At 37.6% G+C, this 72089-nt stretch overlaps 1 protein-coding gene across 1 annotated transcript; it reads left to right on the forward strand.

Moving 5' to 3' along the window:
• Nucleotides 1–2046: 2046 nt before the first annotated feature.
• On the forward strand, nucleotides 2047–30705 carry LOC140230716 (peroxisomal multifunctional enzyme type 2-like). Its single transcript, XM_072310856.1, has 22 exons — nucleotides 2047–2199; nucleotides 2755–2808; nucleotides 3665–3772; nucleotides 4404–4463; nucleotides 4915–4983; nucleotides 5468–5617; nucleotides 6353–6475; nucleotides 7024–7140; nucleotides 7912–7977; nucleotides 9007–9072; nucleotides 10880–10998; nucleotides 15155–15233; nucleotides 16225–16379; nucleotides 16932–17055; nucleotides 17541–17647; nucleotides 17889–18024; nucleotides 18782–18888; nucleotides 19501–19587; nucleotides 21842–21928; nucleotides 23341–23479; nucleotides 26469–26596; nucleotides 30582–30705. The coding sequence occupies exons 1-22, from the start codon at nucleotides 2142–2144 to the stop codon at nucleotides 30669–30671; spliced, it is 2229 nt and encodes a 742-aa protein (XP_072166957.1). The 5' UTR covers nucleotides 2047–2141; the 3' UTR covers nucleotides 30672–30705.
• Nucleotides 30706–72089: the final 41384 nt, after the last annotated feature.

The following is a 72089-nucleotide window of genomic DNA, read 5'->3' on the forward strand; positions in this document are numbered from 1 at the left end:
CCCCCGTTTGCTTCGCTCCCTCACATAACCGCTCCTCCTATAGATCAAATCCTGTCTACGCCGGTGATAGGCCCCATTATTTAGTAGGCCTTCACAGTGATGTCGCACAGGCGGAGCAAGAGCTGAAATACCACGATTTAGTCTTTCAATAATATATTGTGAATATTTCATTTTCTTATTTTTCTTTTAAGAAAAGAAAAGAAAATTTTCACCAAAAGTGTGCACCAGATCGCTGAATTTCTGGTCTGAAAATGCAAAATCTTCCTCGTGCGGGAGAGGGATACCCCCCCCCCCCCTACACACCCTCCCCCCGTTCGGTCGCTCCGCTCCCTCTCACAGATATTAAGAAAAAAAAAATGTCTTCATACTTTTAAGGTCTGATTTTCCGCCGAAAGTCATCTGACAAGCAAAAAAAAAAGCAACAAGAACAAAAAGTCTTCATATTGTTGTTGCCACTTTCCTCCCACTTTATATTTCATGCAAAAGAGTGGGACATCCGGTCCCTGTAAAGTGTGTGTGTGTGTGGGGGGGGGGGGGGGCACCAAGCTTCTTCCCCCCCCCCCCCCCGGTCCGGTTATGGGCTTGTAATCGTGGTGATGGTGACCATCCCCCCCCCCCCCACTCCTCAGTACGGATTTACGCCGTTGCCTACATATAAGAACAGTTGAAAAGATGCACATTCCAAGTCAAGCCCATGTGTTGTGCCCAAAGTTACCCCAACCCCACAGCCCCAGTAAAGATGGAGTAGGTTGAACCATTAACGGGCGCGATTTCATTTGTTCTGAATGTACCCCAAATTTAAAAAGTCGTTCGACCGTCTATCAAAGGTACTCTTTTTTTCATGAAATATGATGGCATCATGCGGAGACATTTTTTTTCTACAATATCTCTATCAAAAAAAAAAAGTGCACATTAGAAGATAATCCATTGGAACTTCGTGCCCAAAGGTACCCCTACCTATACCCTTACGACCATAATACAAATCATGCATTATGCCAACGCGAATATACCTGATTTCAGTGGATAGGGCTTACGTACCTTTAAAAAGTAGTTCCTGCCTTCTGTGTTTTGTTTTATTTTATTCTAATCTACTTTTGGTTGGATTTGAAGTACTGTACAAACAGAGGAGCAGCTTCTGGTTGAAAATTTTAAGCGTTAACCAATAAGAAATATGAAGGGTTTTGTCGTAAAACGAGTTAACTCCATTATTGTTGTTATTGAGGGGTTTTTTGCCATTAAGCTGAAAAAAAAACACAAAAAAAGAAAATCTTAAAGTATGATATAGCCCGACTATTCTTAATCAAAACTCTAAAATAATATTCCTTTGTTTTGTTACTGTGAGGTATCACAAGCAGAGGCGGATCCAGGAATTTCGTAAAGAGGGGGCGTGTTTACAAAAATAAAGGGAGGGCGCACGCACCCCTCCCCCATTTTTTTCTTTTTATTTCTTTTGTTTCAAGAAAAAATAAAGGGGGGGGGGGCGTGCACCGTTTGTGGTCCTCCCTGGATCCGCCCCTGCACAAGGTTTTATTTTGCTTTTGCCTACCTGACATGTTTGACTTACTTATTTTAAAATGGCATCTCGTCCATTTTGCTGTCAAACTTTTCCTGTAAGTTCTATAGAACCTACTTGTACTTGCATTATTTGTTTGAAATTTGCAAACGTTTTGATCGTCATATTTGTGTATAAAACCATTCCTTTTATGTATTCATCTGTGGAATTCGACCTTTGGTCGCCAGTAAAACCGTGCGCTACTCTAAATCTACGCTCTACTCATATGGTACAGATATATAAAGTACAGACTGTACTATACAGTGTACTAGTAAGCTAGACACCTTGAGGATCTAGGAGAGCATGGAGCTACTGACAAGAAACTAGAGATGCGCCAAGCAAGGTACTACAATCAGCTGGCAGCAGGTAGGAAGGAGTGTTAAAACTTTTAATTGGGTTCACTGCATGCATAACTGTGCTCTGTGTATGGAAATCGCTTGCACGGCGTCTGGTCGGGCTGCACTGAACTTTGATACTGTACTTTGTTGGTCTACTCGCGAGCTACGCCAGATTGGATAAATTTACCACACACAATCAACTTGAATGCTCGAAGAGATTACATCTGTAGCCTTCTGTGCTGTTGATAAAGATGGGGGAGGATCTGCGTTTCGATGGCCGCGTTGCTCTTGTGACTGGGGCAGGAGGAGGTGAGCTTGTATGGAGCGGTTGATACCCTCAGTCCCACTAGCAGTAAAATGTGTTGGCCAATGTGTCAGATAAACTCTTACGACGATCTTACTCATCCAAATTCTGCGAAACGAAACAAACAACACGGCAACTGGTGCTCTAACTCTCATGCTCTGCCCTCTGCCTTAACAGCTGATATTCAGTTTGGTGTGGCAGCTGACCTCAGAGAGTAAATATGAAAATCACACCGCCATGTGTAGGGGAAGCGCGCTTTATATTTAGGCCCTAGTAATATCCGTTTTTGAAGATCCAAGGCTATGCTATTCACACCTTTTAATTGTTCTAACTTCAGAGAACTTCTACATTTAAAAGTAAAGCTTACAGATTCACATCACACATGTTTATACAAGGCTTTGCACAACAATTCAGACTGGTATCTTGTTTAATACCATTTTACATGTACCTATTATTATTAAAATAAAATGTGCATTGATTCGATTTTGTCATCTGTTGAACTATCATAATTTAGAAATAGGGTAAATTATGTCATATGTGACTTTCTTTGCTTCCTGCAGGTCTTGGCAGGGAGTATGCCTTGATGTTAGCCTCCAGAGGAGCCTCAGTTGTTGGTAAGACAATGTACACGTATTCTGATATTCAGATTGTTGAATATCTTTGCTAAGTAAGGAAAAGGCTTCGATATGCAGTGGATGCCTCATTAAATCAATTCACATTTAAAATGCTATCGGTTCTTTTTGCTACATCTGCAAATAATTGAAGTATCTCATAGACCGAGGTGATTTTAGAAATCATCAAAATGTTTACAAGTGTTGCTTTCCTACAACATTGTATGAGTGATACTTAACTTAATGTGGTAAGTAGTATTAGCAATATGACATGTACTAGTAAGTACAGTGTAAGTGAAGTTCAGTGATTTAAAGCACTTCATTATTGATCAGATGTAGATCCTGACTGTATGTTATATATTACACATGAGTAGCAGAGAAAGCTCATCTGTAGCATTTGTTGTTGTTGTTGTTGTTGTTGTTGTTGAAACTTTTCATTTTCATTTGTGGGGATATTAAAATGATAGCAATGATGCAGGGTTGACACTAAACAGAAGTTCATAGTCACATCAATAGTTATAGGGACAGTTGGAATAAATAGTTTTATGGTGAATCTAAGTGGATTCAATAATGGAGGTATATAATGGATAAGTACATGTATATTGTTCCAAAGCTTTAGTATAGAGAGTATTTCCATAAGTATAGGCCTATGTAGAGTATTTTCAACACTCCTCTTGTCTTTTGCTCATTCTTTCCCCCTGTTCTCTTTGTTGCTCTCCCTCCTTTTTTCTTCCCTCCGTCCCATATTCCTTCCCTCATTCCCCCTCACCCTTCCTCCCCTCTCTCTCTCAATGTCCTCTGTCTCAATGTTCTCTCTCAATATATTAAATCATCTACCTGTTTGGGTTTTCTCCGGTAGTCAATGACCTTGGTGGGGACAGAGCTGGTCAGGGCAAGAATTCTGCTGCCGCTGATCAAGTCGTCAACGAGATCAGATCCAGAGGGGGAAAGGCTGTCGCCAACTATGGTAAGGCAGTTGACGCCCCAGCTGTTGTGCATGATCAGTAGTGCTGTATCTATTTGCAGAGTGGAGAAGGGGGACTTCATTCCAAAAGGAAACTTTGTTCAGATTAAACATTGGTACCTTTTTAACAGTACAGTGTGGGGTATATGAGCATACCTTGGAATTGAATAGAAGATAAAGGAAACTAGGGGCTGTTAATTGGCAATAAATCAAACTTTGTACTGAATATTCACCTAGAAAAAAAGTTGCCACAGCCATGCTTTTGAATTCTTCTTTGAACAACATGATATATTTCTGAATGATCATCTAGCATTCTATCATTAAAAAAGAAAAATTACAATGGGATACAATGTTACAGAGAAGCCTCAAGTGTAGAGATAGACATTTACATGGCTATGAAATCAATTTAAACAAATTCAAGAACATTCGTTACAGTTAATCAATTATCAATATACCAATTATCCTTATCATCTTGAAATGTCCTGGTAGTATGCAGTGGTTTTTATCATTACAAGCCGTTTCTTGATGTCAAGGTCTGACATTTCCATGGATCATTATGTAGAAGTGTTTCACAGGTATTCATGATGTTCTTTTAATTTATTGTAATGATATATATCTTTCTTTTTTTTTTTAGATTCTGTTGAAGATGGAGACAAAGTTGTGCAAACTGCCCTTGACAACTTTGGACGGATTGGTAAGGTTTAACCCATTGAGGATGGGTTGATTTTGCTACAACATGCATTTCCCATAGACACTTGCCCGAGTATACTCAGAACTTGTCCTCAACGGGTTAAAGAATATTTTTCTTTTTGACAGTACTTCTAGATCAACTTGGTAGTCAGAATGTATACAGTGTTTGGTTTAAATGCATTTGTTGACTGAAGTTGAAAGAGCAGTTAGTTAATACCTTTGGTCAGACAAATTTAAGCTTTTTCCAAAATATATTTCACAATTTTGATCGCACTGCATTTGATATTGACATTAAGATTTTGAAAGTAAAATTTCATGTAGTTGCAATTGCAAAATACAGGAATATCATGTTGATTCTCCTCTATCATCTTCTAGATCTGAAAAGCATCTGCCAAAAAAAAAAAAAAGGGGGGGGAATGAGACATGATCATGATACATTTTTGTTTCATTTGTAGATATCGTCATCAACAATGCAGGGATTCTACGAGACCGCTCCTTTGCCAGAATGAGTGATCTGGATTGGGGTAAGTTGCCTTGTACTGTGAAGGCGCAAGCAATTCCTATTGATGAATTTTATAGCAATTATTAGTGAGAGATGTAAGATTTTATTAAAGTTCAGTGAGCAGGAAAGCAGACACAGTTTGCCTTCGAAGTGTGTAGAAGAAAAACAAAACAAAAAATCTGCAAAAAAAAAAATAAAACAAAAACAAAACAGCCCTCTGTTGAGTTTGAGTTTGGTTTGATTCATCATTGTGATTGCATAGGGTTCAGTGTAACATTATTGGGGGAAAAGTCATTCAGTTGAATGATTCCAAAAATGAAAGTTCCAAACTACAGACATGATGAGAGAGGTCTACATTACATCAAGTGCTAGCCTGCTTCCTCCATGATATGGTAATTTGCTCTCAGATTGGTCCAATAAAGCACTGACTTCCATGTACAACTTGTAGACCATGGGTTAGGGTGTCATCTGTGCTTACAGCTGGTCCTGTCTTGTGACTCTTCCAGATCTGATCCAACGGGTCCACCTCCGCGGCTCGTTCATGGTGACCCGGGCTGCCTGGCCCCACATGAAGAAGCAGAAATACGGCCGCATCCTGATGACCTCCTCCGCTGCCGGTCTCTATGGCAACTTTGGCCAGGCCAACTACAGTGCAGGTATGCTGAAAATGAGAATGACCAGCAGGGCACTTCAAGGATGTGTGCTAGACAGTGCATGAGATGAGTTGTATTATGGTTTTGCATGATAGTACATTCTTCAGTGCTTTAAATTGTCATTACTGTTAAAAGTTGACACAATGCTAGAAGGAGATTGTGGGTTTTTATAGGGATCATATTTGATAAATTACAACTGAGCTTCTTGACCAGTGGGCTACAAAGCTCTGTAGATGGGCCATGATATCAGCCAAAAATAAAATGAAAAAGATTGATATATGATCTAACCTACCACATTGACCAATCTTAGCCAAAACTGTCGCATAGTCTACTGTGTGAGGGTCTTCGTGCTCTGATGTGTCCTGACATAGCAGCTTTTGTAATTGATGAAAATAATATGTGTGGTACCCTGTGATTGGTCGACACTAGGCATTGTAGCATCATGTAATAGTAGAGACTTACTATCATACAGGTGACATCAAAGTGAGCTTGGGACTTTCTGTAGACTTTATCCTTCATCTTATCAAGTTGTTGTTATTGGATGCAAATGGTATTCTTTGGAGAGCATCTACTAGGGATGCAGATATCATCTAAGTTGGTTAATATTCTTTGATTGTAGGAATAAGAGTTGGTGCACTGATGGAGGTCACATGGCACTGAAAATTGTGGACACATTCATTCCTTTTGACTCCAAATATATTTGAGACACTATGTAATTCTTTCTTTTCCCCCCTGCAGCCAAACTTGGTTTGGTTGGCCTCTCAAACACGCTGGCCAGGGAGGGTGTCAAGTACAACATCCACTGCAATGCCATCGCTCCGATCGCAGCGTCGCGGCTCACGGAGGACATCATGCCTCCAGGTAATGCTCATGCATATTTCTTTTTTTGTGTGTATGTGTGTTAATTTTTGTGTTAATTTTTGTGTTAATTTTTGTGTTTTTTTTTATTTTTATTTTTTTTTTCAGAATTAATGATTTGTATATACTCCTGAAATTCTTCTGAAGTTGAATGATATGCTCGGAATAGATATATATGGACAACAGAAATTAGCTTTTGACTGTTGAAGCAAATAGTTTTCCACTCCAACTATGGACATGGACTAGAAGAAATATTGGATGTGCAGATTTGTTCTTGACAAAATACACAATGTAGGTGCATTCTATTCTGAACAAGTTTTTTTTTTTTTTTTTTTTTTTTTTTAGAATGTTCTGTGCACACATCAAATATATCTCCAGAATGTAGTGGCTACAGGTACTATAATTGTTTTGTTTTGTTTTTGTTTTTGTTTTTGTTTTTGTTCTAATGAGGTTAAACCATCCAAACACATGCAAGTTATGGCAGTTATAATTGAGAATGCTACAGTAGGGCATTTTCACTTGTATTAAGAAGGAAATCTCATTTTGTGCAGAGATCTTTGCGAGGCTAAAGCCAGACTACTTGGCACCAGTCGTAGCCTACCTGAGCCACGAGGATTGCGAGGCCAATGGAGGGGTCTTTGAATGTGGTGCAGGATGGATGTCACAATGTGAGTATGAATCTATTCTCATTTCCTCTCCCTCTTCAGACCCATCTAATCTTTTAAAAAACAAACAAACAAACAAACAGAAGTGTCTGTAGCAAGAGTATTTCACTTGGTATAATTGATAAGGTGTGTATCTGATTTTTTGATCTACATACCCAAGCATTTGCAAATAGATTTCTAGAGAGTATTTTTGTTTTCTTCCTGTGTTGTAAATGCCCCAATGTGTGAAGCTTAGCCAATCCCAATGCACAAGGATTACAGCAGTTAAAGCAGGCATTAGGCACTAAATCTTTTAATGTTATACACTTGTATGCCAAATTTAGCCCTGAACTCTTGGTTTGCTTTTATATTCCTCTGCAAGTGCATAAAATGGTGAAAGGAATCAAATTCAGAATAGACAATACAAATGTACTTATCTCGCTGCATTATGTATCTTAATACCTGTATTCATTCTCTAAATTTGAGGTGTAATGTATACATTTTGAAGAATAACTTTGCACACTGTAATGCTTCACCTCTGAATGGTAAATTTGGTATATCAACATGCATTGTACAGTGGCGTATCAACAAGCATCTGAGCCAGTCCAGCAAATTCTGTGGAGAGATCAGTAATTCAGTTTAATTGTGTGGATGTTTATTAGAATTGTAACTGCACTCAAAAGTGAATGCTGGTTGGATGATCAAATATACTGATAATCGATATGATTTGCAATAGCTTGCATTGTAAATGATTGTGGCATTACCATGATCGACCATTATTTGTGCATTTTATAGTGAGATGGCAAAGAACAGTAGGAGTATGCTGCCTGAAACCAAATCAGCCCTTCACACCAGAATCAGGTAAAGAAACTATGAATTAAATACAAGTCCACAGACAATATTTCATTACTGATTAATCTCCTTATCAGTGTACAAATATATCCTAATTTGATTTGTGAGGTCAGGTCAACTCTAATATGCCCCTTGAAAGGAGATGCAAGATATGATTCAGAATCATATGCTTTGAAAGCTCTTCATGAAATTTTACTGATACATAGCACTTTGCATATGATGACTATTGGTGAAAATACATACGTAAAGCAAAACTTTGCTCACCCAATAATCACATCTGTAATTTTGTGTGTGACCATCTTCATTAATACCATATTTGCATCTTTCAAACTATAGTATTGTAGTATTGCATTGTTATAAGAAAGAGCAAAGTGCAGGTACAGAATTTGTTTGCCTAATCTCTTAAGATAGTATTATGAAGTACATTTTACTTGACCTCTTCAAACTTTACTCCTTTTTTTTTTTTTAACTGTCACCTAATTATATCATTATTGTTCATTGTTTCAGGCAGAATCTTTCAATCTTTTGACACCTTTTCTCCACAACACATAGTATTTCTTGATTGTCATTTGTGTATGTGTGTGTGTGCGTGTATGGGTTAGATTTAATTATTTATGTATTACGTATTTTGAAATGTTTGTATGTGTGTAATTAAGTGCCATTAACAACCAGTATATTTAGTTTTTGTGTAATCGCTTCATTGTTGTTACAATTTCAATTTCGGTGAATGAAACTTAAATACGTACACGATATAGTACTAGTATGAAAACAGACAGACAAATGAACAGTTAATTGGCTCAAAATCTCACTAGACAGTCAAAAAAAAAAATTTGAGAAGAATAAGTGAATAAATGCATTTACAAGTATTATTATTATTATTATTATTATTATTATTATTATTATTATTATTATTATTATTATCATTATTAACATTATTATTATTATTATTATTATTATCATCACCATCATCATCATCATCATCATCATCCTTATTATCATTATTATTATCATTATTGTCATTATTTTGTTTGCATGCAGTTCGTGATAACTGGGAGAAGATCTGTGACTTTGAGGGAGAGGTAAACTACCCTTCAAGCACCCAAGGTAATCAATCGCTCACAGCACTTATACCAACTTCAGAGAGAAATTGTGGAAGATAGGGGCTGCCCAGTGAGTTGCCTTTGGTATCCAGTGGTAGAAAGTTGTTGTCAACGCTAATTGCAGACACGTGGGCCCGAATTCACGCAGGTATTACAATCTTGTCCATTGTTAAAAACCATGGACAAAGACCGTAGTTTTGTATGGGGTGCTAAGTGTCACATGGAATATTTCATTACAAAATCAGTCATTTCGTGACAAAATTATCATTTCGTAATGAAATGACAACATTTCGTAACGAAATAGGCCATGGGACACTTGGCACCCCGTACAAAACTATGGTCTTTGTCCATGGTTTAAACCACGGACAAGATTGAACCACCTGCGTGAATTCGGGCCATGGTGTATAGAGAAGCGGTGTCCATTTTAAAAACAGAAGAGATGTTTGCTGCAGTCATAGGGACGTAGTAGTATTGAAGTGTTGCGAGGTGATGTCTAGTGGTAGAGGGTTGGGGAAGAGATACATTTATGCTTGAGAGTTGGTATACGCACCTGTTGTACAGAGGTGGTGTCCAGTAAAGCTTGTGTTTCCAATGATAGAGGGTGACCTCAAGTGGTGATGAGATGGTGTAATAAATGGACAGAAAGGTGGTGTCACCGCAAAGTGTACCCATCACTGGATTACTTTAAGTCTTCTCATTCTTGTCAACATGTTTTGTTGGTATTCAAGAGATCAATAATGTACAGTGTTTGCTTCATTGTACTATATCAGGAGGTTTTCATTGATACACCAATACCATGTGAAATATACCCTTGCCTATCAAACCATCACAGCCATTCTGTGCAAACATAAAACAGCATTCGATGCCCGGATTTACAGTGCAAACAAATGATGTGTTGGTTTTAATGGGATCTTGCAAGATTAGACAGATTTTGTTTGCTCACCAGGGATGAAGTACAATATTCAAACCTTGGAACCTCTCACAGTGCTGCAAAGACCTATGTGTGAAAATTTCTCTACTTTGAAGATGAATTTCTTAATTCTACAGTTGATAAAGGTTTTTGTTTTTGTTTTTAGTTTTATTCACTACACTACAGTATTCTGAGAGGATGAGGGCAAAGCTCAATGGTACTATGATTAAAAGAACTCTTTTGTATGTGATAGAGTAGTGCTGCTGTTTTGTTTTGTGATTCATTGGCCACCATTATAAATTTGTGCATTGCAGGCATTATCTTTGAGGTATTGATTTATGGCCTGTTGCAGTTATTGCTTTGCCAATGACTAAGCAGAGATCAAATACCATATTGAACCTACTCCTCGACTAGTACACTTGTGTTAATACTCATGTAGAATTGTTCTCCCTCAGTATCTATCTTTCAATGTAGTTTTGTTTGTAATTAGTATCACTGTGATATGAGAGCCCACGATATTGATGACATGGTTGTTCCATAGTGCACAAATGGCTCTTAAATGTCTGGTAGTGTAATGCTCCCCCTCCCCCCCCCTACTTTAGAAGAGAGAGAGAAAAAAAAAAATCAACAACATATAACCTGACCATAATTAGATGCTGCATGTGTTTACCACATTTACCTCTGCATCTCTCTACCAGAGTGACTGTTTAGGATATATTGCTCTTTATCACTGTATATGTATTTCATTAATCCAAATGATGTCCATTGTATATGACACCATAATGTCTTAATTTGAGGTCTCTGGTCTCATCTGGCATTTCACTGTCATAACCTTTCCCTTCAATTGTACTCATGATTTGTATGATTATTCTTTTATCCTTGTATCCAATGTGTCATGCAGATTCAATGTCCTACATGTTGGAGAGTCTAACAGACTCCTCCTCCTCCTCTGATGCCGATGCTGATGCGGGAAGTGCTGGGCGAGGCACCAGTGATGATGATGCTGGAGGGTTTAATCCGGTGAGGGATCTTATTACCCCTTTCTGTGCCAGGGACTTTGGATAGTGTGTATTATATTCCACATACAGTTGAACCTCTCATATCCGGACAAGTCGGGACCAGAGCTCATCCGGATAAGGGATTTGGCCGGATACGGGAGACTCAATGCTTTATACATGTACATATACATACACATGTACTGATGTAGCCCATTGTAGTACCACATGTAGTAATGTGTATACTGCAACCTTTTCATTGTTACACTCAGTAACAGACCCCAAAATAGAGGTTCGTGTTTGCAAGAATGAAATCATTTTCTTTTATAAATTCTTGGGATGATTTACCTAAATAATTATTAAGAAATGCATCAAGTATATGTAATTCATGTGTGTTTGTGTAGGAGTTTTCAAGGAGTTGGGAATCCCCCTTTCCTCCCGTAATTCTTAAAAAAAGATAAAAAAATCACGGCGAGATTGCGTCCGGATAATAGAGAGATCCGGATAAAGGGAGGCCGGATAATAGAGGTTCAACTGTATTATATTCCACATACTAAGAATCTTGCTATCGGATTGATCAAGAGCTGATCACGTGATAAAGCGTAGTTTTGCCCATCACATCACCTGAGAAGAAAAGTTTGTTACACTCTATGTTGATACAGTGAAACCCCGTTATAACGCGTTCGGTTATAACGAGGAACCGCTTATAACGAGGTGATCGCGTCGGTCCCGTTTTCCTTTGCGTGTAAACCTATGGCAGAACGAATCGGTTATAACGAGTTCGGTTATAACGAGATTTCGGTTATAACGAGGACAATTTCGGTGCATCATGATAAAGAAAAACATAAGCAATTTGATCGGATATAACGAGGTTCCATTTCTTGACTAAATTGCCGCTTTCAAACACGCGACAAACGAAACCCTGAAAACCGAATTCACGCTATCCACGTCTTTTTCCGTTTTGCAGAGAACCGTTCCTTCCATGTTTTCTTCTAAATCACGCGATAAGACACAGGAATGCCTTCCGATGTTCCTACTAACTGTGCAACTCATTATTATATCCTTTCCATTTTTAGTTCCGACTTCCAGTTCTTTTGGTGCTTAGCAAATAATGAGTGTGGTGATTAAAGCCGAAATGATTAATGAAATCATCGCGATCCCGTCGGGTGACAGTAGCGTAAAAAAAGTTGAATAACGCATGTTAACCTCCGAAATCGGTGTTCAGAAAAAGAAACGAACGCATTTATTAATTTGAATAGATCTGGGTTTGTTTATTATCATTTAACAAATGATAATTTAGATATGAGTTTGTATGATTAAAGCCGAAATAATTAATGAAATCATCGCGATCTCGTCGGGTGGCAGTAGCGTAAAAATAGTTGAATAACGCATGTTAACCTACTTAATCGGTGTTCAGAAAGAGAAACAAACGCATTTATTAATTTGAATAGATCTGGATTTGTTCATTATCATTTAACAAATGATAATTTAAATATGAGTGTGTATGATTAAAGCCGAAATAATTAATGAAATCAGTGGAATAACGGATGTTAACTTACTTAATCGGTGTTCGGAAAAAGAAACAAACGCATTTAACAGATCAAGGATGTACAAAACCGAAGAGATTTTCGAAAGAAAATAAAGAACGCATTTTTAATCACGTCGGACGCAACGATCATACATTGTATAAAATTACAGCCGAAATGATTCATGAAATTATCGAATTCCCGCTGGGCTCCAACAGCGTAAAATACCTCTCAAGTTAACGGTAAACAACGCATGTATGTTACTCTGAAATTATCGCGATCTCGCCAGGTGACAGTAGCGTAAAAATAGTTGAATAACGCATGTTAACCTAAATCAGAAAAAGAAACAAACGTATTTATTAGTTTGAAGAGATCTGGGTTTGTTCATTATCACAATTTTAACACCGCATTTCACAATAAAGTTTTTTTCTTTCTTTCAGAATGGTCTATGAGGTACAGATTTGCGTTAAAAGGATCACAACGTAACCTTCCACATTCAATCCTGTCGCATATTTTTCAAGAACGGATGTACAAAACGCGAAGAGATTTTCGGAAGAAAATAAAGAAAGCATTTTTAATCCCTTCGAGCGCAACGATCATACATTGTACAAGATTACAGCCGAAATGATTCATGAAATCATCGCATTCCCGCTGGGCACCAACAGCGTAAAAATACCTCGCAAGTTATGGTAAACAACGCCTGTATTTTACTCTATTTGCGTTGGTGTTAGGAAAAATAACAAAAAAGAATTACAATAAAGAATTATCTCATTTCAACCCCTACTTTTTTCGTCTAATTCACAAATAATTTCCCTTTAGTTATCTCAATAATAATGATCCATAATTGTGTAATAACAACGCAAAGGATGTTCTTAAGTTTCTTCCATTGATGGGTATATTCCGATGTCGTGCTTATGTTTTTCTTTGTTTTTGATGGGTACGGTTACAACGAGGTACCGGTTATAACGAGGTAATATCGCCGGTCCCAAGGACCTCGTTATAACGGGGTTTCACTGTAGTCCCTTTTGTTTCGCTGATCTCTTCAGTCCATACAGTCCTAACACGAGATGAGTATGCGCGAAATAAAAGTGCGTTGCACTGTGGACTATCATTTAACTAGGTCACTTGATAGTCCACAGTGCAACGTACTTTCACTTCAGTGCCGCACAGTGCGTGCAGCAAATTCATTGTTTGTCATAAGTAGGCCTACGCGCACACATTTAAAGTACTAGTAAACTACGTAGCCTAAGCCATAAGGATACCTAAAGACAGCTAAAACGGTTTCAGATGTGGAATAAAATGGGAAATTCTAGGACCCTAGATGTGGAATATAAATCAAGTAATCAACTTTTAGTTTCAGGCAATGAGACAAACTATCACTTCCTCGGCGATCTGAATGTGTACGCTATCTTTCCTCAGCCGTGCTTCGGAAAGATAGCTACATCCAGATCGCCTTGGAAGTGATAGTTTGTCCCATCACCTTTCACCAACGTTGATTATTTGCTTACTATGCTGTGAGGTTTCTCTGCCAAGTGGCACTCAAAGCACACAAAGGGGTTAAAGGGTGTGTACAGTTCTGGTTGAGGTGAGGATTTAGCTTTTAAAGTTTTGTGAGATATTCAGAAACCACTCTATGAGATGTCAAAGAGCATACAATTCTAATTGGTATCGAAATAATATTTTTTTTTTTTTAAATCCAAAAACAAGGTGAAACAAAGAAATCCTAATAAAAGGCGTGGCCTGTTGCCTTTTATTATTATCACTTTTTTGGATATCTCAGCCATTTGAAAACCAATTTTCATCAAAATAAATGTTGAATCCTTCTTAAAATTACATGCTCTTTCATATTTCATAAGAGGTTTCTCGTTATCTACTTAGGAATGTTCAAAACATGAATCCACACCTCAACCAGTACTGTACAGTCCCTTTAACTTTGTAGCTCTTCTTTACAGACCCATATCGGCCAGAAGGGGAGCGGTGAAAACTAGATGTGAAATGGGCTTGTTTTAATGTGACACTTTCGTTTATTTTATTTTGGTTTTGCTATTTTTTGTTGATTTGTTGTCTTATCATTTCTTTATTTGTTTATTTATTTGTCTGTATGATTATTTGTGTTTTTTGTGTTTTTTTGTTTATAGTGTGCAAAACTTATTTGTGAAGGGATATGATAGAAATGCATTTCAGGACAATTAGATATATCCAAATGTTTGATCAAGGTTGTGATGTATGTTATTTTTTGCATAGTATTAAACATTGCCACTTTTAAGATGACAGAGATGCCTTGAGCTTAAATAGAATTATCTCTCAAATTAAACTCAGTATGAATAGAAAATGTTTACGAACTAGAGACAAAAGTCAGTGTAATTAAAAAGTTTTACAGAATGAAGTGTAATGAAGTGTAATGAAGTGACTAGTAAAATGTCATAAATTGTGCAATGAATGGGCCTATTAATCTATATTAGGCCCAGTGATAATTGCACCATTCTATTTTTATTGCCTGTACTGCTATCGCTAGATATGTGTGTGAAAATGCGTACCATCCCCCATTAAATGTTGATGTAGATATGTTATTGCTCACTTACTACATAAACTGATATCATCAAATCGTATCTACCAAATTTAATTGACAAGGAAATTATTATCTGTTTCAAACAGTCCAGAGCAATTGGTGTGAAGATGCCTGCTGTGGATTTTAACTACACATCCAGAGATGTCATTCTGTATGCACTTGGAGGTGAGTGACTTCGGAGACATTCTTTCTTATTGGTGTGGTATGAGGCAAATTTTACACCTTTAAATGTTTGATTTTATGAGACACCATACATCATGATTAAAATGCAGAATTTCAATACAGGGGCTCAGAAGTTGTAGGTATAAGTAGATCTCCAAATGGGCATTGTGAAGATACAAAATGACAATTCATGTCATGACTTATGCAGACTCAGCAACTACAATCCCCCACCCCCCCTCCCAAAAAAAAAAAAAAAAAAACACCACCAACATTAAGAAGCATAGATCCCACATCCTTTTCTTGTGCCAATCTTTCCCAAAATTACTAATATATTTACTGTAGTGAACATACTTCCATTACACTTGTATCTGAAGCATCAAAATTCCTAGCACTTCCTATGCATGACTTCTTTACTCCCTTTTATTCCTCAACATGTAAGAAATTTAGCACTTCAGGGTGCATTCCTGAAGACTAAACCACTATGATTTCAGTGTTAACCATATTGTTGCAAAAAAAAAAAAAAAAAAAAAAAAAAAAAATATATATATATATATATATATATATATATATATATATATATATATATATATATATATATATATATATATATATATATATATATAAATTGCATACTTACTGCTCACTTATTCACATTAGTCTCTTTTATCTGTCTCCCTTTCATTATCATAAACTTTGCATTTTGTTTTACTTCTCTTTAATCTTTTCATTATATCTTCCTCATCCTCTTCTTCATCTTTCTTCCTTCCTCCTTTTTCTCTATCATCTTCTTCTTCTCCTTCTAAATAATTTCTTATGCTTTTTATGGTTCTCATTTTTTTTCTCTTTTCTCTTATCCATCCCCTCTCTGCCTTCTTCTATATTTCCTTCCACTTCTCCTTTTCCTTCTTTCTCCTTCTTGTTATCTTTTTTTTTCTCCTCCTCGTCCTCCTCTGCTTGCTCCTCCTCCATCTCATCTCTCATCATCTCAATACAGTGGGTGTGTCCACCAGACAGCCTGACCACCTCAAGTTCCTGTTTGAGCTCAACGAGGAGTTTTGTGTCCTGCCTACGTATGGTGTCATCCCAGTATTCCCTGCCATGGGTGGCCTTACCTCTGTCCCTGGCCTCGAATCCATTGACGTGACCAAGGTATCCTTTATACTTCATATGCTTTGCATGGTTTTTATTTTCACAAATTTTGTGAGTCCGATGCCGTTCACAAATTTTAAAACACACAGAAATATTTATTTTGATCCCACATGGATGTGGATGCATGCATGCATGTATTTCTCTGTACATTGCTATACTCTTTGAAAGCAAATTGAACCACTCAAGAAATTGTTGGGAAGTCCCAATTTGTGAAAAATTTGACTCGCTATTAAAATAATATGGCTTATACAATGTTGTATTTAAACATTTACATGCAATGGCACAGAGCTTTCATCGTTCTGAATGCATTCACAGGAATTCATACATACTGTTTATATGTACACTCTGTTCATACATACATTCATCCACTTTAAATACTTCAATATAAACATACTACAGGTATATATCTATACAAGCATTAATTAACACAAATATGTTGAAGTTATAGTAAGTTTTGGTAATAGTAATCAAGATTTATAGTTACTCTACAGCATTCACATGTCAAGCAGCTGTTGATGTTATCATTTTATGGTGGACCATTTCACCCGACAGATCCTACATGGTGAGCAGTACCTGGAGATCCTAAAGCCACTCCCAACAGCGGGGACACTGAAGAATCAGGCCGAGATAGTGGACATTGTTGACAAGAAGTCTGGAGCCCTCATCATCATTAATGGTCAGTTCTCTTCAAGTGACTTCACAACAATTACCACGTGTATTCTTGTATAAACATTCCACTCTTAGTGCATGTCATGGTACTGTTAGGTATGGAATACCAGTCATTCTCAAACAAGCACATCTTGAAAATGTGGTCAATGTTTTGTTCTGTTTTATTACTGTGAAATTCACAGTCTGTCCGAAATTGGGGCCCATAAGGATTTATTTAGCACCGTTGACTTCTTCCAGCTTTTGAGCTAGTTGTGAACATGACTTGTGGTGATTGCTGTTACCATGGCAACAGCAAAACACATTCTTTTTAGCATTTTCAATATGTTTTTGGGATTTTTGCAATGAGTATAGAACATTATGAAATTTGTCGTGATGATTTCATGTCCTTCATTGAAATATCATGTCGATATTGAATTTGTGTGCTGTCTGTCCTCGGGATTATGACATCATTGTGTTGCCTATAGTTTCCTGCTCCTTTTCTGTCCCTTTTAGTCAATTCTTACGATGAACGTGATGAACTGGTCATGGTCAACCAGAACGTTGTCTTCCTCGTAGGAGCTGGAGGGTTTGGAGGCAAGCGGACTTCGCCCCATCTCAAGGTAAGAATTCAGTCAAACTAGAGAAAGTTGCTTCATCTTTGCTTTTTAAAGATGCCGAGTCACAGACTTGATTGGTGCATGGATAAAGTATGGAATCAAGTATTGATCAAAGGCAGACCACAACATAATTCCTTACAAAGAATTACTCTATCCTGAATAAATTTCTCCATTAATTGTTCATTTTCATTTTCATTTGATTATGTTCATATCACAATACATTAACTGTGTGGTTCCCTGTCAGGAAACTGTTAAAGCGCCCTCTCGAGCCCCAGATGCATCCATGCAGGAGAAGACATCGGTTGACCAGGCTGCCCTCTATAGACTGAGCGGTGACTACAATCCACTCCACATTGACCCGTCATTTGCTGCCATGGGAGGTAAGATGGATGGTGTATGGTGGTGGCCAGACACATGGTAAACACATAGACACACATTTCCCCTCTTCCTTCTAGTCAAAGAAGCCTAGCTCTACAAACACCCCCCCCCCCCCTTCTCCACATGGACCAAGCGCACAAAACAATAGTATTACAAAGATTATACCTTCCCTAGCAATAAAAGAAAGTGGTATTTGCAGTCAATCATCAGCAATGTCACATCATTATTATCATCAAGTTTCCTCGCTGCCATCACTAGATGAGAAAACTACTACAGTTTGTAATGTCACATACAATGATATAAAGAAAATATAAAGAGAATGCAAAATACTTTCATATTTCTAGCAAGATGAAAAAGGGCTTGACTTACCTTTTACAGAGAGCAAAGGGAACAATATTACTCTTGACATGTGTCAGTGACAAGTGGAGGGAAAATGTGCTTTTCATAAAAAAACGAAATCTTGTGGAATTCTCTTTACATTTTCCTTATATCACTGAACATATGCTGAACATATGCGACATCACAAAATATAGTAGTATATTCATCCAGTGATAGCTGCACAGAAACTCATTTCTTTAAAAATTCATGATTTTTTTAATGTAATGTGCGGTTTTCCTCAAACTTTCACTCGTGTTCTAATATCGTTGCTACATTCCCTCAGTCCACACATATATTTTGGTGAACTTGTCCCCTAACTTGTGCTCCTCCGCTTATACATTCTGTAGCTGCGTAAACTTTACTCATTCTCATCTGCTGCAGGATTCAGCCAACCAATCCTGCACGGGCTCTGCTCCTTTGGACACGCTGCCCGCCACGTTCTCAAGCAGTATGCAGGAAATGATGTCACCAAATTCAAAGCCATCAAGGTATACATATTACACACATTCCCCCATAATTCCCTACATATGTAGAGACACATTTCAGTTATGATAATCATGCTTATTGTCTTTTGACATAGTATTTTAAAATCCTTGTTAATTTCCTTGTATTTTGTTCTGCTTTTGACCCACATTTTGTGGTATAATGATATGTGCATTGCATGTGTACATGAATTTGGATTCTATTTTGCTGTGTTGATGTTTATGATAGTTTCCAGTGTAATGTTTGTGTGTTTATGTTTTCCCTTTGTTTGTTGTTTGTCCATGTTTTTTGTGTGAGTGACCAGGCAGATAAAAGTACAGTGACAGTGGTCAGTGACAGTGGTCATTGACATTGGTGTTAATGGTAACAATGAATATTTGAGAGAAAAACAAAAACAAAACAAAACAAAAGCAAAAGAAAAGCCTTGTCATAATCTTATCAGTGCCTGTGTATGAAGATGTTATTCAGTCTAACAAGTTCATTCTGAATTCACATGATTCTTTCTGCAATTCATTGACCCTTATCAAGTCGAAAAAGAGTGAGCCACCTAATACTGTGAAAAGAAGAGGAAAAAACTAATAATTTTCCATTCTCTCGCTGACCGTCATGATGTGTAGGTCCGTTTCTCCAAACCGGTCATTCCGGGTCAGACCATCCAGACGGACATGTGGCAGGAAGGGAGCAGAATCCACTTCGAGAGCAAGGTCAGTCAGGTGTCCAGTCAGGGCCTCCTCAAAGGGTCAAAGCACTGGGGGGGAAAAATGTGTGAGACAAACATGTCAACATGTCACTGTCACTGCATACACAGAGAAAGCACTTCTGAACTCAACCATATCGGTGCCTATATCCACTGAAAAAAAAAAATCAAGAAACAAATTTCCCATCAATTGATAAAGGAAAAGGTTTGTTTAGTTTATGATGAATATTCATACATTCTCTTTCACTGAACTGTTCACATCATGTGTGCTCTCTTTCTAGGCTATGATTGCTGTATATAGCAAATAGCAGCAAACTTTAGACACTCTTCACAGGAGTTATGTCCTTTGAAACAAGGTATTTTAAAAGTGACTTATGGGGGGGGGGGTGGAGAGAGAGGGGAACAACCCTGTATTTATTTTATTTAGAACTGACTGTGTAATTTCACAGCTTTGTTGATTAATGGAACTCAGCTAAGCCAATCAAATCACTGGAGACTGAACGAAAGATATCCAACAATGCCATGACTGAATGAATAGCAGGAAGTGCTGTGAAGATAAGGTGTGAAATGAGTATTAAACTCTGTTTGCTGTGAACAGTGTGATCTCCCTGCATGAATAACTTGTGAATAGTTCAGACTTTGGTCATGTTATAACACCCTCGATTCAATTCCATACAATTCAGTAATGGTGTTATTTCAATTGTATTGCAGTCAGTGATTGAATTGCACAATGCTAGTACATTAAGAAAGATGATATAAGTACAATATTGGTAAAAAGGATTGTACAAATTCTAATTGGGCAAATGTAGAATAGCCATGGATTGATACAAATTCTGCCGGTAAATCATGCCAAAACTATGTGTCCCTGCTGGCTCAGATATCGATGTTATGTTGAGAAGGGTGGATGAGAATTCATCAGATTTATTAGTTAATTCAATTCAGTTCAGTTCACTTCATGGTTTATTCAGTCATCTTCGCAGCTGAGTGGCTGAATTGCGATAATTGTGTATACATAGTAAAATGACGTAAGAATAAGATAATTTTATCAATTAAAACACAATATATAAGACATAAATTATACTATTCAAATATTACTTTGTTTTAAATATAAGATCTAATGAATTCATATTGCAAAATATCATCATACAGTTTTCAGTGATATGAGTGCGTCACAAAATAAAAACTGAATAAACTCAGCAATCTGAACCAGATATGAAAACATAATAATGAACCAAGTTAAAAAAGAAAAATGCCAATGTTACAACGTTAAACATCATGAAATATTCCTCATACAATATATCCGATCACCTATAAAAAGTGTTCAAAGTATAATCTGCATTACTGAAATAATTTTTGTATTGTAATAAATCAAATGAAAAAGATTGAGCATTGAGCGACGAAAGAGACAGTAATGACAGTTTGCTGTGATCACCTTTTGTTCTCCAGGTATCATACGGAAGTATTTAATTGAGACTAGATTTACGGGGTGTGAAAGTAAACTCGTGAAATGTGATATATGTATTGATAACACCTAGACTATCTCCTTGTATCAAGCAACAAGTACTTCATTCTGCATAATGACCAAGGCCCATTAACCCGTTGAAGACGAGTCCCGAATATACTCGGGCAGGTGTCTGTGGGAAATATGTGTTGTAGCAAAATCAACCTGTCCTCAATGGGTTAAACAGATGATTTAATGTCTCATGCACATCTGTTTATCACAATCTATAGGGATTTCTACTCTAGATAAAATGAGTACTTTTACTTTTATGAAATGCTGGATTTTCACCAGACTTGTATCTCCTCTGAAATTGAAAATCAAACTTTAACTCATTTTGGATTTAAAAAAAAATATTTCCTGTTTGGATTCCTAAGGCTAGGTGCCTTGGATATAGAGATGTTATTCATAAATATCACATTACCACATGGTCTTTGATAGAGTGTTATTATCTGGATCACCTTTCTGGGTTAGTGATGCATTGATTCTGTCACCTGTAATTATTTATTTTACTTGCACATTATTGCATGAAATACCTAATGCCGAGTTGTAGGACATTATCAATTCACTCATGTAGGTTTAAATGCCCATTTATTGATTATTGATGTTGTTTTAAGCAATTTGTTGTTACAGACAATAACTTACAGAGAAGATTGTTGGAGAAGTGGAGATGATTATTGTTTTATTAAGGATGGTTGGATAGACCACAGAAATGGGTGTATACTCTCTTAAATGGAAATCTACCAAATGATGTGTTCTTCAGGTCGCAGAAACGGGTCAGGTGTGCATCTCCGGTGCCTACGTGGACCTTGATGGAGTGACTCAACAGAGTGATGTAGTCACCGAACAGGTAGGAAACTCTTCAAACCAGAAAGCAGTCCAAGTACATGATTAACTGTGCCTCATGTCCATAACATTTCAGGCCACCGGTGACTGGGCATGGTATGCCTGATGAGTAGTGATTGTGCCAAGCAAATCTGGTTTATTTCATTTTTCCATCTGGGAAGATGGCTGGAAAGCCCATATTCAGCTGCATGAGCTGATCTTCCATGAGGTCCAGTTGGATGTGAGGTGGAACTACTTCACTGGGTTATGCACCCTGCTCTTTGCATTGAATGAATGAAGCGGGACCTTTTACATGCATGAGATGTGGCTCAGTATGTATAAGCTCAGTTTTTTGCTCTAATCTGCTGAATTTTGGCAAGTAAGTCAGTATGATTTGAGTTACCATTTGCTTTCAAAGCATGTGAATTATTGTGCGTTTCTTTTGAAAGTAGCTCCAAAATAATGTAGATATTATACAATTCATTGTTGAACTTGTAATGGTGGTAGTTACTACAAAATAGTAAAGTGCATGATAATATGTCTCCTTATATCCTTATACATCCAAAATAGCCTCTTAAGTGTGCACCAAAGAAAAAAACAATATAGCTATGCACTATGGCAGGGAGGAACACCCTTCCCACAACCCCCACCCCCCATTCACACTTTGGCTAGGTTGCTTCACTCCCTCGCATAACTACCTCACTTTCACTTTCAAGTGTTGGCAAGTATGTAATGACTGTTAAAGGTAGGGGATACCTTTTACAGAACTCCCAAAATGCAGCAAAACATTTATATGAACCTCAGGGGACTTGTTTAGGCCACTGCTTAGAAATTTGGAAGTCAACAGTTATCTACAATTTGAATAATTGACAAAACTCAACTACTCAGTAGTTCTGTGTGTCAGCCACACTTAAGCCTTTTTTGTTGCAGTCTTCTGTATTTTTTATCTATAAACACAAATCTAAAAGTATAAGAGCTGATGTAATAACATATAGAGTGTGTGGCAAGAATGTATATAGAAATGTCTGTAAGTTTTGATGAACTTTATTCACAAAATATACATGATGGACACACATGCAGTGCATGGGTCTGCAAAGGTAGCCTAGTAATGTACTGGAATTTACGGTGAGCCCCGAAAAAAATTCAATTCAAAATCTAACGGTCAATAAAAATGTACTAAATATTACCTTCCACTTTCAATACTTTATGGGAGTTTCTAAAATGATACTCTCTTCAACATACCACTGTGTTTATACAACTCTTCATTTAAGGCATGCAAATGGGATTCCCTACCTTTAAACTCGTCATGATTTTATAAGTCCATTATATACAGATTGTAAACCGTGTTAGCAAACTTGATAACCACCACCCACTGTAACTTGTATCTTGATGTTAGCAAAGATTTTTGTTTTCTCTTTTCTGTACCCTCTATATCAGCCGTCCTCTGGCCTGAAAGCAGAGATGGTATTTTCTGCTGTCTCGGGTATCATCGATAGCTCTCCAGACCTTGTGAAGAAGGTGAACGGAGTGATCCAGTACAACATCACAAAGGATGGCAAAGTGGCGGGAGTGTGGAGTGAGTATTTGATTGCAGCCTGGTGGAAATCTATTCATGCTTTGAGTTACAGATAAATGGTGCTTTTATAAATGCTGATCACCATCATCATCATCATCATCTGTTTTCTGTAGTTATTCATACTACATACCTGCACAAGCATGTCATACAGTTTTAAGATTTTCTCTTTTGAAACTATCAGAGGCGTTCTGTGATTTTGTTGTTTTTCAAATCACCTTTCATATTTCCTTTCACAGACCATTAATGTTTCATTTTTATTTTCTTTACCTGCTACTGCATAGTATTTACAGTTGATTGCAACTGGGAAATTAAAGTATAACTCTTCATGTCAAAGACAACATTGCATGATTGATTGATTGATTGATTGATTGATTGATTGATTGATTGATTGATTGATGGATGGATGGATGGATTGATTGATTGATTGATTGATTGATTGATTGATTGATTGATTGATTGATTCATTCATTCATTCATTCATTCATTCATTCATTCATTCATTCATTCATTCATTCATTCATTCATTCATTGATAGGTTGAGTGAGAGAGAGAGGGAGTTATTGAGTCAGTGAGTGAGTGAGTGAGTGAGTGAGTGATTTTTTTTTTGTGATTGATTGATTTATTGATTGATTGATCAATTAGAAGGAAAGTTGCATTTTATGTTCCAGGGTACTATTCAGACTGAATTTTTTTTATGCAACAGGTATTTAGTAACTTGGAAGTTGTAATGGTGACAGTGCAAGTTTGCTTGAAATATCAGTGCCATATATCAGTGCCATACAATGACTCTTCATGAAGATGAATTTGGTATTGTCAGTAGGCAGCACTCACAATGTGTAAGTATTATACCAGGCATCTAAAGAAGTAACTCCTAAAACTGACATACATTTCCAACTTCAAATTCTTTCCCTCTTCCTTCCCATTGCACAAGCAGTGTAAGAGTTACACACCAACAAAGTACATACACGTCGGTGAGTCAATCAGAAGAATGACTTTGAAATTCTGCGTCCTTAGACACTTCCCCTGTCTGTTTCACATTTTGCCACTGTCTATGTCCTTCAGGGCAGACAGCGACAGCTAAGCATTCAAAATAAACATGTGGGAGTGATCAGTTCTGTTTCATTTGTTCACCTGACACTTCCCAATTTCTTGACCCAGTCCTGTGTCGACACCTGGCAAAATATGCATGTTTGACAATGATGCTGGATATTAATAACCGCAACTTCCTTTTTCCTTCACCCAGTAATTGAAAGGAACACATGTACCAGGTTTGCATGTGTGTGTGTGTGTGTGTGTGTGTGTGTGTTATTTGTAAGTATCTATGATGGGTTAAGAGAACTTGTTTACAATAATGATTTTCTTTTGCTGCTAAAAAGAAAAAAAACAAACTATGGGTTCCAGTATTATCATTGTTTTCATAACAGTAGTAATAGCAGTAATGATAATAACAATGATATTTGTAGTAATATTATTGATGACAATGTCAATAGATCTAATGATGATAATAATAATTATACTATTAAAAAAATAATAGTAATGATGATAATAATAATTGTAATTATAACAATAATTATAACAATTCTAATAATAATGATGATGATAATGATAATAGTAATTTTAACAATAATTATAACAATTCTAATAATAATGATGATGATAATGATGATGATGATGATGATGATGATAATGCAAATGTCTTATTTACTCATAGTCTAGAGGAACCTTACATGTCATTTTGTGTTTGTTCCTGTCTCTTTGTAAGTCTTTAAGAGAAATACTTCCCCCCCAAAAAAATAAGGGAAAGTAAGATGTAAAAGGGTACTGCTTGGAACCAAAGACGCTTAACTAATAAGACAGGAAAGTGCGCGCTAATCCTGTACAAAACAAATGGACAGCGCGCGGTCCTCAAGCGTATTACGCACATAACCTGAGACGCGCTGTCTTTGAAGTTAATGGACAGAGCACGGTCCTCAAACGTATTACGCACACCACCTGAGACGCGCTGTCTTTGAAGTTGTTGTTGCTGTTTATCAAGTGTCCTTGATTGTTTTTAGATTATGTTGTTGCCAAATTTTTACCTCCACGAAATAATCCTTATTACTTTAAAATCTCGTTCTTCAAAATGATCCCCTTAATCGAAAAAAAAGCTACAGCTATAATTTTTTAATCTTTTTAAGATAATAAAATACCACTACCTTTGGAAATGAATGATGTTCCTAGGTGTACTGAGTTTGTACTTAGCTCTCTTTTGTATCGTCATGTAGGGTAGCCATTTTGTGTCCATTTTTATCGCGCGCCTTCGTATCTTATTATCTCTACTATCTTTGCTTGGCTAGAGTCAGATCTAACTCTTCGTTATTGTTGGTGTTCCATGTGACTCTCAAGTAAGGTGTACCTTTTTCTCACATTGGCAAAGTCCAAGCCTTATCTGCCAATACCGCCGTACACCCACTTAAGACCGATGTCTACCTCATGGATGAAATACTGTAAAACACGATGGGCCGAATTCACGAAGGTGGTACAAATAAAACCATGGTTTAAACCATGGACAAAAACCATGGAGCGCCAAGTGTCGCACGGAATATTTCGTTATGAAATTGGTCATTTCGCCGACAAAATGACTGTTTCGTTAATGAAATTATCACTTCGTGGACGAAATGTTATTTAGTTACAAAATGTTGTCATTTCGTTACAAAATAAACATTTCATCGACGAAATGACTGATTTCGTAACGAAATATTCCATGTGACACTTGGCGCTCCATGGTTTTTGTCCATGGTTTAAACCATGGTTTCATATGTACCACCTTCGTGAATTCGGGCCATAATGTTTGCGAATTGGAGCTGACGGCCTTTTCTGCGGCATTAGATTTTCACGAGTTGCCTTTAACAGTCAATGCATATAGTGAAGACAAGAACTTTCGCGTGCATGTGAACATTCTTCGTTTTACAGTAGCTGTGTTGTGTCTTTCCTCCCTCTTTGCATGAAGCTGTTGACCTGAAGCAAGGAGGAGCAGTGTACACAGGAGAGCCCAAGAGTGGGAAAGCCAACGTCACTGTGACCATTTCTGATGACGACTTTGTCGCCTTGGCATCGGGCACGCTTAGCCCGCAGAAAGTGAGTACCATCATATTTTGTCAAAGTGTATAGATTTCATGGCTGAATTATCTGGCAATATCTGTCTAGTCACTTGTCTGTGTTAAATCTCTGTTTTGTTTAGTCATTTTATCTTCATTGCAAACTTATCTGTATTGTCCAGTCACATCAATACCCTTTTAATGTCCTAGCTATTTCAGTATTACACCATATTTTTTTTTCTTGTCGTAAGATTTACTTTATTATCATCACATTGTTTCAACATTCAAACCTTGATCTGTTCTGTGTTGCTCTTGATATGAATGCAAGTCTTTATAATATTAATTATTTGTATAATATTTACATATTATGTAATTGCATGAATGTAAGGGTGTGTGTCTCTTTGTGTATGTTTGTATTGATGCATGAGTATTTGTATAAATGTACATCTGTATTATATGTATTTATTCATTATACATTATGTTTGTATGTATGTGTGTGGGTATTCATGCGCATTTGTATGTGAGCATATACCTTCGATTGTGTGTTTATGTTTCTCTATCAAGATTTTCACTTCATGCCATTTTCCAGATTGCAACCATGTACTTCATAGTCATTTAGTTATTATCTTGTCACAGGTCACAGCTCCATCTAAGTCATAGGCAGAGTGGCCTATTAAAGGCACAATTTACCTTTTGCATATGAAACAAAACCCCAGCATTAGTGATTTAAAATAGTTCTAAAATGTGATTTAGGGATAGAAACAACCACTGTAAAAATTTGAATCCGTGTAATCGATGTCAAGTGTTGTTAAATACACAAAATATAAACAATAGTTATAATAAAAATGTTTCCAGACTAAAGCATATACAGTTACGGTTTATTGAGAAAAACACTGATATCTCCTTATATTTTAGGCTTTATTGCAAAAATTTTATATGGTAGGATGTTTTATGATACAACAGACCTACACATATGAATCAAATGTGATATCTTGAACATTTTTGAAATCACTGCTTCCAAAGGTAAACTGGACCTTTAAGTGCACCCCATTCAAGCTGAGAATGTTGTGTATCGCTCGACCATGGTGACACACATTAAAATGCTTTGTCTCTCTCCCTGCGTTCAACCTGAGCGATAAGCTAGAATGTTGTAGTTTTCTTTTGTTTAGTTTGATATCTAAATCTGAACGTGAAACTGGACCCAATTTCCCCATAAGGAGAAGAGCATCTATAATAGCAGTCCACAACATGTCTTAACCCTGACGAGACTGGAAATGGCTTCGGTCATAACGTTAGTGTTGAAGAATTTTTCTTTGATGTTTTCTTGCTCAGTTTGTTTCCATATTTTTGAGGGTTGTACGTGTGGTTTGGGCATCAGGTTGCAGTAACCTGTATCACATGTCCATTGCAAAGTACAGTTTAGGCATACCTGGTATGCTTGTCTGTTTATCTTGTGGCACTGCTATGCTTTTTTCCATAATTTAGTGCCATCTCCAGTGATTACTTACACTTTCATTAATGCATTTGTTGCTATAAATGTTTTGTCTTTTGAACAAAGTATAATGATGGCTATAAGCAGAATGACATACATGAGAATCAGAAAAAAAAGGAGAGAAAAAATAATGTGAAAAATAGTATTTACTATACATATAACTGTAATTTGCCCATTACCAATTCCATGCCAATGTGCATGTTCCAATAACAAAAATCACATTTTGATGTGTTAAATACTATGTGGAAAGTGTGCATACTACATATGTATTTAGCAGCAATTAGTAACGAATTATAAGATTTGATATAAAAAGATATATGATGTCATTTCTCCCATACTAATCTACAAATGTACGTACACATCAATTTACGCGAGCATACCCTTAATCTCTAAAGAAAGAAAAAATAAGGAAAATCTTCGTGAGAAACTATGTTGAACACTTTTTGGATCTTTAAAACGTTCAGCCGCGCAGTCTGCTTGCAGCTGACGAAAAATACAAAGACTCAATTAAGTGATTATTATGACAAGGCCATGCCATGTGTTGTTTCTTCTGCCAAGAGCAGCATTACATGTATGTTGGACAATAGTTCACAGGACTGGTCACTTGCACCATTGTCTGTACTCAAAGATTGAAGTTTCCCTTGCTGAGGAGTGCATGTAGAGGCTCAGAGAAGCAAAAAGTTCGGATTGAGTGAATGCAGCAATATTAAATAGTAGAACACATTAGTAACGTTTGAGGAAAATTTGAAAATCCTTTCATCAATTATTAATTTTCAAAGTTTGGTACTGCATTCGCTGGATAAGAGGATCGCAACATTTTTGTGATGTCACAGCAGGACAACAATATGAATAAAATGTATTAAAAGAAAGTCCACAAAAATTCGTATTTCAAGAAAAGTTCATACTTCTTCCACTTGTTGCTGACATATGTTGAGGATAATGTTACTCCCTCTAACCTCTGAAATAGATAGGTCAAATGCTCTTTTATAATGCTAGAAATTAAAGTAAATGTTGAATTCTCTTTTTGCTTTCTTTATGATTGTTGTAGTGTTCGTATCCAACAATGACAGCGCTGAAGAATTGAACAGACTACAATTTTCCTCATAACTTCACTGATGTATTGTATTAATATTTTTGCATTCGCTCAATCCACATAATGATAATGTATGTAGATTTCATTCCCCTTTAATTCAACTCTGGTCAATGTGAGTCATAGAGATAGTGTGTACAATTTGGAATAGCCATTTACGAAAAAACAAAGCCATGATTTGTGGTCACTGGCTCCAGTGTAATGCAGACAAGCGTTTCAAAAAGTTCACTAACCATCACAAAGAGAGGAAAATTCTAAAAGGTTATCTGTTGTTAAGTGTTTTGAATTCCAGTTTAGAATTCAGTTGAATTGACCTGTACTTTTGTGGTCAGAAATAGCCGAACCTGTCAATATTGGGAGACGAAAATGATTGTGAAATTACGGAAGAACAGTACTTACAATGTGAGCCGAGGGGATGGTGACAGATAAACTAGGTATCGTTCATGTGCAGGGACCTTGGATCTTGGTCACATTGATACTCCACATTTGTGCGTTGACGTGCAGTATTCTTCGGGAAGTGGGTTCTTTTTGCAATTGTTGTTGTTGCTGTTGTTTGTGGTGGTGTTGGTGTTGGTGTTTGGTAGTGGTGGTGTTGTGGTTGGTGTTGTTGGTATTGTTGTTTTGTTGCTGTTGCTGTTGTTGTCGTTATTCATGCTGTTCTTGTTGTTGTGTTGTCATAATTCTTTTCCAACAGTCTACGATCCCATTTCCAGTTTTGTGTAGAAGTGACATACTTTTGAACAGTTCTCAAGAATGAGGAAGTACCTTTGCTATTATAAATGCTGAAAGTTTGTAATCAAGGGCTCCACAAATCTACTTGCCCATCAAATTTCGAGTTTCTGGTTAAGACTATATGCCTCGATGCCTCCAAAAGGCAAAGTATATTTGAATACTAGAGTAAGGAAATTGGCTGTGATGTTAGGTGCTCCGGCAGATTTGTGCAGGTTAATGTTTGGTAAATGATGTGACATTGTGATAAACTGAGACTGTCACTTTCTTGTCAAAAACAAATTTAGAGCAGGATAGTCTTGTGTAAGGCCAAACCAAATAAATCAGTTTTTTGCACGATGAGGTATAATTTTTTTTTTTCCTGAATTCATCTGCAGTGTAAAATAGTTTAAACCAGGCATCAATTTTCATCTCCAATGGAAAGTGTAAATGAAGGGGGTGTTTAAATACTGACAACAACAACAACAACAAAAACCACTTTACTCTCCCTAGATAAAATATATTTCTGCTGCCAAGTTGATTACCTCAAAATCTGAGGAATGGCTATAACCCGTTGAGGACGAGTCCCAAGCATACTCGGGCAGGTGTCTATAGGAAATGCGTGCTGTAGCAAAATCAACTCGTCCTCAACGGGTTGATCACTGTAGCCTTTCATGCAGTGATATCCTCTGATCGATGACTCCCAAACATTTTCTGACTCCCATTTTTTTCCAGGCTTTCCTGTCGGGTAAAGTGAAGGCCAGGGGAAACATCATGATGCTGCAGAAAATGGCCCAGATCTTCCAGAGCTACTCCAAGCTATGAGATGGGAGATGCAGCAGGGGGAACAGATAAAGAGTATGTCATTGTACTACGCAAATCAATGGTGAATGGTTATATTCTGAAGATGCCAACACTGTTCTGTGATTGGATATGTGATCTATGCGAAGTGTTGATTATACACCAGTGCGTTTTCGTTAATGCTGCATCGCTATGACAGTCATGTGAACGGACTGATGGAGAAACAATTGAATTATGCTTTCTGAAGTCGAGACTACTGGGCCTTGCCAATGTTTTGTGTAGAGCTGGCTCCAGCTGTGGTGATTTGCTGATTTAAATGCCTTATCTTTTATCGCGTGAGTCCTCGTCAGATTTGATAGCTATCATTTAGCAGTGGGAGGGGCTTTAATCTGAAATCTGAGTCCTTGCTCGATTAGTAAAGCAGTGAACAACTCAATATATGCCTGCATGTGGCAGCTACAAGAGGAAATTAATCAGTGCTGTTGCAAGTCAAGAGAAAGTAGATTGACACCTATAGACAAATAAGAATAAAGGAAGTAGTTATGTGATGCCTGTAAATCTCATATTGATAGGCTGGGGGATAATTCAAAGTCAGAAGATGTCCCTTTCTACTTACCTCGATGTGCATATATACCTTCAATACTGTCCTAAGAAAACACTAAGGTTACCTATTGGGTTTATTCTGCCAACATCCTAACAAGTACAATGGAACCTCGTTATAAAGAAGTCAAATCTTACAAAACCCTCTTCCAACGAGTTGATGATCCCAACTCTTTTCATTGCTGGCATGTCAAGACTTTGTATATCAAATTTTGGTAAAAATTACATTTTCGGATTTATGATCAAATAATCAGTTAAGTGATGTTGTATCAAAATCCGAACTGTCTTACCCCCCAAATGAAGCCACCATGGCATGTCAAAGGAAAGGCTGTCCCATTTGATATAATGCTTTGGCTGCCATGTTTTTTGGCTCACCTGAACATTTGACATTTTGTAGATACTAGGTCTTTTCGCCCCAGCAATGTACCCTGATATAGCGAGAAACATGATAATAACAAGGTGATTGTCATGGTTTCAAGGTCCTCATTATGACGAGTTTCTCCTGTATACATACGGTATCATGTAGTAAATTTCTACAGATATAGAGGATAAACAAAGAAAAACCAACAGCTACAAGCAGCAGGAATGTATGAAGCAATTATGAGCAGTAGAACTAGAGAGTGTTATGGTAAAGTTTGATTGTTGTTGTGCCAGCTTGCCTTTTGAAGAGATGCTGCCTTTGTGCAAGACAGCAGGAAGAAATGTTCCATAAGAAAAGGATGAAAGGAGTTTATCCCAGGTGCACTAGGAATTATGTTTGATATGATGTCTCAAAAGCTTCAATGAGGAATAGACGGCATCGGTTTACAGATTGAGAGTCGTATATATTTCGATTTGAATGTTCCGATTCTGAATGTTAAATTTCAGGGAGCAGGAGAGTGCTGATTTACATCATTCACTTTATGGAAAGAAAATCAATGTTCACAAGATGGTAAATCTGTCAAAAGATGCAGTTCCATATTTCATTCCTCCTAGTTTTGATACATTAGAGGGACATTCCAGACAATTTTCATAATTTCACATCATGTGGTACATAAATCAACAACTCCATGTATTGATTTGTGGAATTTATTGGGGTTCTTGAGCAGAGAAACAATACTTTGAAAAACCTTAAACAAATTACACTGAACAAGGATGATGACATAGGAGGTTCATATACATAAGAAATGTTGCAGTGTAATTCCATTACAATACCTTGCTTGCTTGCGAGTTCACCTGTGTATAATGTGTGTCTATGCATGCCTTCTTCTTTTATTCTGCTTCCTTGAGCCCCAACTCATGCATTCTTATGGTGAATCTGCTATGTCATCATCCTTTTTCATTGCAATTTGTTCTAAATTTTGAAAATATTCTTATTCTTCATCCCAATTACCACATATTCTGAAACTCTGTCCTCAGTGTAACTAATTTATAGTTGTTCAAATGTAAAAATCTGAAAATCGTCCAGAAGTTTCTTTTCATTTGCCACATCCAAGTTCTTTCAATGTATGAATTAAAGGGTGTGTACAGTTCTGGTTGAGGTGAGGATTTAGCTTTTAACATTTTACGAGATATTCAGAAACCACTCTATGAGATGTCAAAGAGCATGCAATTCTAATGGGTATCAAAAGTTTATTTGATGAAAATCGGTTTTGAAATGGCTGAGATATCCAAAAACAAGGTGAAACAAAGAGATCCTAATAAAAGCGTGGCCTGTCGCCTTTTATTATTATCACTTTTTTGGATATCTCCGCCATTTGAAAACCAATTTTCATCAAATAAACATTGAATCCTTCTTAAAATTACATGCTCTTTCATATTTCATAAGAGGTTTCGCATTATCTCACTTAGGAATGTTCAAAACATGAATCCCCACCTCAACCAGTACTGTACAGTCCCTTTAAGCTATTTTTGCTCCATGTTATAAAGTAAAAATAAAAGCTTAATATATGACATTCTAAATCTCTGATACTTTGGATTTTCAGTCTTACACAGTACAAAAGACTATGGTTCATGTGACCAGCTATCATCTGGAAAATATCTTGTATTAGGTAAATAACATCTGTATCATTGTCATTGCTGCCAGAAATTGGAGTTTGCTGGCCTGAAATGTTATCATGTAGTGTTTTAACATCTGCCATTCCAACTAGGACTGCACCTCATGCAGTGTTAACAGGCATTACTATTCAGGACGACATCCTGTTGAATGGGGTCATGGCATACTTTTTGTCTTCAGGAGTAGCCAAAGCCTTTTGAAACCATTCCAAGTGGGGTTTCTCAGTAGAGTATCTAACTAACAATTGTCCAGCCCCATAAATCATCACTTGGCTCTCATCACAATCAAGTTTGACCCCTCGGCCTGTCCTCTAGGCTGTGTCCTGTTGCACAAAACAGCTGCTGCTTTTAAAGAAATAATAATAATGATCACCCATGGCGGTTGAAAGTGAAACTTATAGTATTTTTTTTTCTTTTGATCCACAATTTGAAGAACCGCATGATGTAGAAAATAAAGAAAAATTGCTTTGTCTGCTTGTCTGTTTCATTGCATGTTAATTAAGTTGTGACCCACCTTGGTTTAAACAGTGCCAAGTATGGTGGTTTATGAATTGAAAGTATGGTCATGCGAGGAGTGCAAGGACATAAATGCTTCGCACGAAATGTATTGAATGTCCTTCCGCTTTTCTGGGGACAATATGTCATGATAATGTGGTGAGTCAGTAGAAGTCAAGTCTTTTCTCATTTTTTCTTTCTTTGGGAGGGGTTGGGAGCAATCATATTAATGGCACGTTCCATTTCCATTTCCATTTGTTTCATGATGAGATGGTCAACCCTGTTACCCCTGCCCTATCCTAGGGGGCGGGAGGGGGTAGGGGTAGGGGGAGTGGGAGTAAAAATGAAAGAACAATACCAAACACATTAAAAAATTTTCACGAACAGAACTCTCCACACTCCATTCCAGTGAAGAGAGAGGTATTGTACTTGCTTCACATCTGATGAGTAAATTGTTTGACTGTGTTCCTAGTGAACATCCTGTGTTGATAATGAATTTCCTTTCTCATCAATATAATGTGATGTGTGTAGTTGAGGTTCTCCCTTTTCGTTGGCCTCTGATTAGGCACCAATTCAACTGTAGACGGGGCACAGGATTTGGGTCTCAAATCTGTATTTCAGCTTGTTTTGTTACACATCCATGTTACATCCGTGCATATGTTCATGTATGTGTATTGCAGGTATTCAGGATTTCTGAGTGTCAAGAAGCCAGGGCCATTGTTATTTTTTGAGAGAGAAAGAAACAGCAAGATGTTGCCAGCGTTGGAAAGAAAGAAAATTGCAATCATGGCTATTTGGTTGGGTATTTTCCAACTTGCCATCGTGATATGTTTTATTTTTTGACCTGAAAAATCATGTGCAGAATGCTATGAATTATACATTTTGTTTGTTTGTTGTTCTTTTGTCTGTGATAGAAAGAGCAGGTCTCACTTGCTTGCCAAAATTCCTACCGCTTGTCTAACAAAATTTTCACTGCTTTCATTCAAAAGTATACTTTCTCATAGTCAGTCCCTGTATCAAGTATATGCTGGATACTACCTTTGTATTAACCCCCACAGCTACACTGTATAACTTCAACATATCAGTATTATATCCTGCAGTATGAGTTGGTAGTGAAAAATGACAGAATTAAACTGTAAGACTTAATCCTGACTTTCCCCATTACCTTTATATATATATACATATATATATAATATTTTTTTTAATGCATGAGGTACTAAGTATATTCTAATCATCTGAAAATTCAAACAACAGTGTAATCAAAAGGGAGTCATATACTTATTGCATTTTGACCATAGGATGGATGTTATGAGGGACAGTGATGTTATTTCATCCTCTGTCTTTCATAAATTGTATTAACTTTGCCATTGCCATGGAGATGAATGTTGTGAACATAAGCAATGGCATTTTGAGAAACCAGTCTTAAAAGGGTTACTTTGATGTCTGCATGAGGCCAATCACATTTATTCATTTTTTGTCTCCATATTGTTTTGTTGTGTTATTTGTTTTATTTTTATTATTTTTTTGTATGTGAAAGCATGTGTCTGTAGGACGGCCAAAGTTTTTCTTGGCAAAGGCCTCATGTTTTCCCACTGGTGAGTCATAGGTGAATAATCCCTGTGAAGACAAACCATTGTATGTCTAGCTTTTGGTCAGATAAACACACCGTAGCTGAGACTTGGCATCAGTCTGTGCTGCCAACAGGGAATGTAGGGGAAGGGGGCAGACAAAGAGTGTACCTGGTACTTTCCCTTGTTTTAAATTGACTCAAATATGAAAAGCTTAAAATTGAGAAGTGCCAGGGAGCACTTTATTACATGTACCTCTGCCAAGGCAGCTCATTTCTCTCCCAAACTTGAATTCCTATTTCATACGAGAATATAACAGGAAGCCAGTTGATCAAAGTCAGTGACTAATATTTGAACGGTGAAAATACGTGGAAACAAGTTAATGGTTGACCTGAATGTACAGCGCTGTTTGTCTTGATAATGCAAAATGATTACAACCAGGTGTCTTTTTCGAATTAAATGAAAATGAGATTTCATATACCTGTTGTTCAAACGACAAATTGAACAAATCAAAGTGTAATAGAAATGTAGGAGACCATTATCATAAGCAGACGCTTGACGAGGATAATGGCCTCACATATACTCATAATATAATACAATCAAAGATAATCAAGTCACTACTCAACGAGCAGGTTACGAATGTGAAAACTCATTCAGCTATAAATGCATTATTCGTAGTCCTGTATTTGTTGATCCTTGGTTGATTCGTTGATCAGTGGTGATTGTGCTAGCTGCTGCAAAAGCAAAAGTGGTCAAGTGACCCGTTTTAAGCTTCCATGAACATTTTGTCCACATCTGAACAATCAGACAAATGAGCCAGGATTGGCAAAAAAAAAAAAAAAAGAGCGAGAGAGAAAAAAAAATAAATAGATAAAATAAAAATCATATATATATATAATGGGAAGTTCCTTGGCGGAGGAAATTATGAATGGTTGTTTATCCACATCAATGCCTTGTATCAAATTATTGGATTGGATATATTGATCTTATTAGATGATTAAGATTGAAAATCATGTCAGTTATTACATCAAGGGCCTGTTTTATGAAGATTAATTTTAAGATTGATCTTAAAGATTGATGCAATGCAGAAAGTTGTGTTCTATGTATTAAAATGTTATGCTTGAAATCAAGCACAAGTATGTTAAATGGCGTCACGGTCAGTCTTGATCTTATGCTCGACTCACTGAGTTACCTTTTATAAATCAATTAAATGGGCCCCATTCATGTTCAAATAAAGCTGTAACGATTCTATTGAAATGAACATTATGTTTACAGTGTTGTTGAAGTGTCGTATACGTAGATCCTCAATCTTTGCTATATTTTCTCCTCATAAAACTTGTTAAAAAGAAATACAGATACATCATGATATGGTAGTTGTAGTAAAACATTGACATGACATTCATGGGACACTACAACAATGAAAAAAAAAAATGAAATGAAAATGAAAGTCTTCCAGAAAATTTGTGAAGTGATTATTTAGTACATTTGAACAATACTTGGTTGAGTATTGTTCAAATGTACTGAGTATTGTTCAAATGTATTGTTCAAATCAGAAGTTGGTATCCGTGTAGTTTCAACATCACACTGATTGTTATGCTTGGCTTGACATAATTGAATTTCCTTGTCGTAAGTGTGGTAAAGCACAACTGCTTGCACTTTCATAGCAAACATAAAAAGAAGGAAAAGAAAGAAAAGAAGAAAACTCAGGATAATGATTGTTTCTATGGCACGACAATGCAATAAAAACAAAACATGCAGCATACAGAAGTTTTGATGTCGCCTTAAGTCCCAAAGACCATGACACAATCCTAAACTACTGTTTATTTGATATGTTCAATGCTTCTGTCTGCTTCTGTTTTATAGCGATAACACAACTTCCGGTAAGGTCGGCACTCTTTCGTCACTTTCTTTCTATGCCGGACGTCCCTTCGGCAAAAATGTACGAATTCTGACGGGTACCGAATCCCATGTAGACGTGTGATGTGCGTATGATTCTGTGGTTGATAATCAGACGGTATGTTCGAGTTCAATACGAGTGCAGTGTACTTCGTCGTGTTTTCTCATTTCTTCTACTGGTTTTCCTCTTCCACTTTCTTCTATTCCTTTTCATCTGTGTTGTTTTCTTCATGTAGCGCTCCTTTTTCTTCTTCTTCTTCTTCTTCTTCTCCATGACATACTTCGTTTTTCTGATCATCGTAATCTCTTCTTTGTCTCCTTCACATTCTTCTCTTACTCTTTCTTCTTCCTCTGCCGGCAATTCCAGGTGGAATCTTCGGGTCATCACCCGAAGGAGATGGTTGCCGATCAGCTCCCAGCTTTAATATAGTGTAACTGTGCTTGGTCAAAAACAAAATGGGTCTGTAGCCAGTCAGTGCGCCACTGCGCACAAGTACTTAATCGCCCGAGGATCATATTACAAGCACCAGCCTCGAAAGTACAATGTAATATGAAAGTGAGGGCGTTCAGCTCGGAAATGGGTGAAATAAGAAAACCGTTTGTAGTCACCATAACCTCTCCTTTGTCTTCATATATTTCTTTCACCTTTACTTTTTAAAATATACTGTGAAAATATGCTCATCTTTGGCCAATTTCCCTGAGAATTATCGAATAGATTAAATCACGGCACTGACATTATACATACTCTGGAAAGTCACACCCACGTTATGGACCAGTCTGGCCTCTTCATCTGATCGCGCCCGGGTGGTGTCTCTGGCCGTTAAGCAAATGATAAACAAATCAAAAGATTTCCCTCAAAACAGCGTTTCCTTTTAAGCTTCTGTAACCGTTAATTGCTTAAGCTGAAATATATCTGACAAAGTTATGCTGACATCAAATGACACCTGCAGAAGAAAATACATCATGGTTATCGAGATGTAATGGAAGGTATGCGCAAAATTTATTTTGTAATGCCTCATGATGCCATATGTCCCCCCCCCCCCTTCACCCCCTCCCCCCCCCCAAAAAAAAAAAAAAAAAAAAATATATATATATATATATATATATATATATATATAATGGTACCATCCGCAACGGTAACTTTAAAGATAGTGAATCAATCCAAACACAATTTCAGGTATGAAACTGTAACTCATTGTCCACATCTTACAGAAAACCCCATTCAATTTGCTTCAGTGGTCAAAGAGAAATGAGGATTTCTGTAGAGCATGTCAGGAATCCCTTCCCTCCAAGTTCTGTCCATTGTGTTTACACATTAATTACAGTTCCAAGAGCATTCAAGTGCTAAACTTGGAAGAATCAGACTCGTGACATGCTTTACAACAATCCAAATTTCTCTGTGACCGCTTAACCAAATTGAATGGGGTTTTCTGCAAAATGGGCTAAGATGTTGTATTTTAAGACCCTGAAGTAGCATTAAGACGGTTTCATCATATTGGGTGTTATCAATGCAAAAATGCGATTGTTTGTTTGTTTGTTTGTTTGTTTGTTTGGTTTTTTTTTGGGGGGGGGAGGGGAGGGACAACATACTGTACACTACACAATACAATATAAAACGCCACGAAAGCAGCCCAAGTGCACATACTCCAGCAACGATTGCTAAAAATGGAAGGATTGCTAAATCCTGGATTCAGCAGTGGAAGCAATGGATTTAGCAATGGAAGCATGCATGGGAGGATTGGTGTATCCTTGATTTGCTAAAAATGGAAGGAAAAAAAAAGAATCGGGGTAGTCAAATACGTCACTTCTCAGGTTGTCATTCTCAGAGTCGAACTAATTTTAGCAATGACATGGAACCCGAATGAGTAATTCAGTACGTGTACTAATAAAGAGTCAAGGTCAAATCCTTTGTTATTGACGGTGTTGGTGTTGTTGTTTGTGTTGTTGTTTTGTATTTGTTTGTTTGTTTGTTTGTTTTTTTGTTTACTGTTGAAGTCTTAAAAGATATGACGTGTATGTAGCCTACGCTCCATTATCCTCCTCCGAGTCGCTGTATCGGTGACGTATCGTCGACCATAAAATTTGACAGTGGAATGTGGTTGTCGGTTGAAGGTGTTAACTTGATTGTGTAAAGTACACTGTCATGATGAACATAGGACGGGTGAACGACTAGTGGTGAACTGATTCGAAGGGTCGAGTCGAAGGGAAATTTGATGGAAAGTTTCTCGATGGGGCACTGGAAAACAATATTCACCTGCAAGTTATAGCAAATTATGATCAAATTGCAATAACAAAAAAAAAAGCAACATTCTTTGTGTTATCATCAGAAAGCATGAGAAATAGACCAGTTTATGTAGGCCTGGTGTGTATGTAGTGCGTAATTCAAGGCCAAATGTAGGCTTTTCAATCATTTCCTATGTGGACGTGGTAGCGCCTAACAAACTACTATTCCATCTACCAGTAGGCTACATACTGAATGCATTTCAAAACGTGGAATGCACTTTATGCATGCTTAAATTATTATGTCCGACAAGTCTCGGGGAAGCCTTAGGGAAGCTTTCTGGTTACCAGGAAAAAAAAAAACCTTTCTCATGAGGGGTTATATTTAGTTGTGCAATGTTAGCAAACCACTTTATTCATTGCTTATAAATGTAGGGGGAGGGGGTGAATGCAACGCGGAATGAGATTCCTTGACCGTGGACGACTTTGTCGAATAATACAAAACAAATTAAACAAAACGTCAGAAGACAAGAATTGTCTGCTTGCCATCTACGATTTACAATTACAAAACGCATCAACAATTCTGACTTTAAGCTCCCGGAAGATGGTCCAATTTTGAAAATACCTGTAGAAAATACGGTCGTACCAGGAAATGTAATCGATATTCTTTAGAAACCATTCAGAAACGTTAAGTTGGATCTGACAGCTGCCACTCTGACTGAACGTATCATTTTAGAAGTTGTGATGACGGACGACCCCTTGGGGGGGGGGGGGGGCAGGCTGCGGGCTGGGCGGGGGTCCAAGATGGTAGCCCCCCTCCCCTCTCCCCGTTCCGCGGAAACGCCTTTTTAGAGATCATAACATTTTTTTTAAAATATACGTCTATAAGAGGCTGTTTTTATACAACCTTTTAAAAGGTAATAAACTTATCCCTTTCGTCCCTGCCCTTGTTCAGGTGAAAGATTCAGCAATCACCTTTATTTACTGTCCTTATATAAATAAAGTTAAGCCTTTTTCTTCCTGGACGGTGAAGAAACACTCACAGATATTATTTGTTTTATTGGTCTGTGAATAAAACTATTTTTCCCCTTAGGTCTCTGTGCGTTTCCTGTCAGTGCTCTTCCTGAGTTTGTGTCTGTGTGCGTCTATTTCGATCTCTTACGAATTATTTCTTGCCCCAATTTTGCTGTTCTATGGTGTGTGTGTGTGTGTGTGTGTGTGAGGCCATGTAGGCAATTGCACATAATCAGAAGAGTGACATAGATTGTCACGTCACTCTACACAATGATGTTCCAGTTGGCGCGACTTGGCAGTAATTCCGATGTAAAGTGAGTGTTGATCAGCCATGGATTTCTTGATCACCTTAGGTTCTGTATCGAAGTTCAGCCCTGTCTGTTTCTCCACTGCAGAGACGAAAGAACCCATCGGCACTCCCTACTACTTTGATGATAACTGTACGAGGTGAACGAACTGTACGTGGGCCCCAATGAAGGAACATTAAGGATGCATTTCTTGGAGAAGTTCAGAACTGAATTAGGTTTTTTATCCTTCTGTGTGCAGTGCCTTCAGATGAGAGTCTCCATGCGCTTCATGGCAATCTGACAAATGTTTTATGACGTTTCAGCTAAGGCTCATCATAGAAAGTTGTCCCATTTCCGTTTTGTTGTGGAGGAGGCTGAATGTCTTCAGTCATGGTCGCAGCTTAGCAGGTCGTCCAAGCGAAATGATGGTCAACTGTTGTTTTTTTTTTTTTGTGTGTGTGTTTTTTGTTTTTTGCGTATGATTCACAACCTTGTGCACATATGTCCCAGCAATTACGTTTGGTGTGAAGTCCACCGCTCATGCAGGCTCCTCTTCCTGGCACTGGTGACCGTTGCGTTTCCGTTTGGAGTGCAGTATGGGGATGATTGGAGAGAGAATTATCGGAAGGGGAAATTGCGGCGTTAGTCATTTAGTGACTCGACCTGTCACAACATCGGGTGTATATTTGTTCCGACGCATCACAACATAGCCACCTCACCCGTCTCTCGACATTTTCTTGCATGGAGGCAGGCGAGTTCACGAAATGGCACAGATTTCTTTCGTCGTTTTGACGATCTGTCTCGTCACCACCTGCCTGAGACCAAATGGAGTTTCCGGTATCTTTCTCGTACAGGGACCCGTCGATACCACATCGGTCGTCGGTGATACCGTTCGATTGGACTGCAATGTCAATCAGACAGACGGTTTACTAGTGGTGTGGTACCACTCAAGCAATCAAACGTACATAAGCCAAGGAAGCGAACTATTCAAGCAGGATAATCTCCCGCAAAACTACAAGGTAGAGTCGATTACTAATGGAGCGACTGAGTCCTACGTTTTGGTCATAACAAACGTGACCATCGGCAACACAGGTCAATACGAATGTGGATATCGTAATAATCGAGACTTATATACAAAGCTAAGCACACCCGCCTTTCTAACTGTTAAGCATCCTTCACTAATTCCGGAACAGGTAACCTATCCACTAACTTGCCGCATTAAAAGGCTCCCGACGGTAGGCGACCAGATGCCCGAAGTGGACATCGTGTGCTCGTGGACAGCTACCACGGACAAGCGTGCTACTCTTTTTCGTGACAATGTCGTGATTTCATCTGACATCACATTGACCGATCGCGTTATCAGCCGTGTTCGTTCAGAGAGTAGCCTAGATCGTAATGGCTACATTTGTCGCGTACAAGGTGACAACCCCAGATCGGATTTCAATTCTACTTGTGTTGTCGAGGAAGACCCAATAGCGCTCGTTCGCAGTGATCCCCTGGTGAATTACGTCTATGAGGGGAACACCGCAAATTTCAGCTGCAGCATTGACGCAGAGTCTGTCAATAGAGGCATCGATATTTCGCTCATGAATGGCGCCACGAGACTCAACGCTGGGAATAGGAATCAAACCATATATGCGTCGCTTTTACCTACTCTTCAAGATAATAATACGGTGATAGAGTGTCTGGCGTCAAACTTGCCTGGTCAGATGGTGAGAACTGTGTCTCTACTGCGCGTACTTCCGGCCGTATCAACGATTGTTAATACCAAGGGCACTACCACTGATGTCGATGGAAATTATGTGACCATCGATCCTACTCCGATTCCTTCAAAAGATGGCTTCCCACTCAACATGGTAATTTCGATTGCAGCGGGAGGTTTGATTTCACTTTTCTGTGTCTTGGCGCTGATTCTGGTACTTACCACTCGTCATAGGCGGAAGCTCCGTCGCTTGAAGCAGTCTGTGGCAGGTCAAGAGATCCCGCTGAATCTCATTGAGTCGACCATCGTGCTTTCGGATAAGGATGTCGCTGTGCTCACGACTGATGAAGTTTTCGCCTTCGCCGAGTCTAGCCCACCTACGCCTGAGACGATCCCAAGAGAAGTGCCAAATCCAGCACCTATCTTTACCCGCCGTGCGTCCCTGCCTGACTACGCTTTCAGCCCCCACGACATTGACGACGAGAAAGAGGACTCCCAACAAAGCTTTCGTTCGAGGAAGCAGTCAGAACCATACATAGTCTACGCCAGACCTGGAAAACCCAACCTCAGAAAGTGGGCATCACAAGGGGCGACTGCTTTCGAGGTACCCAACTCCACTGGCAAGGCAAAGAATGGCATTCACCCTCCAGTATCACCAAAGTCGCCTGTTTACGCCAGGCCCGACAAATCTTCTGCGTCCTTTCATGGGATCAAAACCCAGGATCACTTTCCCCAGTACGCTAAACCAAATAAGAAAAAAGAGCGGAGATACTTGTCACAAAAGAACACTAAATCCACAGTCGGTCCTCTCCATAAAGCCAGAAAATGGATTTCATTATCCAGAGAAAAGATGTGCATTCCAGAAGATTCCGGCAGAAAGACTGCTTACTCTGAAATCGTGCTCCACAGCGACGACGAGGAGGTTCCCCATTACGCCGAGTCGACGAAAATTAGACGTCCCGAGCTGCCCGCCAGAAGTCGGTCTCTAGGATGCGCTTCCCTAGTAACGTCTCCCCGGATTCCCCTCTACGCTGATCCGGACATCTGCTCATGCGAATCATCGCGAAGGATTCCAAGTGAAAATTCGGCCTTCGGCGTGGACATGCTTTCTTCGTCTTCGACCTGCAACGTGGACTATCAGCAAGATCCATTTTACGAGAGCATGTCAGATGAGACCTTCTGCCCCGAGGAACACCTGACAACCAATTATTCACGTGACTCGAAAGAAGACGTTGATCTCCTACGACAGGAAGTGTTTCTAAATCCGCGTCCTGGCAACTGCGTCTACGAAACAGTGTCCGATAATCAGCTTGCGCCTTCTAGGGCAGGAGCTGAGCAGTCGTACGAGACTGTTGATGGTGATTTTGATGACCTCTCTAACACAAAATATGGTACTCGGACTCCGATAGTGGATAATGCTGACAGTGATACTGAAATGATGGACAATCCTCTTTATGAAATGTCTCGATTAAAGCAGATTTTGTAGATCTATTGTTATTTGCAGTGAGTGATCTTGATGGGAGTGAATTCACGTTAACATGTGATATTACCACGAGTTTATGCACAGACCAGAGAGCATGAAACTGCGCTGTCATCGTGAGCTTTTGCATTCAATACAAGTACTTCCTCGAATGAAAGGTATCGTAGGACAATAGAGCCATCTGTCTTAAGACCACCGCACACTACGACTTTCGGTAGCATGACTGACCGACTTTGGATATGAAATAAATCAGAATATCCTCAGAATACACACGCTTGTTTATTTCAGATCCAAAGTCGACCAGTCGTGCGATCGAAAGTCCTAAAGTGTGCAATGGCCTTTAATCGAGATATGTTGTAAGTAAACATGAAGGGAATCTAATGTCTGCGCAATAACTCCAAGTTACTGAAAAAACGCTTTAGAAGTTTGTTGTCGTCTTCTTCTTCTTTTAGAATATTTTGTCTTGTGTTGTATGCCAGTCGCGGACTATAGATTTGTCAACCATTGATCATTATTGCTTTGAAAATGCCATTTGTGTTGACCCTACACTTTGGTAAATTAAACCAAATATTTCGTTTGTCGTATATTATGTTACGTCATTCTCAACGATGTATAATCAATGTTATAGGCCTCCGGTTAACTTGGGCAGATGTCACAATACACGTATAACATACTAGTAGCCTTTGTCATGTCTGTGTCAGGAGGAAGAGAGAAAAATGAATGAAATTAATGAATGCTATAAACCCACCTGGGCTAACTTTTCACTTTTATTATACTGACATTGATACATATATTTGGATTTTGAAACCAATAAGAAAAAGTGTAAATTGATACTTGAATGTACATCTTCCATATACATATACACATATACATACAGTGTTAATGCAAAAGCATTTACTTCTGAAAATTTAGAATTCTAATAAGTAGCATTCAAACCCGTCTTCAGAGGATAAGCATATTCAAAGTAACAGAACTTTATTCAGTAAATGACTGTACAGAGCTCGTCAATGTATCAGGGTTTTAATTGTCCACGTTTTAATTGGTTTATTTTCACAGCATCATATGATAGCTTGGCCGATCATCTAAGAAAATCATCCTTGAAATGTACCTCTCACTTGTTTTCCCTGTTTTCATGAACTATATATGTGTAATCTACTTCCGACATATACTTATTACGAGCAAAGTTCTAATTATACTTTTATGATATTTGTATGTGTAATTTATGAACACTTAAAAGCCAATTTAACTGATCCTATGTTTATCATTCAAAATCTAATTTAATCATTTCCGGATAACAGCTACACATTTAAGTTAGCCACTAGTGTTAATGTTTGTTTGAGAGCTATACTTACGCCGACATTAAACTTATCTTGTAAATTCTCAACTCGTGCGATAATATTCTGTGTGAATTTGTTTCTATTTGTGCGCCGTTTTGCTTGCGTGGGACATTTTGTTGATTTTTTTTTATTTGTTGTTTTGTTATCACTAGGGGATTACAGAAATAAATACATGATTCATCAAGTTGTATTTGCCGGAAGTTACATCTGTAAAGGTCAATTGCAAAACAAACAAACAAAAAAGACAACAAACGGCTTTTATTATTAACCAACTAAGTCCGAACATGGTTTGATGGTTTTGATATGAGTATTAATCAATCTCGAATTAGCATTATACAAAAGTTTCTAAACTCAATATACAAAGCTCTCCTTGAGATAAATAGTGGATCTCCCTATATTTCGGTGACAAGTTCACCTTCATTAACATAAGGATTGAGAGAATGCAGCAATATTAGTAGAACACATCACTGAAAGTTTGAGGAAAATTGGACAATCGATGCAAAAGTTATGAATTTTAAAAACTTTTGTGTTGGAACCGCTGGATGAGTATTGAGGAGACTACGAAGGCTCGTGATGTCATATGAGTACAACAGTTTAAAGAAAATGTAAAGAAAATTCAACATATTTGCACTTTTTTCGCATAATAAAAGAGCACTTGACTTGCCTCTTTCTAAAGGCAATGGGAATAATATTACCCGTAACATTATGTCAGTAACGAGTCAAGGGAATGTGTACTTTTTTCAAAAGATGAAATTTTGTGAAATTCTCTTTGTATTTTCCTTATGTTGTAGTTACGCATGTGACATTATACACTGCAGTAGTCTTCTCATCCAGCGGTGACTGCACAAAAACTTCAAAAATTCATAACTTTTGAACGGATTGTCCGATTTTCCTCAAACTTTCAATGATGCGTTCTACTAATATTGCTACATTCTCTCAATCCTTATGTTAATGAAGGTGAACTTGTCCTTTAACACCTGTATGTTTGGGGTTATTTTAGTACTTTCTCCACAACCTTCCTCTCATTTTCATTGTCAACTGCACCCCTATTCTGCTCTTTTTCTGTACGATTTAGATCGTCTTAGAATGTCTGATGGTAATGTGTGTGAATATCTGCAAACTATGGAAGTATAATACAGGTATTTCCGATCATCCGCGTATAGGTGTATGCATATCTCCTTTGGGGTTAGGGTATGCAGGCTACAGGGGGTATCTCACTGAGCGTCGAACGTTTGCGAACGTAGCGAATTTGGGAATTCGCCAGGGTTCGTAAAGGGTTGCAAAAGGTTCGTTAACAGTCGTAAGAAAGTTCGCGAACGGTTTTTTTTTGTCGCAAACAGTTTTTCTTGTCGCAAAGAAATTTTGAACATGTTCAAAATTTCTTTGCGAACGTTTGCGAATTTGTATTTTCGCTAACAGTTGCAAACATTCGCAAAACACTCGTAAGAATTCGCAAACGGTCGTAATACGGTGTCGCTAACATTTTTATTTGATTCGCCACTGTTGGCGAACAAGTAACCATATGGTTCCTATATAAAGCTTCTGAAACAGACAAGGTTCCACTCTAAGAAAGTTCTTGAAGCTCTTGACATCTCCATCATGTAATTGCTGCTTAAAGCTTTTCATATTGACCAAAGTCTGTCCTCTGCAACAAACACTCTCTGACCCAAACAGTCTTTCTTTTCTTCTTCCTTTCTTGTTTTTCTTTATCTTCTTTCTCTTATGATACACAATAGCTGTAGCAGCAGCCTGACAAAGCAGCTCTTTAAGGATAGCAACACGTTGAGCCTCTTCTTGACAGAAATTTATTTCCATATACTAGAAATCCATCTTGAACGGTTGTCACAAGAGATCTGAATTCAGTGGAAGGTTGTACGTTCGTTTTATGGTCTGACTATACATAATCGCCTGGTACTTTTCTAGGTCCAAGAACATTCGCAAATTGTCGCAAAGGATTTGCAAACAGTTGCTAATATTTGCAAAACTGTCGCTAACATTTGCAAAATTGTCGCTAACATTTGCAAAATTGTCGCTAACATTCGCTAATAGTCGCCACCTGTGTTTCGCAAACACTTTCGCAAACATTCGCTGAAGTGTTGCTAATTGTCGCTAAACATCGCTAACAGTCGCTAACTGTCGCTAATGGCAGAAGCGAACCTTGATTTTTCGCAAACATTCGTCAGAAAAGTTGGCGAATCTCAAATTCGCTACGTTCGCAAACGTTCGCCGCTCAGTGAGATACCAGCTTACAAGAAACACAAAAGTATTTTCTTGTATTTTTCAATTACAACAAGTCTTACAGAAGAAATCCACTCCGGAATTTTGTCAATTACATAGGAAAGAGGAAAAAAACAAAACAGTGCAATAATGATCAAAATCGGATAAGAAATCAAGAAATTTTTAAATTTCACATTTTTTCGGAGAACACCTCTTGACTAGTCGTTATGAACATTCAATTCAGCAAGTTGATGATGTCATGCTCTCACTATTTCTTATTAATTTAAAATAAAGAAATTACCAAAATCTCTTATTTCAGCTGTTTAAGATATAAAACTGCCCTAAACCACCCAAAATATAAAAAAGAAGTGTCAGCTCTGATACATTTTGGTATGGGAATATATTTTTACCTGTATTAGCTAAACATGATATTTTTTTTCCGAATTTCATACATTACATACATGAAAACTTGTGAGGGTATGACATCATCAACCGTTCATTTGAATATTTATAAGGACTGGTCAAGAAATGTTCCCGAAGAAATGTGAAATTTCAAAATGTCATATTTTACTTCAATATGGTTGGAATCATTTTTCTCTTTCTTATATACAGAGTTTTTCTCTTTCTTATATACAGACTTAATCTATGGAAAAACTGTTCACAGTTTTTCCATAGATAAATACTTCAGCCTCATTCATATCAATTCACGAAGCTTGAATAAGAACTTTGAATCAATCGAAACGCTCTTAAACTCTCTTCACCATTTTGCCTTTTCCGTAATAGGAATTTCTGAAACTTGGTTGCATTATGTGTCCCCAAATATGTTTAGTATTCAAAATTATGATATGATTCGTGCAGATAGAAGGACTGGAAGAGGAGGTGGAGTAGCCTTGTATATACATAATCAACTTCGTTACAAACTCCGACCTGACTTATCCATTAATGGTGTTGAAAGTTTATTCGTCGAAATTATAAATGATAAAACTAAAAATATTATTACAGGTATTATCTATAGATCACCAAATAACGAAATAGATTTATTTTTAGACAGCATTGAAATTTTTTCAAATACAATTATTCATGAAAATAAAAGTTTGTTCTTAATGGGGGATTACAATATTGATTTACTAAGTACGACAAACCATAATTCTTCTAGATTTCATAACACATTATCATTAAGTAGTCTTTATCCTCACATTAATAAGCCTACGAGAATCTGTAACACCACGTCAACTAAGACTTTAATCGACAACATCTTCTCTAACATTATTGATAAAAACTATACTAATGGCATACTTTATTCAGATATATCTGATCATCTTCCAATATTTACCATTCACGAGCAGATTGGAAACGTTCAACCAAAACAAAAATGCTATAGAACGCGAAGAAAAGAATCTCACGAAAATATTAATTCATTAATATCTGATTTATCACGCGAACAATGGCAAGATGTGACTTCGGTCAATGACGCGAATTTATCTTACGAAATGTTTTTGCATAAATTTCTTTATTATTATAATAATAATCGTATTCCCTTAGTTAATAAGAACAATCGCGCAAAAACAAAACAACCATGGATTACCAAAGGGCTAATGCGTTCTATACTCACCCGTAATCGCTTATATAAAATGTCCTTACGTAAACCAACACCACAGAACAAAGCAAAATACAGAACATATCGAAATACATTAACCACATTAATCCGGGCATCTCGAAAGCGATATTATTCAGACATACTAGAATCAAATAAGGACAGTAAAACCAAACTGTGGCGAACTATCAATGACCTTATTAAGAATAAAAAGAAAGAACTCCCGACCGTTATTTCCGAAAATGACCAAGATATTAACGACCCTGAAATCATTGCAAATTGTTTTAATAAGTTCTTTACCAACATAGGCCCCAATCTCGCCTCAACAATACTTCCAAACGCTGGAAATTTTACAGATTACCTTCCAGAAAGTAATAATAATTCTTTATTCTTTACTCCCACGAATGAAAATGAAATACTGAATATTGTTCGATCTTTTAAGTCGAGTAGATCTTGTGGCCACTATGGATTAAGTATGCATTTACTAAAACAAATAATACATTTTTTAGTAACCCCCATAGTACATATTTGTAACTTATCATTATCTACTGGGATCTTCCCAAATTCTTTAAAGATTGCGAAAGTAATCCCTATTCACAAAAAAAGATGATGCGTCCCAAATAAAGAATTATCGTCCAATTTCATTATTGCCCGTCATTTCCAAAATCCTTGAAAAGATTGCACATGAACGTTTGTATAAGTTTCTGGTTGATAACCACATTTTAAATCCTAACCAATTTGGCTTTCGCAAAGGTTTTTCTACAGATTTTGCAATCATTCAAACTTGTGACAAAATTATCGATTCTATTGCGAACAAACAGCACGTGATAGGAGTTTTTATGGACCTGAGCAAGGCCTTTGATACAATAGACCATGGAATTTTATTAAAAAAGCTACCTAATTATGGTATAAGAGGAATAGTTCTTTCCTGGTTCCGAGATTATTTATCCCAACGTCAGCAATACGTAGCATTTCACTCAAGTACCTCGCTTAAGTCATATATTACTTGCGGTGTACCACAGGGATCCATTTTAGGACCTCTGCTTTTTCTTATATATATCAACGATATCATAAATTCCTCAACCCTTCTCACCTATGTATTATTCGCGGACGATACCAGTGTCTTCTACTCTCACAACTGTTTAAACACACTAGTTGATATACTTAATTCTGAGCTTGCAAAAATTTCTACATGGTTTAAATGCAATAAATTATCACTAAATATAGATAAAACGTGTTTTATAAACTTCAATACTTCACATTTGCAACCGATAATGCCTAATAACATTATTATTGATGGTATGCCCATTATTGGAAAAAAATCAACCAAGTTCTTAGGGGTAACCCTTGACTCCAACTTAAATTGGAATAACCACATTGACAATATAACCACATTAATATCCAAAGCCATTGGAATACTTCGGAGATTAAAATATTTTGTAACGGAAAAAGTACTCATTATGTTATACAATGCATTAATCTTACCGTACATTAATTATTGTAATGTTGTCTGGGGAAACTGTAATAAAACCAAAGTAAATGTTATTTTTCTTTTACAGAAAAAGGCAATAAGAATATGTACCAACTCACATTATCTAGAACATACTGATCCATTATTCCTTAGACTAAAAGTTCTTAAAGTTGACGATATACACAAATTTCAAACAGCAATATTTATGTTCAAATACACGCAAAATCTACTCCCACTCTTCCACAACGCATTTTCCCTTAACAGGGATGTCCATGCTTACCCCACGCGCCATCGTAATGATTTCCATTTGAATAACCCTAAACTCCTATTAGCTCAAAAATCAATTCGGCATAACGGGCCTGATATTTGGAATTCACTTCCTCTCCACATAAAACAGTGCACATCTCTCTATTCCTTTAAGGCAAATACAAAGAAATATTTCTTGGCACAATATCATACGGTACAGTAATCATTAAACATGTACCTCTTATACTCAACAACAAGGCAATATTTAGTCCACCCCCTTTTCCTTTTCTTTTACTTTGCTGCTTGACCCTTCACCCATATTATAACATATCCAATCATTTTCTTAGAAGTGCTGACCATCAACACTTTCGCGCTTCATCACCTGCACACGCACTCACAGGCACCACTCCTGTTTACCAAGTAATTGTATAAAACTGGATTTACACGCACTTTAACATGGCCCATCTGTATTAGTGTTCAAGTACTACAATAAAAAATTGTAATTTAACTCTGGCTGTCCGTCTGTTCAAGCACGGCTTATAACGGCGGCCCTCTGCATCATATGTATATATTATATATTGTACTGTGAATTAAGTCATTATTGGCCATATAAACATTTTGTATGTTATTTAACGTTTCATTTGTCTTTACATACAAAATATGACTTACTATGTAATATGTCCATAATTTTCAGAATTGTATTTGTGTAATTGAACCTGCCTTTGTTATTTTTGTTATTCTGAAAGAAAATATGAAATGCAGAATATAAAATCTTTTCAAACAAAAACAAATTTGGGGAGTTGATTTCCTCTTTGTAATACATACTGCGCATACTTAGTGCACTATGTATTGGATACAATATCGTGTTGTATTATGTACACATTTTGCTTTCGTTAATTTGCATTACGTAGTGATAAATTTAATTATGTGCATTTAATGAACTAATTGATGTAATTATAAATGATTTAACAGGAAAAAAAATCCCCTCCTGAACGGGAGATCTTATGTTCCCCAAAGTGACTTTATGCAGGAATATAACTCTTTCACTCACACGAAACCATATCTTGCTAATGAGTTATTCTTAGGTTAATCTGCCATTGATTTTTCTACAAATTTTACACGGTTCATTAGGTTTTCATTGATAATATTATGCTCTATACTACCCTGTTCTAAAATCTTCAAATACTGATACCTGGGCAACATGCGAAGCATCATCTTCTTAACATCATAGTTGTTCCAATTCTGCCTTCTGTTTCAACCTTAATAATTTATTTTTTTCGTAGTTTCCTGTTTCTCTCCGTTGATACCAAGCCCAGTTTAGTGAGGTCACCTGCATAGAGATTCACATACTTTGAGCTGACACCCTAGACTTTTAAGGGATGGTATAGTTTTGGTTGAGACCTAACTTCAGGTTTCTATCATTTTTTCTTTTCTTTGTGTGTGTGTGTGAGAGAGAGAGAGAGAGATAATGAGAAACCTCTTACGAAATCCAATGTGAAAGAGGATGTAATTCCAGAGGAATTCAGCGTTTATTTGCTGAAAATTGGTTTTGAAATGGCTAAGATACCTAAAACAGAGCTATTCTAATAAAAGATGGGACCCACCCTTTATGTCGATTGCTTTGTTTTACTTCGTTTTTGGATGTCCCAGCCATTCCGAAAATTGATATTCATCATATAGATTTTGAAGTCCCTTTAAAATGGTATGCTGTGTACTATTTCATAAGTGGTTTCCTGGTATCTTGCAAAAAGTTAGAAGCCCAATCCTCATCTCCACCAATACTGTATACCATCCCTAAAGCAGATTTAGGTAACAAGCTCAACCTCCAGAATCTACAGCTATTGACGTTTTCTTTAAAACTTGTTTAAGCACACGCACCATTAAAAGTTTTATTATAATTATACAAAGGCGGTGCTATAACATCTTCTTTGTCATATCTTTAGTAGTTCATGAAATAATTTTCTGGAATGTCAGCTCCCACGGGTGTCACCGAAACTGTATGTGTCTTTATTTTTTATGTCAATGTCCTGTCACCTAGATCACTAGAAAAGTTGCATCTATATACATGTACCTGATTACGTAACCTTTGTTTACACTCCTTACGTAGATGTTTATAATCAGTGTACCTAACATTATCTTCATATTGAAGAACTTATTGTTATATTAATGGATGTTAGTGTTCTTTTAATGAATGAGGTACAAAGTCAAAATACACAGAAACATTGTGAAAACAAATGTCTTGAATTGAATTTATTTGATTTTTTTTTTCCTGGAATGGAAGTACATAGCTATATAATATTATTGCATGAGATTTCTGTCAATCGTTATTCTGAACTCAGGGTTTTCTAGTACTTGGTTTTTCTTCATTACTCTTTCTGTACCTATGAAGAGAATTGTTTCCTCCTTTGTCTGTTTTTTTTTTTTTTTGATCCAACAAGCGAACAAAATACCAGTGCACAGGTGTTGTGAGACTGCCCTCCTTTGTCCAACAAATTGTTAATTCTTCCGTACACTCTGCATTTGTGTTTTGTGTTTGTATGACGTTGTTGTGTTACCTGTCTTTGTCTGTGTTTTTGCGTGGTTTGTGTTCTATCAGTCTTACTCGCCTTTTGAGTTTACTTCAACGGTTCTTCCGGGGAGCGAGCAGGTTCATTAACAACGTAGCATACACTGTGATTGTTTACTTGTTTCAGAATAAATTTGTCAAAATTGCCCTCTCATTCTCGATGTGACTTAATCATTGTTATCATCATTATTATCAACAACAATTACATGTCTGTAATTGTTGATAATAATGATGATAACAATGATTATAATGACAGTAATGATGATAATAATAATGATAACAATGATAATAATAATAATAAGAAGAAGAAGAAGAAAAAAAAATGATAAACTTTTATCCCCCCCCCTAGTCTCTTCAGTATTAACACTGCTCTACCAGACGGCACTACCTTTATTAATAATTATCGTAGCTATGCCAGGTACAAATTTTCTCGCCTAGGTCGAGGGGGACATCATATAATGGTAAAAATATTTCATCCAAGGACGTAGCGCACTTGGTGGGACTAGAACTCGAGAACTTTGTACTCTGTACAACAGTGTGCTCTGTTGAAATGTTTTTTTTTTTTCTAACATCGGATGCAACTATAGCCAAAAATATGCTAACAACCAATACCGCTGCTCATTACTTTTTATTAAAAGTAAAACTCTGGTACATCATCTTTATTTTCATCGTACATGAGTAATTATTGTCGATAAGTTGCAAGGTAAAAAAGTGCTGGACATGATGATTTTGCTAAGATTTTTTAAAAAGACAACACAGTCAGAATTGCGAATATACTTCTTAATACCTGTATATACTTTATTTTCAAACTTTCACTTACATCAGGTACAGTATATACCGGCGAACACGCAAATATGTTTTAATGTGATGTAAGGGAAATATGCTTACAGGTCCATATCTTTGTTGATAATTACACTGTAAGTTTATGTTTAAAAAGAAATGACTGAACGATTTTGTATAAAAGATGTATAAAAGAACACAAGCTTTAACTCAGTAATCATAGTATCTTCTGACTTTCAATTTGGCTTTCGAGAAACGCATATCATAACGCATGCTGCAACTACAGCTGTATATACATAATTGATGATCCTTTACTATACTCTTTTTCCCTTTAATCTATTGTTTGCGAATTTGAGTTGATTATCTCTGCGGTTGAGCTGCATATCAGCCCTTTCTACGATTTTATTTCAAACAGAATATAGTACTCAGCTCCTTTCAGTTTACTTGTGTTCTTTTAATTTCCAAACAAGATACTGAAGTTATACGTAGTAATTGCACTGCATATTATATTAATTTGATCAATGAGCGATGTTACATTCAAGTAGTGAGTAGATTCATTCATTCCCTGTATGCAATTGCTTTACAATTCCTTATTTTCAACAAATATCACCCAAAAAATTCCAAGATATACATGGTACTATATACACACCATGGTTATTTCGTACAATTTCAACAATTTTCATTACACTTTAATATAGGCCCACACATTTGTAACATAGTTTCTAATGCGTTATATATTTCCATACAGAACTGTTGTCAACATTAATATTATTAATGCGAAAAGCTGGACTCTTTGGTAACCATGATGGTTACGGCTCGTTATTCCGAAGGTTCGTTATTCCGAAGGCTCTTCAGTCCGAAGATTCCTTATTCCGAAGGTTCGTTTTTCCGAATTTCATTTTCGGATGAACAAATGAAGGGGTCGGTGCAGTATAGTGCTAACCCACACTTTTGTCAAAATTGAGTTACATGCATTTTCATAATTCTTAGCCTTCACTCTAACCTCCGTGAAAATATCATATCTGAATTCAACCTACAAGATGGTAAAAAATGCATGCATTCATGTTTTATCAATGTACACTGTATGGACTTTCTAAACATTCAACAGCGATTATCTCAAAATGACTACTGTGTGGGTTAGCACTATATTGCACCGACCCCTTCAAATGTTCGGAATAACGAACCTTCGGAATAACGCCACAAATGTTCGGATTAACGAACCCTTTTCATTTTGGGATTAACAAACCTCTAGGTATAGGGAATTTGCGTGTTTCGGATTAACGAACCTGCGGAATAACGAACCTTCGGATCCCTAATCGAATGTTCCTAATACATCGCCAAACTCTGAAATGTGTATATATAGATATAGTGTGTGTGTGTGTGTGTGCGCGCGCGCGCGCGTGTGAAGACTACCTACTATGTGCTATACCTTCTACGAACAAGTCAACAAAGCAATTTTCACTTTCGTGTTAGATAATTATTTGACTCGTTTTCGCAGATGTCGAACCTATGTGCTTTTATTTTAGGTTTGTTTGTATGTTTGTTTGTTTTTTCTTCACATTGCATGGGGATATGAAATCTGTCAAATTTTGTGTTAAAACATTAAGTCCCGGGAATTGAATTTCTGTGTATGGTGCTGTCTTTTCTTCTTTTTTTTTTTCTTTTTGTCTTTTTGGTGGGTTATGATTTGTTACTCTTCAATTTAGAGGAAACTTATCTCCTTCTAGGCCCTCCTGTTGTTGGAATAATTTTTGTTTGTTTGTTTCGATTTCGAAATGTGCAAAAGCCTCATAATTCCGAAAAAAAAAATGTAACTTACCCCTCAAGGGTAAGTGTCAACAAATTTTCGAAGACTAAATTTTCTCATTCTCTCTCAAATGGCAATGCTTGTATGTATACAAATTCATTCTGATTTCTTTCAGATGTGATAGACTGTAATTGCTGTCAAGTATAATGCTGTGAAATCTCGGATTTCAATAAGGATGGGAAGATCACAATTTATACAGGAAATTTTTCCAATGTCTTGCTCGGTTAGGATCGTTTTCTTGTCGGGGGAGTTAACAAAGGCATAACATTAAGCCTTTATTGATCTTCGCCCTATACTTTAATGGAAAAAAAAGGGGGGGGGGGGGGGAGCCCGAACAAAGAAACAACAGAACCAAAACATAACAAAATATTACAAATCAGATAGAATAAATCGCCTTCCCCCCCCCCCATGCACATATAGATTATGCCCTTAATGATTAACGTCACATTGGTTGTTTGGTTAGCTGTGCACCGGCAATTAAATCAAACGAGGTCGGCTTTCAGTCATTAAAGAGATAAAGGGGAAAACAATTAAAAAGTAGAAGGAAGTAAGAAGAAAGTGAGACGGGGAAAAATAACAATGGGTCCATTAGAAAGACGAAAAGGAACAAAGACTTTGGAGGATAAAAAAAAAACAGGGGGGAATAATTAAAAAAACAAATACTTTTTCAGTTTGTGAGATACAAATGCAACTGTATACCTGTACATGTATCAGATTACAGTCACCCCATCACCCGTATGGTTTCGAAATCCTTCCGTGCAACGAGGCCAACGGAGAGTTCCAGAGTGCAGTCATTTCCGCATAATCATGCGTGCTCCATTTAAATAGGCTACCGTATTATAGTGCGCATGCACATTATAATATTATGCATGTATGAGTGGTTGTGCCTGTTTGATATCCGCATGGACATAGCTTGGAAAGGGTTCGATAAGGTCAAAATACACATCAGCTTACCATAATCACTTGAGAGTGATGGTCAATGCCTAATTGAATACGAAATTTTGTGAAGTAGAGAAGGGGGAGGGGAATCCTTTGGCATTATTCTAAAAACATGGACTTAGCATTTCTGATCACCTGATCAAGTTTTTAAACATTCGGTGACGCAGTGAAAGATATTGAATCTCTGAATATCGGATTGCGATAAACTATTGATGACTATTAATTGTCCGACTTGAGATAAGTCTGTAAAGCCTTTAAAATGAATATCCTTATATTTCTTTTTTTTTGTTATGCTGATGAGATGAAACTGAAAATGTAATGTTTTTTAGTATAACCATACATGCAAGATATCAAACAGATGCCCGAGAGTGTCACCGCAAATTTATTATTCTAGTAGAAATTGGCATAATCAAAAAAAAAAAAGAAAGAAATCAGGGATAGGAATAATTTTGCAGACAACTGTGTAGAATGGGTGAGAGAGAGAGAGAGAGAAAGAGAATGTGTGTGAGTGTGTGTGTGTGTGTGTGTGTATGTATGAATACATCAGTGCCAAATTGTGTGTGCTTGAATGCTTTATGAGCGTGTTTGTTACTCATTTGTACAGCATATACTTAGTATCCTGACTTGATGGACGTACATATTCTTGCAATATTCATTACTCCCTATAATGCGTATCATTCCTAGTCCCTGGATGGTTTCATGTTACACGTACAAGTTATCATATAGCATGATGTCTTGTCTACTCAAGCAATTCCCCTTTTGAATGAACAGGGAGAGCGGCCTAACCTAATTATCAACAAAATATGCATATAATATACCTAATTTTCACATCAGCCCCCCCCCCCCCCCCCGAGCTGATTAGCCAAGGGAAAACAAACACACGTAACCCCGATTGCAGACATCCAATAGATCACCAAAACTATTTATAAACGTTGCAAAAAGCATAAAATTATTTTCTTATAGGAATAGAAAACAACATCAGACCCATATTTCAAGAAAGTTTTAAAAACACTTGCTGTACACAGATCTTTAATGTTCTGTCTTAATATCGAAAGCAACAAAAAAGGAAATACCGCTAGAATTTACTGTTGTGAAAACAACATTCTATAGAGTCACATTTTATATGCATGAACATGGTATGAACATTTCCATCCTGGCCTTTTTCTCACTTTAGAAAAAAAAAAAACCCCAAAACCTTTGTTTCGCGTATTTGATTTTCTCCTACAAGATTCCATCCCCATTTCTTGTTTGAGAAACTTCAAATTACATATTGTATAATGATATTGACACTTTGTCTACCAGTAACGATATTTCCGACATTAAACTCACGTGTTGAATAAAGTGTTATATTCTCAATTAGTACTGTCTCATCACGCCGTAAACAAACCGGAAAGAGCTAAAAGATCGTTCATTTCGAAATTATTATGAAAAGGGACAATGAACCCTTTAAGGTAAAGAAGACGCAACACTTTGATATCCAGAGGACGCAACATTCCATCAAATGAATTTGAAAATACAAGAGTGAGGATGTTTTTGAATATGCAATGTCTTGCAGATGTATACGGTGGTGATGATGATGAACAGCATTTACATAGCGTAAGTTGACTGTAAAGAACATTGAAAGCTGCCCGGCTCTCACAATGATGTCACGAAAGTTGCTGCATGGAAAAGACAGATCTTTAGTGCAGATTTTGAGCATATCAAGATTGTTACAATTCAGAAGTTGGATTGGTAGAGAGTTCCACTGACGTGAAGCCACCGAAAGGAAGGCTCTATCCCGTATGTGTTTGACGAGCACTGGGTACGGTGCACTTTCTACCGATGCTAAGGCTAACAAGAAGTTAATGAAGGAGTATCGGTGGGCGAGGGTGTGGTTGACGGACGATCCACTTCATTAGCCTTGGTGGACGAGGTCGACTGACTTTTAACTGGAGGGTAATCGTAGCTGGCATGAGGAGTCGAACCAGACATATCCATATAAACCTCTGCGTCCACGAAATGCCAAGATTGCGGAGCGTTTTCATCACATTCCCCTGTCGGCACTTGGACCTGAACTTCCGGCGTGTGGACGTTCTTTGAGGGAGCAACCAAGCATGAGTTATTCGGGGTCCCTACTCGTGATGATGTGAGACTGGAGTCGAATGCTTTCTGTTCAAGAGTTGACATTCCATCTTCACCCGAGTCGATGTGAACAAACACATTGGGGATAGTATCGTAGATGTGATTCTCGTGTTGCCGAGAGGGATTTTGTTCGCTCCTGATGACACTCATTTGATAGTCTAGGTGATATCGCCTTGCAATGTCCGCTTCCCGTAACCATTGAGCCAAGTTAGTTGAATCAACAATAACCGTCTCTCTACTGGAAGCTGTTTTCTGCCTCTTCTTCTTCTTCTCGTTTCTTGAAAGTTGCATTCGAAGCACACCACATAATATGGCGAAGATGGCAACGGCAATGAAAACCGAGCAGGCGGACGCAATTTTCACAAGAACCGCCATATCGCTGTGGGGTAGATTGAAGCTCATGTCGGATGCTATTGACACCAAGTCCGGGATGTTCTGACTGTCAATGTGCTTGGGGTCCGGAGTGGACCCCGAAGGCTCGACAATACGCACTGCTGCAAAGCTCGAGAATCTCCCGTTCACGGACTTAATGAAAATTTGACACTCAAACAGCACGTCTTCGTCATGGATTTCAATACCAACTATTGTCATTGTGTCGTCGTTTACTATAAAGCGATGGCTGCCTGAGATTGGTGTGCGTGTCGATGATACCTGCATCCATTCAGGTACCAAGCCATCAGTGTCTGTGCCATCATGTAAACAACGGAAAGTAGCATTAGAGCCGACGGAGACTTCGCTGATGAAAGGCTCAATTTTGACAGGTCCATTCTGCGGAAGCTCGTCATTAATCTTACAAGGTGCCGCATCCATCTTAGTGTTGTTTGGCCAGGAAACAAAGCATTTGATACCTGACAATGACTTTACAGTCGCGCGGCTAACGATTCGATTAGGGATCCGAATGTCAGGAGCTATAGACTCGTCAACGCCATTGGCAAAGTGGGCCGTACCACCTCCTATACTGGACCATTTGCACATCAACTCAACCTCTTTGTCTTCTCCAAGTTGGCTTAAAGAGCAGCTGACGAAATCTGAAATGGGTAGGATCGTAAGTTGGGCCGAACAATACGATATGAAGGTTTCAGATGGGCCAGCATCCATTACACCGCACTCGTATGATCCGGCATCCATGTGGGACATTGGATTCATCAGGATCAACGTAGAGGTTTGGGATTTTTCGTCCCTGATCAATTCATAGTCACTGGTAGTGGCATCCGTTGGTGGTTGGAGGTTTTCCTCATGTCCAATGTAGACCCTCCTCCCAGGATAACGCGAAAATGTCCATACTATGGCGCTAGTATTGTCGTCGTTGAGCTCACACGTAAATGATGTCTTCTCCCCTTCCACGATTGTCTTATTCGTGGGACATCCGTCAAGAGTTGGTTTAGGCATGACGAGACGAGGGTCTACGATCACTAAAGCCATGATGAGGGAATGGAGCAGTGTCTCCATGGCGATGAGTAAATGTGTGCGATAGAGAAGAGTAGATATGAAGAAGACTGCCTTCTTTGAATGAAGCTTAGCCGAACAATCAAAAGTTTCCGATCTTTCACGCTGCTATAACGATCGACCTTTCGCTGCCCTTCCCCGTGGGATCCGTGCTGAGCTTGAAGCAGACAAAAATCGTTGTCTCAACAAATATTTTACCGCTGACTCTTTTTTTTCAGCTGATATATATTTTGTCGAACAACAGTGATCTTGTTTACAGTAGATTGGTGAAAATGAAACACCAATGGAGACCTGGGAATCGAGCGTGGTGCTTGAATTACCCAAGAGCCAGACGATAGTAATGTAATATGACCTAGCCAAATAAATAAAGAGTCTTTGCGCTATTTGTTTTCATTTTTTGAAACTCTAAGACCAATAACCTACACTTTCGAAACCTGTGTCGCGTTTTTTTTTCCATTTCTAAGTATGTAGACGCATTCACCCATGTACACACATTTCTTCGTGTACACCGTTGTGAACACGCACCGCTGCGCCGACAATCTTTGTTTCATGTTCTCGTTCTCGAGTAAACATACCTGAGTCTGCTGCAGAGTATTGATGTGGTATCCATTATTGAAACGGAACAGATTTGGGGTTATAGCAGAATACTTTAAGTAGTAATGATAAATATAATATCATATAGGGTAGTGGAGTGCACAAAAATCGTCCACTGTATTACGTTGGGAAAAACTGCTTCCTTAAACAAATATGACAGCAATCGTTGGTGTGCTATGAACCTCTTCACTGCAGACACACACAAATCACAGTTATATACATATTAATCCTCTGTGTGCAAAGTTTATTTCCTGTCCATAGGTACGTGTGTTAAATATGTGCGCATTTGACTCATCGGCACAGAAGCGGTTAAGGAGCTGAAAAGCAAACGTAGGTCACAAAACCAGGTACGTTTATTTTTTCAGTTTCTAGATTGATTTCTTTTAGCTGCATTTACATCTGTTCCGTACTTCCTCAATGCTTGGAATGTGCAACATCACTTTAATGTGGATGAAAGTGATACTTTTCTCTGAACGACAAAATCTCGATAAAAGTATGATTCAAGAATGATCCATGTGAAAACAACAATTGGACATGTGGTTTCATTAAGGATTAGTTTCGTCTTAGAGTTGAACATGAAATAAGATTACGAATGGCAAGATTGTTTGCGGCCTATAAAAAGTGAAGGAAAGTGAAAGGAGCAATGTAACATCATTAGAGGTGACGAGGGGCAATATAGCATCATTTAGATATGATGAGGAGAAATATGATTGCATTAAGACTTGTAATAAGCCTTCCAGATGTACTGGTCGATGTGATTCCAAAAGTTGATTTTAATTTGGTAGCCATGAAATCACTTCGTAGATTAAAAAGGAGCGACGGAAGTGGGAAAACACATGTGAGTCAGTTGTGTACCAGCTGAGATCACTTAGATTTTAGACCAGCTTTGTGTTTGTTTTCTTTTTATGGGTTACGTTATTTTGCTCTCTGCAAAGATGTTTGGGAGGGTCATGATTGTGTTAGGGTACCAAATCTTTAACTATTCATGCGACTGATAATTATTCACAGTGGAGAAATTCACTTATGAAAGTGGATTTGAACGAAATCAACTAGATGGTTTTCATTTCTCAGGTTTATTCGCCATTTGTCAGAAATGAACTACAAGTAATGCAAGACACTTAACACGAAACTAAGCTACTTTAGAAAGTCTACACTTGAAAACTGTTTAGACATGTTAGAGAGAAAAACATATGTCTGTCTGTACAGAAGCAAAGACTGCACAAACGAAAGACGCCAACAATTTTAATTCCTTAGTCCATACCACTTCTTTCTTCTAGCGATGTTATTCCATTATCAGGGTGAAAAAGAGAGAAAAAACACAAGTATCTTTCGAATAAGTCGTGATAGGTTTAAAGCAATTATCTCAGACACACATAAGGCAAAAGCAATGATATAATAAAGCTGGAGCAGGGAGGTGTTGTATATAAATAGGAGTGGCAACTCTTTTTAATCCACGCAAACAATCTGTTTTGGTTCTAGAGCATTTTGTATGTTTAAAATTCCTCTCATACGTTTTTATTCCATGCTCAGTGCCGCTCTACAAGAATTCCAAAGACGTAATTTCGAGATGAAGAGGAACTTTCATATTTCATTAAATTTAAAAGATGAATATCAAAGTGAGCTTTTCGGATTTTATAGTATCTGTTGAGATCAATTTGAGGAAACTTAAAAGTTATACACATGCACTTCAGTTAACCCGAAAATGAAATAAGGTTTGTTATTCCGAAGTTTCGTCTTTTATTTTCGGATTAAAGAACCTTTTTACAGTTTCGAATCAATGAACCTTCGGAATAACGATCCTTATTCTTTCGAATTAACGAACCTTTGGTATACAGCGAACCTTCGGAATAACAAACCTTATCTTATTTTGGATCAACGAACCGTCGGGATAACGAACCTTCGGAATAACGGACTGCTATCGTTTAACTAATGGTTCATGACGTCACCCGACGACGCGTCAAAGGTTCCAGCTCAGATAGTGGACATTCATTCACATTGGACTCATGAACATTCACAGGAAGGGCAAACGTTTCTCGTCTCAAACATGTTATAACTCCGCGAAAAGAAGTTTGTTTTGAAGAAAACACTCTAGTCAGCTAGTGGATGGCCTTTTCATCGTCTTGTGTTTGTTTTGTTTTTTGGCAGAAGTGGAGACAACACACACACACGCACACACACACACACACACACACACACACACACACACATTCACACTCCAAACACTGCCAAACGCTATCATGATTGTGTTTGTAAGTGCAATGTCCAACAGAACAACGAAAAACACATAGCAGCCTTTGGATGGCTACTGTGCTATATATTTTTGGCAATATTTCTCGGTATGAACAACGCGTAAAGGTAACTGACAACGAAGGAACACATCTGTGGTAATTACATACAGAAAGATGAAAGAGCCTTCAAAATACAGTTATGTTTAAGTCTAAGTGATGGCATAAATGACAGTTACGTCGCATTGCACCATCCTGCAGCGATTCTGCAAACTGACTAGCAGTGACTGCCTGCAAACAAACGAATGCACACACAATACATCACAAAAATCATAATACAAACATAAAGATACTTTTCCAACTTCTAAATCCACCTGCATCGATATGAATATAAATCAAATTAAAAACATTCGATGTCACTGTGTGAACATTAAGGAACATTTTACATGTATAGCTTGACCTGGAATGGATACGAACAATTACCCTGTATTTGATGCATTTTTTCAGTGATAAAATAATAAGAATGTACATTAATTGAATTGAGTATGAAATCATTAGAACAATATGGATTGAATAACGAATGGACAGAAAAGGCCGTATCAGACAATGATATGTTAAACAATTGGAGAGATAACAAGAGGTCCGCAGTAGCTCTGCATGAGAAACGACTAGTGTTCATTCTCAACATGAAATGGCGGGATAGGGTTAATTTGTTTCATTTACATTGCAGTGTGTATTGTACAACATTCAATATCTTAGGTCTCTATTAAGTGCCACTACACCGTACACATGCTTGCACATTATTGCAGGTGTTAACTATTTCGTTGACATCAAGCTGTTATCAACTCTATTCAAAACCATTGCTAATCTATCTGTATTGTCTACAAGGTTGTTATTATTGGAAACCTAATAGGCAGATAAGGAGAATAAGTGTAACTGATCGGTTGGGTAAACATTTTATTTTATTTTACTTTATTTTTAATAGAATAAAAAGAGGAGTGGTCTAAGGAGGGCGCCCTGTTGAACTCGATTTCGTGGAAGATCGAAGCACATCAATGTAGAAAGAATGGGGTCGATCAGCACTCAAAAACATATGTTTCAAATATCGCTCGAATATTGACGCACCCGAATGATTCAAAGCATCTTTCTTTGTTTGTGCTTCATGTTAATCATAGCCAGTTCAACTATTCTTAATTGTAAATGAATTTCATGTTTTAGATACATTCAGAGAAGTTTAGTCGAATTATTGGGTCCTAAGCCCGACGAGGAAGAATTGTAAAGTATAGATGGGACGCAATCATAAACTCCCTCATTCATAGTTTTACTCATGGCCAAGATCACAGCTGCGAGACTGAGCGGGTATACTTGACCCTGCATGTGGTTAGTGTAGTTCAACATGAGGCATGGCAAGCGTTTGAACTTCAGTGGAATCTATACTAGATCATTTTGTTTTTAGTCTACCTTTCTTCACTATCCTTTTGTCGGATCATATTTACTCTCTTATTATTTCTTCAGCATTGTCAGAAAGCTTTCGAGAGACAGTATGCTACTCCATTCCATTTAAGGACCACTCAAATGGTCTACTCGGATACAAGGATGTATCTGAGCGATCAATCTGAAAGTTTTGCTTTCACATGATAGAGAGTCCTCTTACTATATAATGTCATAAGTGTCATCTGTTTTCCTTTTTGACGGGGTTCAAGAATACTAAGCTACCTTTGAAAAGGAGGGGTGTAATACAATAACATCTTTTACATGAGCCAATTCAATCTTGTCTGCCGTTTTTATCAGTAGGTCTACATTATATCAGCGGATAACAAGGTAAACATGACTACCTCTCGTCAGTTTCATAACGATTACTGATGAGGAAATTGCAGTATGCACTCCTACAAATATATATATACATGTATAATATATATATATATATATATATATATATATATATATATATATATACATACATACATACCACCTTAAGTGAAGCCATCTAGCAATTGACCACCAACAAACTGAATGTTCTTTTAAACGTTGTAAAGCTAATTAGATGCTGTCAAATCTAAATCAGTCACACAAGAATTATCAATACTACACTTCTTACGCTAGCAAAATGATTTTCGATCCCAGTTCAAGATGATTTTGATCTTTTTTTTTAAATAAATAAATGGAAATTTCGTTCGCATAGAGAACCCAAATTGAAAGATGAAATAAAGGTATTAACATATAAAGTTTTAGATATTTTCACAAAACAGAGAGTGCCAATTCTCCTATCGGTGTGGTAATATAAAGAAAATCATTGTTTTGGTCGATGATGGCCCCGGAAATTATGGTCATTTATCTTACAGCTTCCTACAACTCATGAATGGTTTGATGCAAAGACTTTCATTTCATCTTTCTTTACGTCGTCTTAAACATAGTGGATTAAGTGAGCATTTCTGTGAAAGTTCATAAAAGACTTGTGAGGCAATGAAATCATCAATAATAACCATTTCTAGATTTTGCATATTAATGCAGCTTCAATCAGCTTCGAATTCAAAGTTCGATCTGATGAATCGTTCACTTTTCTGTTTGTTTGATTTACTGCATTTATCAAATCCACTTGAACATGGAACAGTATGTCACCTTCGAACTGTATTCAAAAAGCAAAAACGACATAGATATCTTTTAAAAACTGATGGGTCATTGAGGCTCCATGGCAAGGAACACGGCCTCTCAATCGTGATGTCTTGGATTCGAGTCTACTGGGAGCAGTAGTTGTGTCCTTGAGAGAGGCACTTAAGTCTCATTGCCTGTATAGTCCTTCGAAGGGTACTTAGATAAGTGGGCGGTGCCGTGGTTGCCGATGAGGATTCCATTGCTTTCATGGTGGTTACATAGAATTCATCGAAAGCGCGGACACACAGTTTAGGAGGAACATCTCCTTTATCTGACGAGTACGGGTTATTGTCAGTTGTATTAATTTTGGTCATATAATTCATTCATAGAAACGTACATTCCAAGCTCGCTGCTGCACCTTGACGCGTCCATCGAGGGGGGTCTGATGTCAAATGACGGATCGACAATAATTCTTAAACGAATGCTGTCGCGTAGATGGGAGAGATCATTGGATGACCTTGCCTCTGTTTCCTCTGCCGAGGGGATCGATTTCGCCTCACTCCCCGAAGAATTTTCCTCGTTTTCCGATGACTTTCTCGAATTTTTCGAAGAACTCCCGAGGTTTCGTGGTTTGATCCCGATATCACTGGATGATGCAGGTGGATGGTCATAAATGGAGGCCTTGATAGCTCTCATTGTAATGTACTCCTCTTCTTTTCCTGATGATGCCGCGTGACCGGTGGACATATCTAAACTCTTTACATCACCCTTTTTTCTTGTGGTGTCGTTCCTCTCTTCTGGAGTCATTGCTTTGAAACTGGCATCGTTTGCAGATATTAAGTTCTCGTCGGGAACCTCACGTGGTCGCATGAACGTGCAGCTGAAGTCCGGCAAGCATGGTATTTCCTCATAGACGGATGTGTTGCACTCTTCAGCCGACTTTGTCGAGGTAGACAAGCCGTAATGTTCACTGCAATCAAGTTGTGCATGTTTAAGAGATGGGTTCAAAGAGGTGATATAAGGATGGCTAGAAGTATTTGCTGTATCTTGTGAACAGTATACATTCACCATTTTTCTTTTGGAATCATTTCTTACTAATGGGGTTACCCTTGGAAGATTGGCGTAATTTCCAGATGAACAGTTGTCTTCGGCAGTCACATTCTTCGGCGAGAACGTGTAGCTGAAGTCCGGCGGGCATGCGCAGGGTATCTCCGCGTAATCATGGTAATCGTGGTAGCTGCACCGTCCTGTCGATTGAATCGACGTCGGCCTAGAGAAAGGCAAGCCACGACGTTCGCAATCGTCGAATTTTGCAGTTATTTCTGTAGCTCCTTTGAACGACTGGCTGTGCTCCCCACAGTTCGAAATGTTGCCGTCGGAATTTGCCCTTGTTTTGAATTTGTTGCAGAAGTCTGAGATATCCGGTGCATGTTTGGGAGATGCGTTCACGTAAGTGATTTCATTATGGCTGGAAATATTTGCCGCATCTTGTGAACAATGCACATCCACAATTTCTCTTTCCGAGTCATCCTTTACTGATGAAGTCAGCCGTGGGAGATTGACGTCATTTCCACTTGTAAGATTTTCATCGGGAATCACAGGTGTCGATGTAAACGTAGAACATGCATCTTGCAAGCGTAAAGCAGGGTTTTCCTCATTGTAGTTGCTGTTGCACTGTTTAACCGGCAACCTTGGCACTAGTTTGGAGATAGGCAGACTGTTGTCAGGTTTTTCAGCCTCTTCTGCAACACCTTTTGATTGATGTCTATGATCCCCGCTATTATCAATACCGTCGTTGTTGGATTTTATGTTTAGTTCGTCCCTGTCGCAGAAATCTGACACATGCGATATGTGATACACAGATGCATTCTCACGGGTGACCTCATTAGTCAAATAAGTTGCACTTGATGGAAGTTCTTTGTCATTTCCCTGTGAAGCCGAGGACCATATATCAGTAATTATGGTGTCGTCCATTGTTTTGTCTGCTCTGGTCTGCAAAGTGTGCTTTTTGCTTCTGAGTTTTCCATAGAAGACTTTGATAATAACAATGCCAATAATGCCGATGATTGAACAACCGACGTACCATAGAGTATAGTGCCGGGCTAATCTGCTATTTATTGTCAATGACGCCGAACCTAGCGAAATAAAATCTCCATGGATGTTGTGATATCCACATTCATATCTACCTGCGTGGATGCTCTGTCTCACATTTTTCAGGACTAATTTGTAAGTTTGTGTAGCGTTCACGACAGCAATTTCGTAGTCATGTGAATTTTTATGTGAATTGCCTGCAGTTAGGTTAAGTTGAAGTCCCGATGTCCCAGAAAACACCCAGGATATGGTTATCTTATTCTTGTCGTTCACATCGCAAAGAAATAACGTTGAATCCCCTTCCTCGACAGATTGATCATGGAGACGTTCTTGCAAAATTGGCTCACATGAAACCAATAAAAGCGGCATTGAAAAGTGTATGATAAAGGCAAGTACAAGATTAAATTTGCAGGAGCTGGGAGCCATGACGAATCGGATTTTGTCGGCGCTGGTCGTCACGAAAAGTACATATCCTTGCCACTCTGAACGCGGATGTGATATACTGTTTTACATCGACTGTCCTTCAAGTTGCAACGGACAGAGTTGTTGTCATTGAGCAAAGCATCCCATGAGTGCATTCCTTGGTGATGTGAGAAAAACAATGTTCAGTGGACACAGTCTTTCTTCACATAATGACGCGAAAATGTCCATCAATATTACAAAATATAGAGATATGACCTTGAGATTTGTTTCCCTTTCGAGCTGCGCCTGACGCCTGAAACTTGTCCCAAAACAGCCACGATACAAGTAAATGTGTTGTCAATAATATTCTACCTTGAATGTGACATGCGCATTCTGGGAGCGCTTGCGTAGCTTGTTATTACCCGTATATCTTCAATCAAATATTATCGGACAACTTCCTGTTCATTGTCTTTCACGTATCAACAGAGTGTGACGACATGCGAGAACCACTTTCATATATATATGCTTATATGAAGATTCTGTTTATGATAGTATATAGCGTGTATTCGAATTCATTGCACATTCCACTTGTACTGCAGTATTCAAAGTGCTGTATACATTCCATTCATCTTTGTAAAAGACGCCACAATTAAACATGGAAGTGACATGCACTTAAAGTGAGATAATTATTGACCTACTGAAGTATGTAGACAATTAAAATAAAAACTATGTGCTTTTTTCATTTCTGCATTTTTCTCAGAGTGCAATAACAAATCAATAGGAATTGATACAGAGCATGCGAAAAAGTAAAACATGCTAATCAATATATGTATTGTCAAATTCGTATCAATAGCGGCCTTGATAACATAATGAAGAGGTTTAATAGTAACATTATAATGCATAGGGCCTACTGAAATCGCACGTGAACAAGGGCGAAATCAATGCAGATGACCGTCCATCATAGAGAGAGCTTGGCAGGAATAAGGCCCTGTATCCATTACTCTACCTTTACCTACACATTTATCAAGGTAACAGTTTTACCGTACATGTATTCCTTCAGAAAAGTGACAATAGTAAAATTATGATTTCTTGCTTACATGGGTGTGTATTTGGCCTGTGCGAAATCCCCTGTACCATTGACTACATGACGTAAGAGTGCATGTGCGTGCGAATGACAGCGTGGTGTGTGTGCAAACAATGACAGGGCAAGACAATGTGAGCTCTATACGCGCATATTATTTCAGGAGTTAGGTGTGCGCAAGTGCGGGTGATATTCAATTCAATTCAATCCAATTCAATTCAATTCAATTCAATTCAATTTAGTTGCTTTAGTCATCTCGATTTCTGATAAAACAATTAAACATCTTTGAATTTTACAATACAATGAAAAAAGAGAGCTTGATGTAAAGTAGGTTTCCTTAGTATTAATTCATTACAGGTATAAACAAAATTATTGACTTTATTACTAAATGTAAACATGGACAAAAAACTAACAAAACAAATAAAAGTTCAAAACAAAATAAAAAATCCCAAAACAAAGCATATACTGACTACGTATAATTTGCTAGGTGTGTTCTCAAAAATATCCTAAGTGAAGACAGGTTATTTGAGTGAACAGAGGCACCCGACGAATAATACACAAGATTAATGGAAATTGATGACGTAAGGAATTTTGAACCAGACTTGTTTTTACTAACCACGTTTGGAATTCATTGCAATTTCGTGCGTTGTATTCATGAATCACGTTATTAGTGCAAAGCATGGTTGAAATATTATGAGGTAGCATATCTTTGAAGTGATAAAATCCAAGAACACCAATATCATGAATATAGAAATAAAAAATTTCCATGAATACTAGATTTAAGGAAAAGAGGAGCTGAATAAGAAAGGTAATGACTGCCATGCAGTACATAAATTATACGTAATGCTTTTTCTCTGCAATTTGAGTAAAACATCTTACTTTTTTGTTATAATTACCCCATACAGTATACAATAATTTAGATAATTATAATAATAATATTATAGGCAAATATATGTAGATGCCTTTTGAAATCATTAATGAGAAGAAGGACGACAATGTGTGCATTGAAAACTCTGCGGAAAAAATGTGCGATTCATCCGAGGTGGCTGCTACGACGATTGTCAAGAGCTTAGTCATCCGATTTAAAATGTGCACGGAAGCAAATGCTATTCTGGGTAATCAATGATTACAACGAGGTATACAATGCATTTTGATAATCGCTCAGTTGTATAGCACGTAGAGTTGCAGTTGGTGTGAGAGAGAGAGAGAGTAATTGTTGATGACAAGAATTCATAGAATTCGATTTGGAAGTTGTGTTCTGTTTTGTTTTGTGATTTTTTTTTTCTATGGGGAATCGTTTATCATATCTAATTTCCACTACATATACCACCAAAGGAAAACGTGGTTGATAACTGAATGAGAACGCGAGGCTTGGTTGAAAGGCATGCGTGATTAAATTTCAGCAAGGACTGCTGGCAGCCAACATTTCCGCTTTCAAAGAGGGCGCCATTTTTAGTATTGTACTAGGGAATATTGCTGACTTGAACATAAAGTACAGACCTGCCCATACCAGGAAGGGTTACGTGTAACATAGTCTTTTCATTCAGCAGGTATGTCGTGAATGAAAAAAAAATTAAATCTTCAGTATGCTGTAATATATTGCTTCACGATGTGTAATCTTAATTTCTTGCAGCAGCGCAAAATATTTGTCTACAAGAAATCATATCATATCATACTTGTAATAGGTTGACGAGGAAGATGAAGAGACGCAAAATCCAACTTAGAAAACCCCCCCTCCCCAAAAAAAAAAAGTACTGAAAGCGAACTAACTTCTTGTCAAATGTGATCTTTCTTCTTTCTTGTTAAGGATATTCGCTGAATATCAATGATTTATGAAGATGAGTACCTTTTCGAGACATAACGTCCGCCCAGCAGTTATTCGTTTTTAAAGGTATAATAATCTGCTCTTTCATTATGCTGACAAAAACGATAAAACATGTTCAAATTATTGGTCTATTATCGGTTTATTGTTTATGCTGCTCCATGATTATCTTTAAAAGCTGTTATATGCTACATCGGGGAACGGGGTCGTACTCATCCCATACTGCACTAGCATGAAACTTAAAAACATGAAAGCACTGCTTGCTGCCGAATATAATGATGCGATCTTCACGTTTATCAATCATTTGTATTGGCCATACCTTACGGAACATGACTCTGGCACCCACCCTCGTTAATGTCAAGAAACCACTGGCACACAACCAGACGAACACTCAATGTATACAGTCTGAGACCATGTAAGCTCAAAATTAGAAATATTGTAGCAATTCCTATTTCTAATCAATATTTCAATGAAGCAACGCATATATTGTGTTTATTGTGTCATTTCCTGATCTTCATAATATATATTGCAATTCAAAGCACACCTGTACGGTGAAACAGCCATAAAATTCTTTCGGTTAATATCAGGAAGTTCGTAATATCCGCGCGGGGCAAGCACGTACTGCAATCTATGGTTATAGTGTGGGATGTGTCTCGTCCGCGCCAGTTGGAGTTGTTGGCACCGACTGTCGACCCGTTCTCTCACACTGTTTTATTTCTATGAACAAGGTAAAACATCAGTCGTCGGTATTTCCTCTTTGATGAGTCATTGGAGGACATTTCATTTGTTCAAGCTACGTATCGGACATCGCAGAC

The sequence above is a fragment of the Diadema setosum genome, chromosome 7, assembly GCF_964275005.1.
Source record: "Diadema setosum chromosome 7, eeDiaSeto1, whole genome shotgun sequence".
In the NCBI taxonomy this organism is placed as follows: Eukaryota; Metazoa; Echinodermata; class Echinoidea; order Diadematoida; family Diadematidae; genus Diadema; species Diadema setosum.

Bases quoted from the DNA above. Each gene is read 5' to 3' on its own strand.
- LOC140230716 (XM_072310856.1), top strand. From the start codon at position 2,142: ATGGGGGAGGATCTGCGTTTCGATGGCCGCGTTGCTCTTGTGACTGGG. The intron at 17,648-17,888 runs GTAAGAATTCAG...GTTCCCTGTCAG, and splicing joins GGACTTCGCCCCATCTCAAG to GAAACTGTTAAAGCGCCCTC. The intron at 18,025-18,781 runs GTAAGATGGATG...CATCTGCTGCAG, and splicing joins GTCATTTGCTGCCATGGGAG to GATTCAGCCAACCAATCCTG.